The sequence below is a fragment of the Nothoprocta perdicaria genome, unplaced genomic scaffold, assembly GCF_003342845.1.
Source record: "Nothoprocta perdicaria isolate Ctin4 unplaced genomic scaffold, notPer1 scaffold_305, whole genome shotgun sequence".
Taxonomy (NCBI): Eukaryota; Metazoa; Chordata; class Aves; order Tinamiformes; family Tinamidae; genus Nothoprocta; species Nothoprocta perdicaria.
In genome coordinates, this window is record NW_020455539.1 from 408,697 (window position 1) to 480,785 (window position 72,089).

General features: G+C 39.6%; 2 protein-coding genes and 1 long non-coding RNA gene across 3 annotated transcripts in view; 1 reads left to right on the forward strand and 2 right to left on the reverse strand.

Moving 5' to 3' along the window:
- Positions 1-2,640: 2,640 nt before the first annotated feature.
- Positions 2,641-9,646, reverse strand: LOC112950037. Its single transcript, XR_003249932.1, has 3 exons — positions 9,577-9,646; positions 4,147-4,271; positions 2,641-2,984 (listed from the first exon to the last, which is right to left on the reverse strand). It is a non-coding gene; the product is annotated as an uncharacterized LOC112950037 (long non-coding RNA).
- Positions 9,647-30,908: 21,262 nt separating this feature from the next.
- Positions 30,909-54,417, forward strand: ASIP (agouti signaling protein). Its single transcript, XM_026042498.1, has 4 exons — positions 30,909-30,958; positions 48,748-48,902; positions 52,070-52,131; positions 53,795-54,417. Exons 2-4 carry the CDS (start codon positions 48,749-48,751, stop codon positions 53,969-53,971), a joined length of 393 nt encoding a protein of 130 aa, XP_025898283.1. The 5' UTR covers positions 30,909-30,958; position 48,748; the 3' UTR covers positions 53,972-54,417.
- An 11,322-nt stretch (positions 54,418-65,739) lies between these two features.
- Positions 65,740-72,089, reverse strand: part of AHCY (adenosylhomocysteinase) — a 24,541-nt gene continuing 18,191 nt past the window's right edge. The window contains exons 9-10 of the mRNA XM_026042488.1: positions 69,382-69,576; positions 65,740-66,397 (exon numbers count right to left, since the gene is read on the reverse strand). Of these exons, the coding sequence (XP_025898273.1) occupies positions 66,266-66,397; positions 69,382-69,576 (327 nt within the window). The 3' untranslated portion in view covers positions 65,740-66,265. The remainder of the gene's footprint in view (positions 66,398-69,381; positions 69,577-72,089) is intronic.

The window sequence follows — 72,089 nt, forward strand, 5'->3', positions numbered from 1 at the left end:
GAACTCAGGAGTCCAGAACTGCACACAGTGCTCCAGGTGCAGCCTCACCAGAGCTGAGGAGAGGGGCAGGATCCCCTCCCTCGCCCTGCTGGCAACACTGCTCCTGATGCAGCCAGGATCCCATTGGCCTTCTTGGCCACGAGGGCACTGCTGCCTCATGGTTAATTTGTTGTCAACCAGCACTCCCAAATCCCTCTCCATGCAGCTGCTTTCCAGCAGCTCCACCTCTAATCTACACTGGTGTCTCAAGGTTATTCCTCTCTAGGTGCAGGACTCTGCACTTGTCTTTGTTGAACTTCATGAGGTTTCTCTCTGTTCAACTCTCCAGCCTGTCCAGGTCCCTCTCATGGCAGCACAGCCTTCTGCTGTATCAGCTACTCCGCTCACCTCGGTCTCACCTGCAAACCTGCTCAGGGTGCACCCTGTCCACTCATCCCAGTCATTGATGAACAAATGGAACAGCACTGGGCCCAGTACTGGCCCCTGGGGAACATTGCTGGCCACAGGCCTCCAACTAGGCTGGGGCCCATTTATCACCACCCTCTGAGCTCTGCCATCCAGCCAGTTCTCAGTCCACCTCACTGTCCAGCCATCTAACCCACACTTCCTGAGCTTGCCCAAGAGGATGTTATGGGAGATGGTGTCAAAAGCCTTGCTGAAGTCAAGTCACGACTCTCCCAGAATCTCCAGAACATGCTTCCAATTAGTATAACAACATCTATTTGATAGGATAGTATATGAAAAAATGCTACCTTTAAACAAAAAAAAAGTCAAAAGCTAGTATAATTAACTTAATGATAGTACCACTAATGACTCTACTCAGCTCTGGTGAGGCTGCAGCTAGAGCACTGTGTGCAGTTCTGGGCTCCCCAGTATAAGAGGGACCAGCAGCTTCTAGAGAGGATCCAGCAGAGAGCGAGAAAGATGATTTAGGGACTGGATCTCTCATATGAGGAGAGACTGAGTGAGTTGGGCCTGTTCAGCTTGGAGAAGAGAAGGCTGAGAGGGGATCTGATTAACATGCATAAGTTCATGAAGGAGGAATGTAGGGAGGAAGGGGCCAAGCTCTTCTCAGTGGTGGCCAGTGACAGGACAAGGGATAATGGGTGCCAACTGCAACACAGGCAGTTCCACCTCCACGTGAGGAGGAACTTCTTCACTGTGAGGGTGACAGAGGCCTGGAACAGGCTGCCCAGGGAGGTTGTGGAGTCTCCTTCTCTGGAGGTCTTCAAAACCCGCCTGGATGCCACCCTGTGCCACATGCTCTGGGTGTCCCTGCTTAAGCAGGGAGGTTGGACTAGATGATCTCCGGAGGTCCCTGCCAACCTTAACCGTTCTGTGATTCTGTGATTCTGTGACAGTCTCCTACATTTCTGATAACATTTTCATATTTACTGGCTAGAGACTTTTTAAAAGCTGCAGTCTCCAGTCTACCAGTAAAAAGTGCCACTTCTGACATGAAAAAAAAGCAGTCAGGAATAAATTAAATCCACTGAGATTAAAATCTCTGGCTTATAAAAATTCTGATCCATAAACTATACGTTTTTTGCTCATATATGCCATATTAATGAACCCCAGTGACCATCTGGAGAGAAAATATTTTAAATAAGTTACTCAAATAGGTTTATGAATTTCAAATTTACATTCTGCCTGCATTATACATGTTGCATTGACTCAAAACATGTTAAAGCAATGAGATTGTTAATTTAAGTGAAATGGTTCCATCTTCAGTCTAACAATCCTTTGTAGCAACTTCTCTGGAACTTGGGATCTGGGGCACGGTGACCTTTTGTTCAGTTTGTCTCTTGGATAAATAGAACATAGCTAAACTGATGCTACAGGAATCAGGCACCTTTCTTTGTGTCTATTCTGATGGGCATAGAGACAACAGAAAAAGAGAAGCTCATGAGAAAGAGAGGTATTGATTCACATCTGACTACTGTTTAAAAGCATAGTATTTGGGCAGAATTGGTTATAGTAAATGTTTTAGAACAGGGATTCATAAGCTTTCTTTGACAAGACAAAAAGTGTCTCATTCCACAGCCTTATACTTGCTGGGTCTCAAAGAGGGTAAACATGGAAAGGATGGATATTCATTTTTATCATTTGTTCACATAGTTAGAAGGGGCTAGATCAAAGCTCCATCATGGTGGTGGTTTCAGGCTTGAAGTTTTGAATACGCAAGTTTGTTAAAATCAGACCAGGATCTTGAAGTCAACGGAAGTTCCCCAATTCCTACAGAAAACTTCACTGCAGAGAGCCCACAAAACGTTGCTTCCTCCACTTCCTTGGCAATCTTACACAGAAATTATTTAGATCTTATTTAGGGGAGAATTATATAATAAGACAGAACAATGCAACATTCTCCTTCTTTATTTTGAGGACAAGTCAAGAAGTTGCAATGTCACAAAAAGCTGCACAAGTTAAGCTGAACGATCGCCCACATGTTTAACTGCTGTGCGCACAGCAACCTGGCCTGTGCCATACTCTATGACAATTCTTCCATGCCCTCATGCTGAGCATCGTTGTGGCTTTAGCAGAAGACAAAAGAGACAGCAATTCCAAATGCCTTCTATTTCCTTCGTTCCCTTTAGATACACTGTACAACTTTCCTCACTGATCATGCCCAGTCACATCTGATGTTCTAATACTTCATTAACTCCATCTTTAGCATTTAGTTATTGATAAAGAGACTATCTCTTGCCTCCAAAGAGCCACTGTTTTCAGTTAGATCGAGACTTTTGACTATGTGTTAGAAAGAATCCCAATTTATAATTTTTTGGGTCTGAATCAGACAATTACTGAAGCCAAAGGATGACAGGAATAGCATTCACATCCCATTCAGAGGTGCCTTAATAAACTGGCTGTTATAGCTGTTCTTCAGAAGGAAGAAAAATAACATTCTTCTCTTGTTCTAAAGGTAGAAAAGGAGGTATTGTTGTTTCAGCTGTTTGGAGTCAAAGTGCTCAGGTACATATTCTAACCTGGAAAGGAGCCATAGTGATATTTAACATTTTAGGTACAATATCAAAATAATATAGTGTTTCTCACCTGTGGTCAATTTGCTGTTATGCTTCCCTGCTGCCTCTTGAGATCTCCTAGGCATGAGCATGCCAGAAGACCAGGTTTACATTTCTCTTACCCAGTTCACAGGCATCTACATCTAACAGAAGTTGTGTGCAGTGCCTGCATCACTGAAGAAAGTGGAGGAGGATACACCTCATCTCACATCTTCATTTTGAATTTCACTTTGCTGAGAGTGAATCTAACACAACACCTTCTATAATTTTATTAGACTTATCCAATGCTCTGACAGGTCTAAGCCAGAACACTGAAGTTTGGCTCAGGCAGCTGGACTATAATTCTTCTTGTGTCTCTGTATTTCAGGATACCATGCTATGGGACAAATAGGAAGGATAGATAACTGTTCTTCGATCAGTGAAGCAGAGGTCACTTCAATATGCTAGTACTTATTACCAAAAACAACCGTCAAACTGTTGAAAGGGCCTGGAAATCTTAATATCGAATTATATCGATTGTAAGTATTTCAGCATATGCTTTTCAGCATCGAAGGTGCACCTGGAACCTGGGCAATTTTGGTCTGGGCAAGCATACTCTCATGCAAATAAATTTTCCTGAAATAAGAATATTTATTTTATATTTCAACCTGTGACAAAAAAACCAATCCATAATTTAAGCACTTTATCTGGCTGCATGACACCTGAGCTGGTTGTGGCTGAATGACTGCAAAAATGGAGTTAAAGAAGATCAGTGAATACTGATAGTTGAGTCCTCTTTTTCTAAACAAAATCTGAATTACTTCAGAAAGGAAGTAAAATGGGCAGAAGTGAGAAGGTGAGAAAAGTCAGCATTCTACTCCGATTCCCGGATGGAAATTTACAGATCTGATGTTTTCTTAATATACCAGAAGTACTCATTCCTGACACTACTCAGAGCCTTCATTGTGTTGTATTTGGTCAACACTCTGTGCCCTGCTAGAGTCAAAGGGAAATAAAAACTAGTAATTTTCTTGTGAGTCACATTGAGAAATTTAAAGCTTTCAAGGGAATTCAAGTCTCTACTAGACCCTTAGCACCTTTGGAATATTTGCAAAGGGCAACAGCATTGACAGCAGAAGGTCCATACCTGCTATGTGCTAGGCTTGAGCAGGGAACGCTTGCTGCAGCTTGAGTGCTCGATGCTTGGGTGGAGACGCTGGGTCAAATCCCTCTCATTTCATCTTGATAGGAACTCAAGGGGCCTGTGAAAAGCTGAATAAGACATAATAAGTCGAATAACTTCCTAAAGGTACAAACACACTAAAATAAAACGAAAAAAAACACAAGTCCTTTTCTTTTTTTTTAAGACTTTGTAAATTGTAAATTTGTAAATTGTAAATTTGTAAATTTAAGGCTTTGTAAATTGTATTTGTCCTCAGCAACTGAGAATTTGCAATAGAGAAACTATTGGAAAACCTGATGTCAAAAGATTTCGAAGTTTGCTTATAAACAAATGCATGTGCCTGTGAACACAAGAAAAGCAACACTTGTTTCCTAGCAGTCATACCACTGAATATATTTTTCAAATGATATGGGCCTTGCACAGATACTGTCAAATATTTTCCACAGACGGAGTCTGCACTATGTCACTTCCAGATGTTGTTCTACTGTTGTACATGCTCAGCCCTCAGCTGCCATCCACAAGCAGATGTTTCCCTTCATGCTATACGCTCTAAACATTTTTGCCTCCAGCAAAAATCTATTAAAGTAGGATTTTTGAAGTTCAAAGAACAGCTTTATTTCTTTTATAGTTTTGCCTATTTCTAAGTTCGAAGAGAAGTTAAGAACTGCTATTTCTTTCTCCTTCAATTCATGCCTCACAGACAAGTGACTTCTCAGCTCAACATGCAATTTTAATACAAAACTGTCAGACAGGTTTTCTTCCCTGTAAATTGCAATTAATAATCAAGTTTGAAATGGACATTTAGAAAACCCTTAACTGCTCTTTTCATGAATACGCACACAAAGAGATTTGTCGTATGAAACAAAACCTAATTAAGTAATACAGGAGTTGAGTACTTCAGATATAAAGTTCATTTATTCTTCCCTTCTATTCCTGCTATTTCTGCTGAAAAGGGCACAAGCCAGCTATGCAAAATTGAGAATGCTTAAATTAATGATCAATCATTTTCATTTCAGCAAGAATTTTCTACACAAAAATCTATTTTCTTTCACCAAAAAGTCTAAAGAGTAAAAAATATTTTCATTCACATTTTTTGCCTTTCTACATATTATTATTATTTTTTAACAAGTCTACATGATAAATACTTTCATGAACAACTGTGATACAGTTAACTTGCTATTATTTGTACCTATAGACGTACATACATATTTGCTGTATGAAATGTTTACTGTTTAAAAATATCCAGATGATTGGTCTATATTAAGGAAAATATTGCAATCTGTCAAATTTGGTCATTATTGAAAAATCAAAATCTTGAAAATTTAGGCTAGAAAACAAATCATTATTTCACATAGTTAAAGTTTTGCTTATGCAAACAAATTTCTTACGTGAGCATTAGCTCACTTTGGGTTCCAGTCTCTGCAAATATGCAAAGCTGCAAATCTGTTGGACAAATAAATTGCTTCTTTTAAAGAAACTCCAAGTATCTACAAAGACCAATTTGATTTTTTCACTTCATTTCTTTTGGAACCCTAAAAAAGTTGTTTTTGTGCAGAGAAATGATAGGTCACAAGTATGTTTCCTCTCAAAATAATTAGTATTTCAAATATTTATCAGCTGAAATAGGGGTCCAGAGTTATCCACAGCAACTCAGCAATGAGTCAAATAACTGATTAACTAGGAACAACATCCTTTTTTACAGATCATTTAGGAAAATAAGCCTTACGAACAGCATGCACTCAGAAAAACAAATGCCAGCTGTGCTGTAGAGTATCTTGAATCTCCTTCTCTCCTAGGAATCTCAAAAAGTGTTACCAGAACCCAACTCTTAGGTATCTTTTTCTATCCTTAAAATCTCTCTCACACACAAACACACACAGACAGAAACTTGAGTCTTATGCCAGAGTCCAGATGCTCTCTGTCCCCTATTTCTCCCTAGAGGCTTTTATCTCTTTCCAAGAATCATTCTGAGATTTGTCTCTGTGAGCGTTGACCGAGCTCCTTCTTAGCTTTGTAACAGGATGACCTTCTGACTGCTTCCAACTGCATATTCTCTAGGGGTCTAAGCAAAGTTTGCTCAAGGAATCAGCACAAAGAATTAGCTTTTATGCGCTCTCCAACTGAAAAACTTCACTCAACGTCATGAGTTCAGTTCTTCTTTCTTTCTTCCTAACCAACCTCTTCATTATATTGTACCTGAATGTTTCAACTTGCCACATGCATGAGGCAGAAGAGAGTAGACCTATCAGATGTCTATCAGCTTCCATTGAAGTCAAGAGGGCTCTAAGAAATGCTGCTACATTTGGAACAACACCACAGTAGCGTTTTTCTTCTCAAGAGCAAAAGAGATGTCAAAGGACCCCTGCGACTGTATGAGGAGATAGTTAAGGAAAGGCAGGACTCCAGCTTGGTCTGTGCGCACACCTGAGGGCAGTGTTGTAACACCAAGAAAACGTTCTGCACGTGTTGCTATCAGCACAGAGGCTCCACACACTTTACTCTCTATGCAGGGTTGAGCGAGAGAGGGTTTTTTGCTCTCCTCTGGGGGTCTTCGGTAAAGGTTGGTATCCTGGATGCCACTGTCATAAACCTCAGTGACTTCAAAGACAAAAGGTCTGGCCTAATATGACTGCAAATTAAATTTCATATTTAGAATGGCTATAACCAGAACGTACCGAAAACATATTTTGATCAGTCCCTAAGACCACATTACTACAAGCTCCACTTTGAGTGCAGAAAATCTGAAACAGAGGACTCCTGTTGAACAAGCACATTGATAATGAAATTTATTAATAGTGATTCATGAGTTTTTCAAAATAGAAATAAAGTTGTTGACTTTTATGGATGACAGGAGCACTGTCTGCCATGATATTCTTGGATCCAAGTTAGGACATTACAATCTGGAGAGTTGTACTAGTAGATAAGTGAAAAAAATGGCTAATTGAATGTGCTCAGAGGGTGGTAGTTGATAGCTCCTACTCTACTTGGAGGTCAGTAACAAGCAAAGTACTGCTGGCGTGTATCCTGGAACCTATCCACTTCAACCTCTTTATCATGGAGCGGATCTATTGGAAAGGAGCTTGGCAGACACAAGCTGGATGAGAGCCCTGGTTGTCACGAGCAATAAGCTCTGGAGGACAGACAGGAATTGAGGGAAGCGATTATTCCACTTCCAACACTCCTATCTAGAACACTACATCCTTCTTGGGACCACCTCCACTCCACACTCCCCAAAAAAAAGGCTAGACATTGACAAATTGGAGCTTAGCAGAGGGTCACCAAGATGCTCAAGAGCACTTGCCCGACAGGGAGAGGCTGAGAGAGCTGCTCTTGTTCAGCCAGGAGAAGGCTTTGAGGGAATCTCATCATCTACTCAAGTTTAAATCTGAAATGCACAATCCAGGCTACAGGCCATTCCCTCTCAAAGCAATTCTGAATAATTTATATATAATCTACTACTACAGAAACATGAAATTCATAAAAATGAACTCCTTCCATCTGCTTGCAAATTAACTGGGGAAGGCAGGCAGTCCCTGATAATTACACTGCTGAGGGAGAAAATATGTCTTTGATAAAACCCAAGCTCTCTCTAGGAAAAATGTCAGTTCTTTCCTACTTTGCATTTTCCCTGTGAAGCTAGGGTTTTTTTCAGGGAATCTAAAGTGACAGATCTCTAGCTATCCACCCTGGATGATTTTTTTAAAAAAAATTAGTTTTTGGCTATGTATGCTGGAGTCCTGCTAGGGATTGATAAACTTTGGTTCTCTCTTTTTATAAACAACTGACTATTATGTATCAATTAATGATGATTTTTAGAGAGATAAAAAGAGCAATTTCTTTAAATATTTTCTATTCAATCAAAAGAACAGAATATTATCTCTGGGTTTCTAGAATCTCTTAAATTAAAAAAACACACACTTTCATAAAACTTGGAAAGCAGATGATAACTTTAGTGTCAATAACTATAAAAATGTGACTCTAACAGTGTCCTTATTTGAGCCATATCAAATAACCCTGAAAGCTAAAATGCTTCCTGACTTTACAAAGGCTATGATTACTGCTGTAATTTGTTTAGTAATGATGTCAAAGAGTACTTCTGATATAGATTAATTTTATATAAGCTAATACTTAAATGAAAGCAGACTGCAATAAATCACTTAAGTATATTAACTATGTTCTTCCCTAATCTTTTTCAAAAGGGTCAAAAAAGGGTTTATTGGAAGAGAAATACATTATAGAACACATGCAGAAAATTTGAACATCTTGAGAGAAACCAAACTCTCAAATAGGAGATTATCTGATGTTTTTCTGAGGCTGAAAGAGTCAGGTAAATGTACTCTACAGTGCTTTATTTTAACCTTTATATTGGAGACAGACTTTACACACACAAAAAAATGAGGTTTTCAAAATGGAAAGCTTCTGCTGTTCCATAAAAATAACTGAAGTTGTCAGTGCTTTGATGCCAGATGGTTAGAGAGCTTGACAGAAAACAGCAAATCTCATCCCATCAAACCTTCTGTGATCTCAGGAGGACCCACTTACCATCACCTGGGCCGTAGGCAATAGTCATACCCAGACCTTTGTTCTACCTGATGCAAACCAGAGATTTTACCCGGCAGGGACATTCTCAGCACTGCACAGCAGTATAAAGTGGGGTCCACTTTGCTGTAACCCAAATGCAGATTCAGGCTGCTCAAATAAACGAATAGTTATTGAGCCAGAACTTGAATCATGGCATCCCTTATCCCCAGCCAAAAGCCCTGAGCACCAATTGTAGAGTCCTATCTCTCCACACATAGAAATCAGTGTGTTAGAGCTAGTAGCTCCAGTAGAGCTCACTCCATAGCAAGGTATTTCAGTTATATTTGTGGCAAGTAGGACACGAAAATCAAGGTTTCTCATCTGAAAACCTTTTATGACGGGTTGCAGACTTGCCTGCTAAAATAAAGACTGTTTTAGGATACATAAGCATTTTTGTTTTATTAGTGCAGAGGTAATATATCACAACGAAAGTTTTCGTCTGAATACTCAAATTCATTAAAACAATGACCCTTTTTTGACAGAAAATTCAGTTAGCTTCCAAGAGGCATCATTAGTAGATGCTCACTCCCTTTCTCGAGAGCAGGACCAAGGACATTGGCTTTTCCCTTATCCTTCTCCTACCATCTCCAGAGATCCTATAATTCAGCTGCATGGGAAGGAACCTCAAATTACCCTCCTGCTCCAAAAACATCACTATGTGCAAATGACTCCCATCTTCTCATATCAGCAAATTGCTGAGCTTCACTGCACATATTATTTTTGGCCCCCAGTCATTTTAGCTGAGGTCTGAGTGCTTCCCCTGAATAATTCTATTTCCTAATCTCAATCTTGGCTGTAATGTGAATGATTTACCTTTCATAGAAGGGAACTCGTTCTGTCATTCCTTCTCTTTCTCCTCTCTCCTTCCCTCTCCTTTCTTTTGTTCATCCTTCCTGTATACATATGAAAGAGAAAAAATGAGTGGGGGTATAAGAACGTGAAGCTGAAATTTCACTGTCACTGGAAGCTCGTGCTCATTTCTGCAGGAAAAGGTTTTCCTACCCATGCTACTCACTTATCTCCAAGCTGCTCTCTCTTCCTTGCTCTGGCACATACTACTCTGCAGCCAGGCAAGGCTGTGACAACAAGGTGGCACAGGGTGGGATATACGCCACCGGGAATTAGAAGAAAGATGAAGCCCCTTTTTGCAGCAGCTATTGCAGCAGCAATAGAAGCTCAGGCAGATTTCATGTTCTTCAGACTATAGGCTTTGAGAAAAACTAGAGAGAAGAAGGGGAAGGAAAAAATGACTCATGTGAGATTTTGCCAGAAATGAAAGACCAAGCAAGGAAAGCAAGGGAAACACTGTTCCACATGTTTCAGAGGCACTTCCATTTCAGAGAGTCCTGTAGAAGTGGCATCAGTAATAAGAAAACATGTTATATTCCATCCTAAATGCACGTTTATAATCTGAGTACACAATTTTCATTCCCAAATTTACGAGTTGCTAAGCTTTTCAGGATTTCTCATTCTAGTTTTTTGGATCCATGTTCCACTCAAAACAACCCTGTTTCTCCATATGTTACATTCACCTCTAATCTTCACAGCATTATTTCATGGAAAATCTCTGATAGACAAAAAGCTTGAAAATATATACAGCTGAATCTTCTTAAAGACTTCAAAGAAGTATAATAAAGGATACTTTAATCAAAAAAGCAGCCAATTTCCAAAGGGTACAGTTAACGTATAATGCAAGGCTCTTGATTCAGCCAGCTAAAATGATTTGGCTGTAATTAGTCCATAGAGATACAGCCAACCAAAGCAAAATTTTTTCCTTGTAACTGCAGTGTTCATTAAGCCACTGTTAAAATGCTTTCCATCTTTCCATAAAGAATCATTCCCATGTTAAAGAGGCACCAAGATCCTGAAGAAATCAAATAATTCAGCTTATCTCAGGTAATCATATCAGCTTCTCATATTCTCAGCACAGAATTTAAGTTTAGCATTCTATCCTGAAATAACATGTAGATATATGCATACACACATAAAAATATATATAAACACACACATATACACATACATTATATATACATCTATAATATATATACACACACATATATGCACACATACACACACATATTTTTTGTCAATATGTTACAGCAGCATTCCATGCTATTACCTTCCAATTATTTCAGTATCAAATGTACTCAGCTCAATTATTTAAATATGTTGCTGTTTTTCTCCTTAATTTGGGGCAGAACAAGCAGCATCTGCTGTCCTCTCAGGCAGCTGAACCTAACCAGTGGAAATGTAAGAAACTCATCCAATCTTTGACACAGTTGAGGGAAACCAGTTCCTGTCTATACTTGGAATATATTTAATTGGTTCAAGCCTACAGATCTGTGCATGCAAGCATTCTCGCTGTAACCATGTTTTCTGGCTGTTTAGTGTTTCTGGCCAAGTGATTTTTGAAAAAAAAGAAAAAAACAAATACCTGGAAGCAGCTGAGAGCATCCCGCAAATCCTAAAGCTTATACTGCTTCCAGACCGAAGGTCTGAAATAATAGTCTGCATGAACTTCTGATATCAAAGATTAAATACTTGAAAGCCTGCTATTATGAAACAGCTGAAAAGAGGTAGTAAAGCATGACTGAACTTATACAGAGTAACTAAGAACTGCAGATCTTTTCTTTAAAAGGCTATTAGTTAACATCTACAGTAAGCACCAGACCCCAAGCTGGGAAACAAATAGTATATCCAGAGATTACTGTAGTTTCCTCTGGTTTCAAGTATTTGTCTTTATCATCACTTTCTTTAGATTATGTATTTGCATGGAAGCTGAGGCACCCTAGATTTGCCAGAGACAACTGAATTTATACTAACTCAACTTATTAAAGAAAACAGAAGATTACTCTAGCAAAAAGGAGAAAAAAATGTAACTGGAAACCAAATTGAGCAAAGAAAGAAGGAATAAGATACAGATTTAAATTATGAACACCCATTTCTTTCACACACTGTGCCATGGTCTACTGCTGGTATTACCCTCTCAAAGGAATTCATGAAGCTGGTGTCACAGTTGTCACCCCTGGCAGGACAGTCCAGACAGCACACTTGGCATTCAGTATTTTCTCTCTTCCTCAGCTGTCACGCTGAGCTGTCTTCCTATCTCAATCGTCCTTTTGAGACCCAAAAAGAAGCACAAATTTTGCATCGTCTGCAAACCAGATGGCTTTGTATCATCAGTGTCACAATCTATATAGAGCCATAGTCTGAAGCTCAACAAGAGAATTAGTTATCTCTGTGACTAACTTTTCCTAACATAAAATAAGAATAGGACTGATAACACTTTTGCAGCTGCTCCGCCTCCCACAATTAAATGTGATAAGCAAATTATCACTTTAGGTCTTACACAAAAATAGAAGCAGATAGAACTAAGATGTTCTCAAGACCAGTAGTATCCATAAAATTTGAGGATGAAGAACTCTGAAACACACTCATTCTGAAAGGCCAGGATGGTACACGTACTAGAAAACTGCAGACATCTACCAGAGTTTTTTAAGCTGAACTGCTAAACATGCAGTGGAAAGAAAGTCTGCAACCACAATACACGATCATCATGTAGATATTTGCTTGGCAAGACTGTGCTGTTTATGTGTTTTGGCTTCCAAGACTGTCACAGAAGCACTAATGGAGCATATGTCACATTTTTGGCCATGCATTTACCAGTAAGAAAAATGCCATGGCATTTAATGCAAACATTATAATTTAATTTTTGACACTGTATGCAGTGAGACTCAATGAAAGAGACAGTGGACTCTGTGTCAACAAAAAGCAGAAGTCAGAAAATTTTTAGACCTTGGAGCCCAAATGAAGCAGATTAAAACACTGCACATATCAGTGTGTTTTCACGGGAATCCAAATAAAGTCTGTCTATTACTCTCGCTCAAAAGGCTAGTCCCACACAATGCAAATGTAAAATAATTCACTGCATTTTCAACAAGCTGACCAAGGAAAATATATTTTTGCAAATTTTATTTGTTGTAGTTTGCAAAATTTAAAAGTAATTGCAATACCAGATGCTGTCACAGCTAGTCAGTCTAAATGGTAATTGTATTTTCCTTCTGTAGCACTTTTCATGCAAGCCTTCATGTTTTTATAAACCTTGATAAATTATGCCCTACAAAACTCAGCCAGTAAACGTGAATATTGCTCTCAGTTTAAGAATAACAACAACAAAAAAAAAAAAAAAAGGCAAACCTTGTGCAGGATCGTAAGGACACAGAGACAGCGAAGACCACAACAGAATCAAGAACTTAAGATTGAAGTTCAATTTTCTGGTTGCTAACTAAATGTACCTCAACCAATCTATTGCTTCTTTATCTTAAGACTCAAATTCTTCTAAGTTTTTATACACTTCACTCAGCATCTGTTACCTGACAGCCAAATTCTAGACTTTTTTGTAAGTCTGATAATTTTCTTAGAAAGACTTTAAGCACAAATATTCCATAGGCACACTGAATCATTTGCCAGATCTTCCTTTAAAAAAAAATTAGATATTACACTACCTTCCCCTTACCATTCAACATCTGTCTAACAGAAAATTCCTGTTAGATTCAGTTCTTTGCTGCTCTATTAATAAACATACATTTACTTAGGCTTTCAGAAATATTTTCCGTTCAAACAAAGCCTTTGCATTAGTTGAATTGATTAAGTTACTCATTGCAAAAGAGTAGTCTGTGCAATATTATTCTTTATTTGCAGATCTATCTAGACAACTGAAAATACATGTTTTTATTCAGTGGAGAAAAACAGGCATTTCCAGAGTGTGAGTCATCCAACCTATTTCAGATGTTCAGATGGATAAAATACTCTTTAAATACACATTTTCCAACTTTCAGCTCCAAAAAGATTGTGAGATGACTACCTTACGTGTTGACATCTACATTCAGTTACATGAATTCCACCTATGAGAGTCGCAGCCTTTCGGGAAATTCTAAGTATTTTAAACCACGGTTTTAAAATCTCCATGGCAAAGAAAGTGGTGCCTGCAACTCCATCACAGTTGGTATGTTCAAAGCATTGAAACTTCGGCAAGAAATTCTGAGATTGAAGAAGAATTCTGAGATTCTCTCATGTCTCCAGAATGATAAGGTTCTTGATGATGAGTTTAAAGAATAACTTTGCCACGAGCAAGCATGACACACAGCACCAAACCATGGTATTGAGGCTGGACATGAAACATTCAGTTCCTGTCTGGATCGTGTGGGATATCCAACAGTCAGTTCCATGTGAAATGTGCAGATAATAAAAAAGAACAAAGAAAGTCAGTTATTGAGCAAATACCCTATCTGTGCTGAATATTGACTGATCTAGGAGAAGCATTCCTTATTTATGACCTCCTTATTTAACCAGACATTAAGAAAGCTGCACTAAGTCCCATGAGGGCCCATAATTCTAAACTGACATGGAAATCAGAGAGGAAATGCATTGAAATTGTCAACATAGCTTTCCCCATTTAAAAAATGCATTTTCTCAGTATGCTTTACTTGCATATATCAGTATGTAACTGGGGATATTGATTGCACTTTTGAAGGAAAACTTGGTCTTTTGAACTTACACACGCTCCCTCAGAAACATAGAGGTCACTAGAAGAAAACGCATTCTGAACTCTTTTTAGCACTGTAATTCTATACTTGCTTTCTTAATTACTTACGGTTTTCATTAGAAACTGGAAATTTGTTATAAGATTAAAAAAAAAAGAGAGAGAACAATAATTCTGTCATATAAATTGTACTCCTAAAAGTGATAAACTTTATGAAGTTTTAGGGCAGTAGACAGAAAATTCAGAAATATTTGGATGTCAAAAAATAACACACAGATGTAATAAACACATAGGCATGAATAGGGATATGAAGCCTTTCATCTCTGGTTTACACAGGCCTAGCCATTCTACTACCTCTAATATGATACATATTACTAGTAGCAAGTGCTAATTAATGTTATAAGAAAACAGAGTTTTTTTAGACTCGTCTCTTCCCTGACAGGAGCTGGTAAAAGAATCACAAAAGCACAAAACTACCATCAAGAATTTTATATTAAATTAAAAATAATTGTGAACAGGTTGAATACAGCATAACACTAAACACTGATTCAAACAGTGTGTCACAATCAGAAGAGTAAATGAAATATGAGCATCCTCTGAGTAGGAAGATACCACCAAAATGAATTCAATCAAACCCATTGTAGATATGGAAAAGTGCACCGTAAGCCAGCATTTTAGAGGCATATAATAGACATAGCATTTCAAATAGATACAGAGCACTGTACTCTTTTTTTTTTTTTTTGCTATTAAATTCTTGTGCGTGTGTGTGTGTGTGTGTGTGTGTGTGTGAAAACACGAGTTTCAGTGAAATTTCTGCTGAGACACTTGTTTTTTTCATATCTATTCAGTTACATGTCCTATTTTTCCACTGCAATTTGAGTTCAGGGGGAAAAAAAAAGGATTGGCCTTTGGTGGAAATACAGCATTCTGAGAGATTTCCTGAAATTGTCCATCATTTCAAGACGGTAGCAGCATTTCCAACTGGACTACCTGCAGTCCAGACAAACATACTACTCCATGCATGTACCACTTGTGTGATAAAACCAATACGTTGTTCAATTCTAAGGAATCCTAAGGGACAAGGGGAAATGGGCATAAGCTGGAACACAGGAGGTTCCATCTCCATGTGAGGAGGAACTTCTTCACTGTGAGGGTGACAGAGCCCTGGCACAGGCTGCCCAGGGAGGTTGTGGAGTCTCCTTCTCTGGAGGTCTTCAAAACCCACCTGGATGCCACCCTGTGCCACATGCTCTGGGTGTCCCTGCTTGAGCAGGAAGGCTGGACTAGATGATCTCCAGAGGTCCCTTCCAACCTCGAATATTCTGTGATTCTGTGAATGGGTTTGTGGTGCGGTGCAGCAGATCAACACACTCAAGGCTTCAGGCAGCCCAGCTGAAGCAGCAGCTCTATTCAGACCAACCTATACTGGAGGCAGTGGGACCTGTGCAAATCCAACTCTTCCCATTTGAAGGTCATGACTTCTGTGCCTTACTCCAGGATTTCCATTCAGGACTTCCTGGATATGCATCAGGCATCTGGTCCTAACTATAAAGAGAACTTCAGCTTTGATCATCTATCAGAACTCAGAGCAAGCACACTTCAATGAAATCACTGAACTTTCTAGTATTTTTTCCTTTACAGAAAGGGAAACCATGGATTTCATAGCTCGGTGACTTGAGTGGGAATGTGCAAGGCTGGGGCAAGACCTATCTTCTCCCCACCTGAGTGGACCCTCAGGGTGGACTGGCCTGTGGCCATGCCACCATCCTAACAGTTTGGCAATGGCTAACATTCTTCCACATGTAGAGAAAAAAAATAAAGAAAGCATACATACATTGCTCATATGTCAAATATTTCATTAAAAACAAATTTGACTTCAGAGCTGACCGAGAAACCAATCCCGTTTGAAGAGCCCTTGCTGGAATGCATCCTGTTACTTCTCAAGGCAGGAGGAGCAAAAAGAGCACGCTTGGCTAAAAACAGACAACATACGTTATGGCAGACCTCTGCTTTTTGGAAAAGTTGGTAAATTTTAGAAGGTTAAGAGATTTTAGAAGACAGCAGACAGGCAGGTGCTTCATGGCGACTGTTGCCGCATCCAGGAACACTGGGGCCGGAAGGTCCAGGCCACAACAGGGCACCTCCATGGCTTGGCAATGCAGCTCCCTGGACAGCATCCCATCCCTTTTTGCTTCTTTCATGTCTTGGCCATTTTCAGACTTACAAGAGCACAAGCGTCCCTCGTGTCATCAGGACCCAGAGCAGCAGGCCTGCTTGGTAGGCACAGTGGGGACGGGGCTGTGGACACCAAATACATTGGGCATGTCAGGAGAGGCCTGGGAGCAGCACATGGCAGAGGCCCATGGGGGCAGCTGGGACTGGAGTGGTGCAGGGGCAATCCGCAGTCCAGGCTGGGGCAGCTCCTGGAGCTAACAGAGAATCATAGAATGCTTCAGGCTGGAAGGGACCTCAGAGGTCACCTAGTGCAACCCCCTGCACACGCAGGGTCACCCAGAGCACGGGGCACAGGGCTGCGGCCAAGCGGGTTTGAAACATCTCCACAGAAGGAGACTCCACAACCTCTCTGGGCAGCCTGTGCCAGGCCTCTGGCACCCTCACTGTCTAGAAATGTTTCCTTAAGCTCCTGTGGAACTTTTGGTGCCTCAGCTTGTGGCCATTTCCTCTAATCCTGTCGCTGGCCACCACTGAAAAGAGGCCGCCCCCTCCTCCTCACTGCCTCCCTTGAGGTATTTACAGACACTGATCAGGTCCCCCCTCAGCCTCCTCTTCTCCAGGCTGAACAGGCCCAGCTCCCTCAGCCTTTGCTCATAGGGCAGATGTTCCAGGCCCCGGATCATCCTGGTAGCCCTGCGCTGGACTCTCTCCAGCAGCTCCACATCCCTCTTGTCCTGGGCAGCCCAGAACTGGACACAGTCTCCAGATGTGGCCTTACCTGGGCTGAGTAGAGGGGGACGATCACCTCCCTCGGCCTGCTGGAGACACTCTTCTTAATGCACCTCAGGATCCCGTTGGCCTTCTTGGCCACCAGGGCACACTGCTGCCTCATGGTCATCGTGTCATCCACCAAGACGCCCAGGTCCCTCTCTGAGGGGCTGCTCTCCAGCAGGTCCACCCCTAATCTGTACTGGTGTCCAGGGTTATTCCTCCCCAAGTGCAGGACCCTGCACTTGCCCTTGTTGAAAAAAATATGGAACGTTTAGGTGAGGCAGAGAGCTCATGACTGTATAACTCCTTCTGCCTATAATAATTACAATTCACATTCTATGCCTTTTTGAGAGTCAGCCATTTCATGATCTCAGCATTGCTGCAGTCAAAATGAGCCACCACAGTCTCCTAATGGTGTAGGCAGGATTTATCTGCCAATAGCTTGATGGCACTTGCAGGAGAAGCTCTGACATGCAGGTCATCTGCTTTCATGTTGTCCTGCACATGTCCCCTTATGTCTTTTTCAGGCTAGTGAAAACAGGGAGAATTTCAGGTTCCTTTATATCAGTTTTTCCTGTAAAGCAGTTATTTAGTTTGCTTTCAGCCTTTTATGGAGCTACAGGAATATTTGCACCTCACTTTAAACAACTACATTGACTCTCCGGGTGGTAGAACACCACGAACCCGTAAGAGGCTCTGAAATGCCTCCACCAGGGTCAAGTACACTTCTAGGTCATGTTACATCTGCACAAAGAGCCGTACATCAGCCGTCATCCCTAGGAAGTACTCACTAGTGCTAGGAAACGGGCAACAGAGCTGCAGAAAGATGTTAGAAGTTACCCTAGCAATCTGCACAGAGCACTATCTTTGTATACAGTAGCCTGTAGTACACTATGCAGATGGTGGCCAAGTGTTCCAGAAAGTATTTATGTGTTTAGGAAACACACGTATACTAGGCAACTGTCTTAGTTTTAAGGACCACATTTGTATCTACCCAGCTGGTGTCCTTCTCCCTTGCAAGAAACATTTTGAACTAGACGTTATCCATGTCTAGCTTCAGGCAACTGAACCACCCAGATATCTTGTTTTCATAGGCTTGTGAAAGCAGAAATGAGAAATAAAAAAGATTTTCGTTTTACAGCCTGGAAAGAAATCTATGCATTCTCCACAGGAGCTAATCTGTTCCTAAAATGAATTGATGTAAACATTTGCTGACAAGGCACTGAAGTTTCCATGTAATATAATGCTTTGGGGAATGCATAGCTCTTGTCAAAATTTGTGATACATAATTTATTTTAGTGATTCTACTTTCCTTGAAAAGAAAACTAGGCAGAAATACAGAGAAGGTAACTCTCACCAGAAGCATCAGTATTTGAAAAAGATATGCAACGTTCTCTCTGTAAATATTTTGCTTTTTGGTTTTTAAGTGAGCACAAAGGCAAGAGTATTCTCGTGGATTTTGAAGGGGCTTTGGAATCCTTTGGAAGCCTTTTCCAACAGGTATTACCAGAAGCTTCTACACTAGCTACCAAAACCTGTATATCAACAGCTGGTTTAAAATGGCACAACTCCGCTTGCACCTAATAACGTTAATCACTGAAGATGAGATGCTTAATAAATATTTTGACTTTGTTTTTAATATATTTATTCCTAGGTTAACTGGAAAATAATACATGTTGTGAGAAAGGATACAGTAGAAAAATATACAGCCTGTGAAGAAGGTAAAAATACAGGGTTGTATATAGTCAGTATAGTTCCAGAAGGAAAAAAAAAAAGAGAGAAAAAAAATGGTTTTTGGGGAAAATAACCTCGATTACCATAAATCTATCTATGTCTTCTCTGCTTAATTTTATTCTAATACACAAGGTAAGAAGAATTGTTGGTAAATATGCAACCGAACTCTCTACAGCAGAGTCTCTGTGGAATCACTATCATGGGAAGCTGAAACAATCAGAGGTTTGGGGTAACTTTGAGGAGCTTCCAGCTGGTTCTGGCAGGCCTATATGCAAGCCATATGTTAGGGCAAGTCCAGCTTGATGCAAAGCAGATAAACCAAGAGTGAAAAAGACCTAGGAAAATACAGAAAAGAAATAGATTATATGGCTTCCCTTAAAAATAAAGTATATATGTTTCATATGCTTTCATGTCTAAATTAAAATTCAGTTAAAGTAGAATTCAGTAGTAACTGAATTTTTTAGTTCTCTACCTTGACATCTTACAGCAAAGGCTGTCCCAAAACACTTCTATAGCTGCTTAATAAAGAATAATGCTGTCTGCAGAAAGCCTCACTTCCAGTAATTTAAGATTGTATGTGCAAGAGTCCATACAATCCCAAAACGTAACAGAAAGAAAACAAGAGATTTTTTTCTCATTGAATTAACGGCCAAGACTATGTTCTGGACTATATCACTCTTGTCTACAACTGTTCAGCACACTTATTTTTTTTTAAGATCCTAATTTTCAAGCATTTATCTGCTTTGAGGACTTGCTTTTCTCTTTTCTTATTTCTTTGGAAAACCTTGAGGGCATAGGTTGCTTACATGCATAGTCCTAGGCACCAATGGCATGCTCTCATACGCTAAGTGCAGGACATTTTGAACTGGGAAAAACCACAGCTCTCCATGTGCTTTCAGCCCACTGCTGCCCTCATGCCTTGAGCAGAAAATAAATAAATGATTAAATAAATCAAATTTTGCATGCAGTAAAACAGAGGAGAAGGGTTTTAAGACAGGACAATGTTTCTTCATGCTTAACAATTTTGTAATGAAAATTTCCATTCAAGTAAATGCCCCCACACATGAGAGAAGCAGAAAGGGAAGTAGAAGGGAAGAATCTGCTCTGAGTCCCATTTTGCACAGAGGCAGAAAGTGCATCTGTCCAACAGGCCTTACTGCACCAGAATTCATCATCCTTAGGCAGCAGGACTGAGGGAACTGGCTGGGATGCCATAGCTCCAAACCACCTCCCCTTTTCCTAGAATCATTCTCTCATTTCTCATCAATACTAGATAGATCTACTAGCCAGGAACAACAGCCTCTTTCACAATTTTTGATTCTTTCACTGAAGGGTGATGAGTGAGAAGGGCAAGATGAAAACAGAAGAAAAAAAGGAGCACAACAGCTATGGTGCAGGCCTACACCGTGGAGGCTTAACACCATGTTGTGTATGAGCATGGGTTGTACAAGCCAAATGCTTTGCCAATCAACTCTAAAAAAGCTGTGGTGTCTTCCTCATACTCCCCAGCACACAAAAGACTTCTCTCCTTGAACCTCTTGGTCAGTTCGGCCTAAGCACATCTACTGCTCCGCACATAGCACACAGTGCTTTGAATATAGGGGTGGTGATATACCGATATTACATTGAAACATCTTTCTAACCCCATGTTGTATTGACATAACGCCAGGTGCTGACATGACTACAGCATTCATGGCCCTTGTCCTTCATGGCCCAGTCAGACCCTTTTCAATATTTAACCCTGTTGTCGCATCCCATCTCTTTGTCTAGGCTATGGCAATGCTATCAGTGTGGTCCTTCCCTACTTCTTGAGTATAGAAGGAGCCCAAATTAGGCTGCATTCCCTCTGCTTTTCCACTAGTCATTGGCATTTCTTAGCTTCCTGAGTGAATTGCTGGAGTAGAGCTGCTGCACATATGGGATCAGTGAGAACCCTGGGTGTAGGAGAGAAGGAAATGCCATTTTGAAGGAGAAAGATGAGAACTGGAGAAGACATTCAGTTTAGACAACTCTCTCTAAACTGGAGAAGATATCAAAAGTCCCCCTTAGCTGTACAGCGTGACACAAACTACCTTTATCCTTGGGTGGGCATTCCAGGGCTAAAACCTGCAAGCAAGGGACCAAGCAAAGAAGTCAGTAAGAGGTGTTGCCCTGTCTGCAGTCCCCCAGTTTGATAGTATCTCAGAACTCAAAAGCCTAATTCTAGGGTCCGGATGCTCAAAAGTTCGAGTGGTGGTGTTCACCATTTCTGAACGGAAAAGACTTCTTTTAAAATCTATTTTGCCTTCAATTTGTCTACTGCGCGGTGTCTGAAGGGGTGTCAAGCAGCTAGAGCTACAGTGTGCATTTTTGCTAGTTATAGTCAAGTTGTGCTGCCTTAGACAAATGTTTTGCTCACTCATGCCTCCAAAATGAAGTCACCAAGCCAATCAACTTCCCTTTACAGTGAGTCTATAGAAGTATTGTGTTGTCAAAGGGACAAAAAGTCTTTAGGCCTTTCCTTTCAACTTTTAATAGCTGCTGACACCAAAGGCACAAGACAAGTAACCAACAGGTCACAGCTGTAGAAACATAACCATACACAGTGCACCTAAATGAGAATTATTCTGTATCAGTAGATTTCTCTTCTAGAATTACATAGCGGGCCTCCTACATCTTGACTACCTGAAGCAGATGTATAAACAAAATGTGTCAGTACAAAGGGCCATGGCAATTGACAGCAGTAGTCCCATTTACCACTCATATATGAGGGAGGAAAGTAAAATAATAGCCCTTTTCGAAGTACCGCCCCTGCCAACGAGCCTTGGATATTCAATATAAGCAAGATCTCTCACATCTTTAATTCCCTGATTGAAAGTTAACTTCTGATTTATATGCAAAGAAAGCAGAAACAGAACGTTAAGCATACAGAAAACCGAAGACCTGAAGGAAAGGTATGTGGCAAATATGTTTGGAGGTTCATTTTTAATGTAGCTGAACAAAATGTAAGTATATTCTGCTGTCCTTGCTGCCCTTAGGCAGCTACTGCTGTGCCAAGATGCCTTAATGCTACAGCAGTTACCTCCTTTTTGTCAGTTTATTTTTTTAAAAGTATCTATCAATAGAAAGGCTATAAAACATTAACTACCTATGAAGCTCCAGATAAATCAAAGGATTTAGTAGGATTAGTTTCACTTGACTTGCAGGGAAATTTCTTGCGATGAAAAAAGCCAGAGCTGCCAGTCAATGTACAGCCCTTCAGCTATGACTTTCAAATCTGGCTGAAGAGCAACATTCTCCTCAGCTACATGCCTGGGGTGAGTAAATATTTTGTAATGTGAGTTGATGTTTTACTTTTAGAAATACAATATAAAAATAAAGTTCAAATTTATGAATAACCTCTAAATAAATTACAGCTAAATATTTAACGAAAGATGTGGTTCCAGCCAGAACTTAAGGTATGATACAGAGCTGTTTAGCAAGCAAAAAGAATGCGTATGTGGACTGGAGAAATGCATGGTTAAAATACTTTATTGTGTAAATATATGTATGTATATGTATATGTGTAAATATATATAGCATGTCCCTTAAAAATCAGAAAATTAGTCTGTTGGAACATGAAGGATAACTACTATTCATCAGTTTTGTGAAATAAAAAAAAGAATATGTGAAAATGGAGAGAGCGCATTTTAATTAAATTTAAATATTCATTTCAGACTCTTCCTTAGGATTAGGTCAGTTTTTTAATCTCTGCTTTTCAAATTACCTTACCTTCAGAAACTGGGCAGTTAAGATTTCTAAAAATCTTTTGCTCTGTACTGTACTTTTAATGCCTTTAGAGTCTTGCCTTGCACTGGCCTCTGAAACTCTTCATATTATGGAACAAAAATCAATTTTCTTCATAATGAGGAATTAAAACCTTGTTTTCTGCTTTGGGACTTGTTTCATCAAATGTAAATTTTTTTTAGCTGTTTTCAAAATATTTTGTTGCCTTCTTTCCACATCAGTAACTTTTATTTATAAATGTTATATAGTGCATATATTCCGATTTATACAAGATGTTTTTATGATGCGCATAAAATTCTGAAACCTGTAATCACATTGATGGCAATAACAAGGAACAGATGTCCATTGCCTTTCTTGTATAGAAAATAAGAAGGTCAGAGTTCTGAATATTTGAAGAATTTAATGAATAGGTGCAACGTTTGATTTCGTATGCAGGCAGTTTTGTGGAGCAGTGTCAAAAACTAAAATAGTTCTAGGCTTTAAGATTAATTCTAGCAAGTTCACAATAATGTTCATTCCATTTGTTAAAAGAGGACAAGTAGGGCAATTAGATTGGCAAACATCATTTAAAGTAACTTGAAGCTTTAGTAGAAAAAAATTGAAAGAAATAGAAAAATTGGAAGAAGAGATAGCGAGTATTTCTTTTTCTTCAGGAAGAGTTGAAAATCTACTGGATTTATTCTGAAGACATACAGTAGCAATACTGAGAATTGTCCAGTAAGAAACAACAAATGCAATGGACAGCAATGAAGAAAAATAACTGAATATTATGGGGTACTTAAATGCCTATTCTGTGTTTAGTTATAATGTAGTCGTAATAAGCAAATAAAATCATTTTAGGAGGTCCCAAGATGCCAGCGGTACCGTGTGTTCTAATGCTTAAAAATATAACTCAAAATTGCATCAGATTTGTAAGATGTAATGTGTTACGACTGTCACTATGAATGAAAAATATGAATGTACAATGCAAAAATTAGATATTTAATCCAACTGCTAGTTTTCCCTTAATGAAGTTGGGTGTGATGATCATTACAGCTTGTATTTTAAAATGCAAAATTGTTATCTAGGAGTTCAATGCTATATGTTTAAGCACTTCTCAAATTTCAGTTTTTATATATAATGCATGTAGTGCATATACTTGAAATCAGAGAGGCATAAAGATTCACCATGTATTAATTATGCAGTGTTCAGAAATATGGCAGGCAAAATATGAGGAAAATTGCTGTCCCTAAACGTTTACAAACTAACAATTCCGTCCTGGAAAAACCTCTACGAGACTTTATATACGTGTAGACATACTGAAGTCGAAAGGATTTCCAGGAAACTTTCACACACAGCACACTCAGACCTGAAATAGATGCAACAACAAACATACCCAGAAAATAGTATGAGCAATAAGCAGTGCATATTGGTCAGTTGTGAGCTTTGATTTAAAGCTATTGCCTTTCGTCTCTGCAATATCTAAAACGTCCCTGATCTAGCCGTTCTTCTGTTGTTGCTCTTATATGAATACTATACATACTCTCTATTCTTTATACAAGTGAAAAATAAAAACTAAGGACATACATACGTAAGGATTACCACAAATTTCACTGAAGGCAGAAGCAAGCAATATCATTTTATAACACATACTTAAACATTTAACCTTTAGTTAAATTGCCTTCCAAATAGAAATGAAACAAAAATGGATAGTGACTATGATTAAACACAGCAAAATATGTTCTTTTCAAATTCTTAATGCTTTGCCTAGTAGTGTTCCAATGCAAATATCCTGCCATTTCAGTATTTATGTGATCAACACACTCTACATATTTCTGTGTGCTGAGGAAGAAGAGGTGTGAATTGTGAAGCAAAAAGGGACCTGGTATCAGTCACCAAGGCAGGGAAGGAGCTCTTAAAAGTTAAGGCGACAGGTAAATATACAAGGTTGGAGCTGTCTGAAGGGCTTCCAGTTATTGGGAGGGTAAAAGCCAACCCACTTTATAAATGTGATAGTAATGCAAAGAAATGATAGAAGCTGAGCTAATACCAGCCATGTCATCGTGGCACTGCTGGACAACGTAGCTTTTTCTCATTGTACAAGCACTGCAGTAAACTTAGTGCTGTACCTGTGCATGGTTTTTATTCCTTTTGACTGTTTCCAGTTAAATAGTATTCCTTTGATTTCCTGGATTTGAGGGTAAACTATTAAATACCAGACCTCCTAAGTCTAAGACATTCCTCTGAACTGATGTAGTAGTATTTTACCAAAATGTGCTGCAACTATTTACAATATTTTACTCAAAATCATAAATCAGATGGATTCCGTTTGCAGACATCATTTCATTTGGGTCCCTGCTCCGAAAGCTAAGGTTTCTTTGAGACTCTCCAAATGTACCTGTCCATGCTTCATTACTAGACTAATTTTATGTCTATGTAACTCCACAGAACTAGCGGTGAGAAATGTATTGTTGCACCCCTGGAATAATAGACTGGTGAAGTGGGTCCAATGATTTGCTGCAAAACTGTGTGTATAATAAATGGTTCTTCTGTGATTTCTGGTTCATCTATTCATATATGAAAAGAAGAACTGGATTAGACGTAAGATCTCTTTAACTGAGTGATCTGGTTTTAGCAGAGATCAGAACCACGTACTCAGCAGAATGAGGAATGCGACTTAAAAAGACTTGATACTGCCTAACAGGAATTAACTCTTTTGCAGAATGCCTGCTGCTTGAACCTAGGCCTATCATGATGTTTCAGGTGCTTCATTATTCTAGTTTTAATTATTTTCAACCATTTTGTCAATGTGAAGAAAGGCTTGCTTTTCTGTAACAACCTGTTGCCGTTGCAATATACTAGGTACAAGTGCCACAGATTTCCACTGTCAAGTGTATATGCTTTTGTTACCTGCCAGCTACTTCATATTTACATCTGCAGATCTCTCTGTATCTGAAAAATATAAGGACACCCATCAGAAAGTGCCTGATTAGACATATCTTTGACTTAAATGGTTTCATAAAGTTTATAAAAGGCTCAAGGTAAGGAAATATGATTTTTCCCCAGACAAGTATTTCCATATCTGCACTTTATTTCTCTTCATTTGGTGGCAATGACAAATGTTATTTATCTTCTTCGAAGTGAAGGAGCATTTTAGGAAGCCCTGCTCATGTCAGTTTTGAAGGAAAATAAAACTTTGGCCAAGTTGCAAAGATAGGGCCATTGTTTCCCCCCACCTTGCAGAAGAACAATTGTTTCCTGACCAAAGCTCATGCAACTGGAAGCGGGGAGGGCTGCATTCTTGCATCACATAAATGTGACAACACATGGAGAGGCCAACCTTCCTTCTCTCTTCCAAGCAGAACTTCGTAAGTCAAAGAGATGTTGCCAAGAGGAGTTTGGTCTCACATCCATGAGAGACCTCAATTCCCGTTTTGAGGTGTGATATGGTGGTTAAAAATATGATGTGCAACTAGTCGCAGACAGTGCAACGAATATTGCAGATGATGGATGCGCAGATTCCTCTTTGAAATAGCAAACAGACGGAGTGTGTTTCCACATCCTTGCGGGGGAACGGGAGGAAAAACTCCTTCTCTTGTCTCACCCAGTCCTAATGCAAGTAATAACATCTGCAGAAAGATGTTTGTGTGAAGAGGGTACCAGGTGCAGGGCAGAGCAGGATCTAGGCAGGAAGGGACTGATGTCTTGTGACTATATGTGTCAGGGGATAAGAAACAGTGATGGAGGGTAGAGGGAAGGAGCCAGAAGGAATTATGAAGATATTACGAGGATGCAAAGGTGGAGGGAACTGATAGGGAATAAAAAGTACGGATAATGAAAAAAAATAAAGGTGGACAAAGCAAAACTGTACAGAGGAGAGAGACTTAAAACATGTCATCAAAGAGAGGAAAGGGAAACAATGGAATAGGGGAAAAAAGTGTGGAAGAATAAACATCAGAGAAAAACACATTTAAGTCATAGTACAGAAGGAGGTGAAGAAAAGCCAGCGCGTGCCAACCGTGGGAAGAAGGGAGAAATAAAGGAAAGGAAAGGAAATGCAAGAAATAAATCTATTTGTTTTTTTGGAAACTTACAACAATAGAAAATATAACAGTCCAGAGTGAGAAAATGAAACAATGACTGAGATTAAATAGAGAAGAGAGAGCCAGAGATGCACGAGCACACCAAGCTTTTCACAGGGCACCAATGGCTCCTACTGCGAGTGCAGCCCAGCTTTCCTGCATCATCTCTGACAAGTTAAACTACTCTGCAGAGTGACAGCTGCATTTTGTTTCAAAGCTCTGCAGAACAAATCCCCAGGAATTTTTTTTTTAAGAGAAAATTAATTGCATCCCATAATTGTCTACAATATAACAAAATGCAAACCCAGTGCCTCGAGGCTGGAATATATAAGCTGAGAGCAGAATTTGGCCCTTGTTCGGGTACCAGCTGTGTCTGAAAAATAGGTTTTCTTTTAATGGAATTTTAAAAGTTATTTTTCATTCAAAACAGGAAAAAAAAATCAGAAGCTTTTGAACTGGGAGTTTTGAAACAGAAAAACAAGAGCTGCATTTTCAATAGAAAGGAACATATGGATGCTGTAAACTCTTCTGCAGATATCAGCCCCTTTTTTTCATTGAAATCCTCTCAATTAAAAAATAAAAAATCGGATGCAGGTTTTTTTTTTTCCAGCCAGAAACATGAATTTTAACAACTGAAACCCACCCAACCCTAAAATTCAACCAGTTCTACTGCTAAGTACCTCATTTTGTCTTCATCGTCCTGCAGGAGTGAAGCAAAAGTCTCAGAAATACATGATGTTCATGTCAGCCCATCTCCCTCTCACTGTCCTAGGTTTCTTCTACAAGCTCCTCCATACCACACTGTTTTTGTACCTTGCATTCATCTTGATCTGGTCCTTCCTCTAGTTTCTGAAACCTGTTGAGGTAACCCACAGACAACAAAGTTATTCTTTTATCTCAGTTCTGAGCACTGGGTACATTTCCCCCTACCCCGAGAGCAGAATCCCAAGCTGTCCCAGAGGATAATGCCGTCTCCCCAGATGCCATCTCCCCAAATTTTCTTTGGAAAAGCTCAGAGGATCAAACACTGGATTGCCTTGGGTCAAGCCTCAACATCTATTTGACATAGAGATGTTATTTCTCATATAGATGACATATTTCTCAAAATGTTTCTCAAACGTTTCCAAAAACCCTTCAGTACTTAATGTTTCTGCCTCTAAAAATGGAATTGTGCAACATTTCATTAGGCCTGAGTTTCCTAAATTGACATCACAAAATGCATATACTATTATCTATATACATTCCCCATGAAATTAGCAGGTATCACTTAAGTATTCAAAGGACTACAAGCAAAGCATTGTGAGCAGCTGCTTTCCCAATAGCAATTCTCCTGATCATATTTTTCCACAATTATTCCTTACTAACAACAGGACATAATTGTCTCAGTAAAGGACATTAAAGAAGCATTCCCAATGCAGAGCACAGTTGGATCTTTGTTTCTGTTTATGCTATAAATGCTCAAGCCTTGGTTATTTCGTCTTTAAAGGCACTTAAGAGATTTTACTGTGAAAGTATCAGGGCAAAGGGTAGAAAAACACATTTCACCAGTTTTTTTTCCACAAGAGACATCTTGGGTGCAGAAGGGTTTCTTTGATTTATAAAGTTACTCAGTCTGAAACAAAAAGACGTTAACAACCCTTTTCTCCCCAGTGGAATTTAATTTAAATGCTGGGAGTCTTCACTAGGGCTATCATTTTACTGCAAGAAGAAAGACTGCTCAACAGGGCAAGAATTTTGCATATCGATTTTATGTTTATAAAGCTCCCGTGGAAAGGAGACATTTGGTCAAGTCTTCTTCCCCATCCATAATCATCCCCACGTGAAGCTGGAATAGTTTCACTATGACTTAAGTGGAGCTGCTTTAGATTTCTGCCTCTCCTCAAAGAGAAGACCTGAAATCTGGGAGATACACACATTGTCACCTTGAAGTCACAATAATCTCACCAGTCACTGCCTACATGCTTAAAACTATACATTTATGTACTTTTTCCCCATCCCCTCAGAATTTTACCTTTTGTATTTGTGCCAGACTCCTGATAAATTGCGGCACTATGATTGATTAATTAAGTGTTCATTTTTTTTTGAAAGAAGGCAGCTGATGTATAATCCTCATTACAAAATGGAGAAATTCAGTCTAAATGGAGCAAAAATAAGCGTGCCATTTTCTCCTTTACAGTTATGAAATATAGCTCCAATACTGCTAATAACAGAAATTTCATAGGAAATCAGCCCTGACAGGTAATTAGGCACATCTAAGAGCACAGCATTTTAAAGCAAAGTATTTTAAAGTATTTAAGCAAATAAATACCTGCAGTCAACAAAAAAAATAGGTAACATGCTAGAAAGGTGTGGACCAGAAATTCTTAGTTCCTTTTTCAAAAATAGCCACAATGAAATATAAAAAGCAAAAAAAAACTTTCCAAATTTGATGCAAGTATGCAACATTCCAGGCAACATTCAATTAAAACAATAAAAAAATATAAAAAGCTGCACAAGCTCTAGTGTCTTAAATCAAAGTAGTAAAAAATAGCAAAACATTGCTTTTTATATTTTGATTTTTAGACATTTTTCAATATATGAATTGGATAGCTAGTGTTTCTAACTAGGAATTCTCATCTTCTCATATTTTTGCGTTTGTTTTTTGTAATTTTGTAAACATGCATCCTCAGCTCCTGTTATCTTGTTAGCTTCTCTCTCTCTCCAGCTCTTCTCTATTTTGCCAAGCATATAAAAGAAAAAAATATATATATTTTTTCTAATCCAGAAGGAATGCTATATTACGTGATTTTGAAGGATGACTGAAGCAGTGTCTGTATAAATGGCTTGTTACTCACACTGAGAGAGGCTGAGAGCTACAAATTTATTTCATATCATGTAGCAGCCTTTATATTTCTTTCCAATCATCTTTTTATACACACTGGGGCACTGAATGAAGTCTGAGTCTTCAGCTTCCCAAATCCATTGATTTTGGCCAATGCCTTGGCCAATCCAGCTTTGCCATTTATCATCTAAAACTTCTGCTTCATCAGTCTGCAAATCTGGGCAGTCTTGTCAGAGACTAAAAAATTTAATGAGTAATTATTCCTATAGATTCCATTTTACAGAACTGTCAGGTATTATAAAAAGAAACCTTGTGGCACACGTGACACACACATGGCTGCAAAAATATCCAGCAAAACCTTGTGTACTGTTGTGGAACTGCACATTTCGATAGTGTATTGCGAACCATGTGAAATTACAGAGGGATATTTAAAGTGTCGGCTGTAATTGTGTCCATATTTAGGTAAACCCATCTGGTTTTGTACAGGTAGTTATCTAGCAAAAAAAAAAAAAAGGAAAAGAAAAAGCAGCTCTTCTCTGTATTTCTCCTCTGTACTGTTACACTCTATTGTTCTCATAGGAGTGGAATGAATCAATGGGAAAACTCCTACCGTCATCACCCTCCAGAAACTGCGGAGCATCCGATAGCGCACATTTATCATAATAATGATATATATCATATGTAGCACATCACTCCAGAGATATATCACAATATCGGAACACTCCTTCTAGGGAATGAGACTGTCAAGTAGGAAAACATGCAGGAACGGGCCCAAAAACGGACGATGGGCTTTGCCAGCAGCTCCCTAGGTGCTGGCCTGATCCCTGCTGCTTCCTACCTGTGGAAGAGCCAGCTGCCCTTCCACTGCTGACGGCAGCCAGAACTTTCCTAGCCTAAAGAACGCAGAATCCGGACTTTCACTTTGGTTTTCCAAGAGGGGAGAAGGAGGGGCTGAGGGTCAACCTTCCACCAAATAAAAAAAAAAAAAAAAAAAAAAAAAAAGAAAGAAAAAGAGGAAAAAAAAAGAAAAAAAAAGAGGAAAACGAGAAGAAAAAGAAAAGCATAGAGAAAGAGAAGAAATTCAGCAAGAAAAAGCATAGGCTGCCCATCCTGCTTATCGGTTTGTCAGCTAAAGTGGAGCAAATACTTCTGCATGGCTTTTGGGAGGAGGTGATATTTAAGAGCAGCCTGCTCTGCGCTCCAAGGGGACTACAAACAGCTCCAAAAGCTTTGCCTGTACTCGCTGCAGATCAGCAGAGCAAGGGAGAGCAGCTGCTTTGATTTTTCCTTAGAGCCTGATGACTAGAACAACAGCTTGCTATTTCGGTAGGACCAAAATATTTAACTGTCTTCTCCAGGGCGTTTGATTTGCATTGTATGACTTGGGCTTAAAGATCGCGTTTTAGCGTTATGGGGCACCAAGGGTCTTTGTAGTCTTATCGCCTCTAATCCCTGCGGCAAATTTATCTTAAAGGTCTGGGAAGCAATAAAGTTTGAAAAGTCTCTTTACTTTGATATTCTACCTTTGCGTTCAATCGCTCCAGTTTTATGTGTCTGATTTTAAGCGCTTGCTTTCTTTTTGTAGCCCGTGATTTAGGAGGGTTTCGGTTCCCTCTGACACGTACCCAGCTCTTAGTTTCTCGTTGCAAATTTCTCTCGTTCTACTTCAACCGACTTTTATCTAAGGTTTTCCTCAAATCATGGTTTTTTTTCATCATCATCTCTGTAAACTATTTTATTATGCATTTTTAAATCTACCAAAATACATACTCTAGACTATTTTTCCATTGCTTGAATTCGTTAGCAGGGACTTAATTCTTTTTAGTTTTTTATTGTTACTCTAAATGAGATAAATAGGCTTACTATACAGTTTTAAAATAACATTTTTCTCCTCTTGTATCTTTCGTTACTGCTCACTGTTTTTAAAGCTTTATATTCTTCCCAGTGCTTCTCTCTCAACTTTGGATACTATTTTTTTTCCCAATTTGTCCTGTAAATTCTCTTGCAAGTATGTAACAAAAAAGTACTGATACTAATTTCTTCATTAATATTTATAATATCATAATTTTAGATAAATAAAGCAAACGATGTTAACTATTTAACACCATACGGAATTTTGAGAAAAAATATAATTTTCATTTGTGATAACAGTATTTATAACCCATGAAAATTTTTAACAGCACTTCAGTTCACTTTATATCGACTCCAGTTTATGCTCTCATTTTATTAAGATTGTTATAGCTTTAGCTGGATGGATTTCTTGAAGTTTTCTCTATTTTTGCTGTTTTCTTTCTCTTTGTATATTATACATCTCTTACCACCAGTCTATTTTGATAGTCAGCCACATCATGCAAGCAAGCAATGTTCAAAACTTTATTTCTTTCTTGGGCATTTTTATAGTTTGGGACCTCTCTTCTTAAACCCAGGAACACTTTGTCTGAGAAAGGCAGGGGTCTCCGAAGTCTATCCTGAACTATAGAGACTCCAATTTAGTTTTTAATGTGCAAGATATTTGGACAGTTGTACTAAAGTCTCTCCAGTCTCCGTTTTTGGATGTTTTAAGACTCCTGGATGTTTGGAAACCAAGCTTGAGTCATGCTTTGAAAGAACTAAAAGGCACTTCTCTACATCTCTCCCACTTTATTTTGTCTGCATTGAAGCAGTCTAAAAGGCTGTTGTGAATGTCCCAGTCCAAGTGCCAAAAAAAAAAGAACAAAACCAAAAACCATAAATGATCATAGAGAGGAAAGACAACTTGGAAAGAAGGGGAGGTGAATAACACTTTATTTTACTTGACCATGGGGGGAAAAAAAGAAGGAAAAAAACCCTTTTTCACTCTGAAAACTAAATATAATTTTGCCAGACTTCAGCATGAGATTTTTCGTATTTTATCTTAATCCTTGAAGCACGAGTAGACTCAGAAGTAGTGGCACATGCACAAGTCAGTACCCAGGATTTTACAGAAAAAAAACCTAATAAGAATCTTGACTGGAGAGTTAAACCAACTTTATCAAATATATATGTGTCGTGCATGTATTTTCATAGGGGAAACCACTGTATAACACTTCTTGGTACTTAAAGATCTCTTAAAACAACAACTTTAAGGGGGAAAAAATGATTTCTTGAATAGGATATGATTTTTAGTTTTGAAACCGCTACTGTTTTTGATAGGTTTTGACCCTGGTGATTTTGAAATAGAATTTAATTTAAGGTGAACTATATCTATTCAACTGCAAGTATCAGGAAGTCAAACATAGCACTGAAGAGTGCTCTGCACTTTCAGGGCTCGCTAGATCTCTTTCATCCGCTTCTCCCCATCCTTTTAAATACTCTTGTCATGAAAAAAAATCCTTGTTTCTTCCCTAGGGGTCTTTATGATGCCATCATACCACCACCATTAAATCGAGTGAGTCAAATTTATTTAATGATCAGGTTAGCTGCTTAGCCAAGTATTTAGTCACAAAATGAAATGAAAACCTAGGTTTAAGTGTAATCCATATATTTTTCACTATTTTTATTCTGCCTTGCAGAGAGCAAGGCAGAGATTTTTAGTATTTTTTCTTCTCTTCTTTCCTTCCCTCTATTTCAAAAGGTGCCTATATGGAATGTACCTCCTATACCTGTGATTTTAAATCAGGAGCATTGACCTGACAGTGAGCAGCTATCGCCGGGGCAGCTCCAGCTTTCCAGGGCAGACCTGGCTGCAGTTGCTAATGAGACACTTTTGCTGTTGGCAAGAATACATCTATTTAAAAAAATAATAATAAACCCCCCCCACACACACACACACCCCATAAAGGTGACAAACCCCATGTCAAGATAGTCTGCCCAATAACCCACAATGAAGCATGGGTCACAACACAGGAGAAATAAAAGGGCAGAGCTCCTGCTGACCACGCTGACCAGATCCAGCTTGCTCCCGTGATCAATTAAACCCATCACTCTGCAAGAATCCCTGCAGACACCTTTTACAAAGGCTCATTTCTTGTCCCTTCTCTGCACAAGGGCACAGGAGAGCCTTTAAGCATTATGGCTTTGAAAGCACAAAGAGGACACATAAAACACATATAAGACACATAAAAGCAGATTTTTATTTTTATACAGAACCCATGTATTTTATACAAATGCGACGAAGATATATATCGGAAAGATGACAGTGCAAATCTGTGAAGCAGAGGGAACAAAAGTATATTTGATGAGAAAAAGAAAGAAAATAGAATAGCAACAGAGTGTTGAGGCTATTCCTACAGCCCTTCCTTCAAGCCTTGCAAAAATCATTTCCATGCTGAATCAAGCTTATTTTCCAAGTGCTTTGGTATGTTTTATAAGGATTTGAAATATTTTGATTCACTGTGTCCAATTGTGAAAGGCTGACACCATTGAGGTAAATATGATTTTCCTGGAAATATGGAGTTTCAGAGATCTCAGCATTTAAAATTTAATTATAACTGTACTGAAACAATATTCTATTATATAGATAACTGGAGACCTTAAATAAAGTTGTTTGGACACTTGAGGTACAAAATAAACATAAAAGCAACAGCTTTGTCCTCTAGGTGCATACTCAGACATAAGCCCCTCACAAATTCAGAGAGATAAGGATTAGACTTTTGGGTTTCTTTATGATCCCTCAAATAATAGGTAATGCAAGCCAAGATGTAGTCGCTATTTCAATTAGAACTTCTTTTTCTTAATTAAAACATAACCATTAGTTTAATTTGTTGTATTAGGAAACTCATTTTAGCCTTTGGGTAATTGTTCTAAAGAGTAGTTAATAATCAAACAATATTCAAGATCTCAGAATTTATTAGCACCAGCTTCCACTTCTGGCACCTTTGTCATATAGACGGAAAAAGTCCTGGCCACCTCCAGCATGTTCCTTGATTGAGACACTCCACAGTTTTCTCTTTAATATTGAATGGATTGAGCTTAAATAATGCTTGTAAGACATATTTCTCCATTCCTTTGATCGTGCTTATGTTTTATCCAAACCCTCTCCACCCAGTGTTCTTCTTGGAGCATTTTCCAGTTAAAACCATGCCAATGTCAAATAAATATTCTATTTCCTTTTGAAGCCAATCCTGTTTACTTTGTCAAGAACTACACTAGCTCTTTCGGCAACAGCATTGTCAAACTACTCTTACAGGAGCTCCCAAACCTTTTCTAGTCACTGCTTTCCATAAAAGGATTTTTTCATCCTAACCTTCATGATATTGCTACTATGATCTTAATTTTTTCTTAGATGCCTGAGCACACATACTGTTTTCCTATGAATAGCTTATCAATTAATAGAAATCTTTCAGCCATTCATCCCATCCTTTTTTTTTTTTTTTTTACCATTTCTGGGCCACATGTGCATTTCCCTTCCTCCATGAAGAAAGCTCTGCCTTACGGCACTTCATATAGACAACCCAGATCCTTCATTGAACTTCCGTATATACCAAAGACCACTCCAACGCCTTTCTTCCATATGGTAGATTATTAGAGCTGCTGAGGTCGGGTTTCTCCAACCCCACAAGCATGATACTGTAAGTATATTTTATTCCCTCATAGCTGAAAGGACATTAAAAAATAATGAATGGATTTGCATTAAGTAACTATCAACTTTAATGGCTCCAACTGTCGTTATTTATCCGTGCCACAAGCATGATCACACAGATTTGCTTGGACACAGAGACACCATGCGTGCTTGCAGAAGGCACGTCTAGAGACATCCCTTTCTCCTCTCCCTGTAGTGATCACTGACTCTACCAGAACGCGCTTCTGTCCCCTCCGTCCAGCACCAGCCACTTAACTACAGCAGGCCAATATGTGCCATCAATGGCAAGTGGCACCTTCAAGCAGAAATCGTGCTTATTAACAGGCAAAAATTAACATGAGTCAAAACACTCTAGTTTATGAGGTTAAGGATCCGTGTATGGAGCAAACTACTGTATTTAGGATTCATTACAAATGGAAAACAAGCTGTCTGAAATTTACTCCTCTAGTCACGGCCTCTTCTAGCTTTCCCTTTCCGCATTCTTCTCCCAGCAGCTAAGGAATATGTTTAGCCCTCTGGCAGTCCCCCTCGGCCTGAGGGCCGCGACTGGGCTGCTCCACTGGGCCAGACCACTCCATGTCCTCCCCAACACGACACAGTCCCACCAAGAGGAGCAGAGCGGGTCCACCGACAGCCACAGCTGAGTGACCATCCGCACGTCTGCGGTGACGAGGCAGGGCCGAGCTGAAGCCTCTTGGTGGATCAGGTTCACCAGGCCCGGCAGCGGCGCAGCTCCTGCTGGGGTGAAGGGCTGAGGTCCCACGTAGCTCTCGAGCAAGGCCTCAGGCTCTCATGGAGCATCCTCCCCTCCTTCGCAGTAGCCTGATCCCAAGGTACAGCTGGGCCCTGTCAGAGCTGTCCAAACCACGAGCAGCAGGGAAGAGACTACAGAGCTCGCTGGTACCCTGGGGCTCCTGGCACTCATGGATGCAACATCCTGGATTGATCACTATGCCTGATCAACGCAGCTGTGCCCCATCCTCCCCGCATGTACGACACAACGGGAACCTCTACGGGCAGCACATCTCCTGTTACTCACTTTGCTTTCCACCCAACGCAAATAGGTATCATATGGTCCTCTGAGCACTTCCTCCTGTCTCATTAGCTTCACTATGAAAACTCCGTCCTTTGAGTTTAAAATGAGTTTCTTAAAGTCAATCAGCAGGAAATCTAGAGAGCTATTTTTTTTCTTTTAAGCCGTCAGATGTAATTTGACTAATACTCTGATTTATCAGTTTGCCATCATCATGATTATTTTTGCCCAAGGGGTTTCTGAGGATAGTCTTCCATCAGCTTCAGCCAGTCACAGATCAAACACTTCATAACTAATATCCTAAAAGTCAGGTCTTAGATGACAAATAAGAGCTCTCAAACAGCCATACTAGAGGCCTATTACTTAGTCATACATAGGAAAGAGTCAAGGAACTTATCAAGAAAGAAATGTCTGCTAATCAAAGCCATTTATAACCCTGAAAATGTAATAAGGAAATGATCATAACTATTTCTCCAGGAAGTGCACTTTCTAGAGATAAACACACAAAAAAAGAGACAGCTCAGGAAGCTTGAAGAGCAATTGAAGTGCCCTAAACCCCAAATCATACCTACTGAGCCTACTAAAAATATATACATAATCCAAGCTTCAAACAACCTTACAATCAGGACAGTCTTCTTCTAAAAAAAAAAAAAAAGATGTAAAAGCACAAGAAAAATTGACGTTAATCATATAAATAAACCAGACTATAACTCTTAAAAATAATGAAGCAAGATCAATGGTAGGCAGATTAAATGCATGGAGACTAAAAGACACACAGTCTCATAGTAACACTATGCAATTATTGTATGATAGAGCATGACTTGAATTTAGAACAGACAGAAAAGGCAAGTTTCCAAACATGATTCCACTTAAAATGAAAATGAAAACACTGAAACAAACAAAGAAAACATTTCACCAGTCATTCCTGAAGCTTACGCTTAGCTAATGCTAAGCTTACCTGAACTCACTTAATCTAAATAATTTAATACACTGGCCAACAAGTCATCAGTCCTTCATAAGCGAAATAATGGTTCAACATTTGGGAGATATGTCCTTCATCTTTATGTGGCCTCAGAGTAGGAAGCAATCAATGGATGCTTCCTGCTCACCCACTCACACATTCAATCTACCCTAATGTTGGCAGAATAAGCTCCATCCAGGAAGACCTCTCTGCCTGGTGCTAGAAGCGAAGGCTAGGCCACCACCTCCACCTAGTATCAAATACAAGTAATCGCATTGCTTATCAAACCAACAGAGGTTTGCCTAAGCCATTCCTGCCTATTCTGACCTTGGAGACAACATAACATCATCTTGAGGGAAGCTATCACCTTGCTTCATGAACCCCAGCACTGGAAAGGCTTTCCTTACATCTTGCCTCAGTCCTTCCTCCTGCAAGCTGATCCTGCCTCTGTTGTCATCGTCATATCCGTCCTGAACACGGTATCCGCACCGACCCAGGCAATGCACAACGGCTTCTGAAGGGCAGGGAGGAATGTGACCAGCATAATCTATCATGAATTTTGGTAACTAAGAAAACAAGTTTCTCTTCTAACAGGACTCTTGTCATCTTAGTTATCATAATTGAGAGAGAAAGAGAAAATGAAGTTTCTCTTCTAACATGACTCTTCATTTTTATTCCTAATGTAAATTATCTCTGGAGCCCAGTGGGTTCTGACTCCTACCTGCTATAAGGAGTTTGCTAAGCAGATTGAGAATGTAAGAAACATTGACATACAACTTCTGCAACTGTATCTGTGTATGTAATTATCAGACATACAAAGGAAAGAATCTACTTTCTTCCATTGATTAAATTATGACTACTCTTAACAAGAACACACTGTAGAAGAACTTGATGCCATCCCTAGCCTTGAGCCAACGTGTGTTGGTCTTGAGGGTAATGAGTGTATGATTCTTCCTCTGCACTTAACTAAATTCAAGGGGTAGTAAAAGTATCTTTAAATAAGATATTTCTACTGGAAAAAAAGGAACAATACCAATAAGAATTTGCGAAGTGAATTTGTTTTATTAATAATTTCCAGCAAAATACAATATGCAGTAGCAAATGAAAATCTATCCTAGAAATTCTCCAAAATGAAGAACAGCTTTGACTGACAACATCCTATGTTTGGCCTCAAAGAAAGTTAAAAAAATATATGATACAAATACTGTTAAAGATACTGTAACATAATCTCAAAACAGAGTCAAATTCTAAATACAACTGATATTTTTTAAGCAAATGGTATTAAGAGTATTCTGTAATATACTTCTAGAGTGGAAAAAGTTACAGAGATGATTACATGGATCCTTGGAAAATATGTGTACATGAGTAATACTCCAAAATAAAGTTCAAATAACACAAATTTATTATCAAGTATAGTAAATGAAAGCGTTTCCACAATCATGGTCATTTCCTCTTTTCCACAAAAAAAAAAATATTAATTACAGAGGATATTTTTTGCCATATGATATAATTTTTCTTGATAATATATCAAGATATATTATCTTTTTCTTAGATAATATCTAAGATATAATATCTTAGATATAATTTTTCTTTCTTTTCATCATCTACCAAAAGCATCTTCCAGAAATATGAAATGCTAGTATAAAAGCTATGATAATCAAATGCCATAAAATTATAAGAGATCCTTTTTTTAGTGAGGGAGCAGGTAATATTAAATGCAATACAACAGGAAGAATAATCAAAATTAATAAAGCCAAGTTTGATAAAGAGATGTAACATATCTATTTAAATTGTTTCGAAGAAATTATCAGGGAAGTTTCAAAAATTTATTCTTTGTAGAAAAATGTATTTTTACTTAAAATACTATAAAATGGGTCAATGCAGGCAACCTTAAAAATAGAATAATATTTGACCCGTAGGGCACTGTTTCTAGGCTTGAAGAGGATCCTTCTGCCTGAATAATTTTCAGGCTTAGCACAAGTGTAAATGAAATGTTCTCACATTTGTCATCAGCATGTATGAGAGAATGGAGGCCAGTATGACTTTCTGTTTAAATGGTATCAGATGGAATATAAAGAAGTTGAGTATATACTTGAGTATATCATCAAAGACATCTGCTAAGATTACATGCTATCGAAAGCAGTAACTTTTAGTAATTATTTTAATATTCTTTGCCGGCACCTATTCTAACTGAAATGCATTTTAATTCCACATGGGTGACTAGCGTTGGACACAAAGCTCCAAATGAAGACCCTCTGCACAGTGATATTAAACACATTTATATTTCCCTTATGAAAACTTCTCTTGATATATTCTAGAGCTGCATTTGCTTTTTCACAGCTGCATTGAATTGTCACCCTTGGTCATGCTGTGATCAATACACCCAGTTTCTATTATTTGAAATCCAGAAGCTATTAACTTAGTAAAATTTTTGCTCTCAAGTTTAAGTGTTTGAACTTGGCTTCTGCACTGTTGCATCTCATCTCATTTTACTGCTCCTTTCCTCACGACCAGCCAGCTGGAGATGAGGAGAACAAGGTAGGGAGACAACAAAAGAATATAAAAGGAGAAAGGATGAAAGCATGAAAAGTGAGGGAGATTTGTCTAAAGGAAATGTCTTATCGAAAAGAATATCGAAAAGAACAGAACATGGTGGATCACTGAAAATGAAAGGAAAAAAAAGTAGAATAGAAAATAACAGAAAATAAAAATAAAAACATTAGGGGAGCAAAGGAGGTAGAGTGATTTCAATTTCATCGATGTAATTTTAAAGCTCAAATTGCACACAAACTTAAAATACAGTAGCAAACACTGCAGAAGGCTCCCCAGAGTATTCACTCGTCTCTGTATGACAAATATAGTTCATTTGAGTAAAGTTATTGGGGTTATGATAATAGAAAAGATACAGAACATCAGCTGCTCCTTGCTCTGAGGTTACATATGGGGCATGAAAAAAAATACACCAAGAAAGGAGATAAGAGTCTGGAAGGAGGAATAAAAAAAAAAAAAAAAAAAGAATGCTCAAGATAAGGGGAAAAAAAGCCATTACAGAGGTGATCAAACAAGATGTTGTGGGGTCTCCTTCTTGGAGACATTCAGATCTCTCTGGGATTCCCATAAACCCAAACTAACTTGGCACTGTTTTGAACAAGAGATTAGACTGTAAATCTCCCTAGGTCTCCTCCTACCTAAATCACTTTCAGTGAGAAACAATTTGTGAGATGCATGCATGGTTGCATGGCGAATGGCTGTTTTCGCTAGTTGAATAAGGAGTAAAGAGAAAATCTGTACTAACCCCAGGCACCAGTACAGGTTAGGGGTGGACCTGCTGGAGAGCAGCTCCACAGAGAGGGACCTGGGAGTCCTGGTTGACACCAAGTTAACCATGAGTCAGCAGTGCCCTCGTGGCCAAGAAGGCCAATGGGATCCTGGCTGCATCAGGAGGAGTGTTGCCAGCAGGTCAAGGGAGGTGATTCTGCCCCTCTACTCAGCTCTGGTGAGGCCGCACCTGGAGTATTGGGTGCAGTCCTGGGCTCCCCAGTGTAAGAGGGATGTGGAGCTTCTCGAGAGGGTCCAGCAGAGGGCAACTAAGATGATTAAGGGAATGGAACATCTCTCGTACCAGGAGAGACTGAGTGAGTTGGGCCTGTTTAGCTTGGAGAAGAGAAGGCTGAGAGGGGATATGATTAACATGCATAAGTTCATGAAGGAGGAATGTAGGAAGGAAGGGGCCAAGCTCTTCTCGGTGGTGACCAGTGACAGGACCAGGGATAATGGGTGCCACCTGCAGCACAGGCAGTTCCATCTCCAGGTGAGGAGGAACTTCTTTACTGTGAGGGTGACAGAGCCCTGGCTGCCCTCAGGGAGGTTGTGGAGTCTCCTACTCTGGAGGTCTTCAAAACCCACCTGGATGCCACCCTGTGCCACATGCTCTGGGTGTGCCTGCTGGAGCGGGGAGGTTGGACTAGATGATCTCTGGAGGTCCCTTCCAACCTCGAATATTCTGTGATTCTGTGAAAAGAATTCAATAGTGCAGGATAACAATACCATTTGTATGGATTTGATCCATAAACATATTCTGGCTGTGAATAAATGTAGGCTGATGATTAAAAGATTGAAGATCTATATGGAAAATTAAAAGATTGATATGGAACTGCTTTATTATAGGGATGGCAGAGGTGTTTACCTAGTTCCTCTATGAAGATGAAGACGTGCTGTGATTCTGGGGCATAACAATGCACCAAACTCAGCACTTCAACAAGTTTCACTCAGTTTTTCTTGATATGGTTAAAAAGATAGGGGTTTAAAATCCACCAAATGGCCAAAATATCAGCAATGACAACTTGCAAAAAGAAAATCAAAATGAAAAATTTTCCTATCCATGTTCAGGTAATCTGCCTACTAGCCACCTTGTCTCGAAAGCAAGCCAAAGATTCAGCACGAGGAATGGTTCTCTTGTCCAGTACAGCCAACACAGGCTTAGTTGTGGCTAATCAGCTGGATGTGAACATGGGTACTCGTCAGCATGTACAGAAAAAAACAGAAGATCTAGCTTCTTAGCTACCAGTGGAGCTAGGCAGCTCAATTCAATTCGACTTTTGAGTATTCTGCATGAAGATGTGTAGCTCTGTTCATATTTATAAGCTCCAGGATTATCTTAGCCACGAGATTTCTTTTAATTCCGCAAACTTTAAATAGATATTCAAGCAGATACAGAAGATATATGCACATTTAAACTGACATACACTTACAAGCTTATTACTTAAAAATAGTTTATTTTTTTCTTCTGTGGTTTTGCAACTTTTTGCTTTGATCTGATTTAACTTACTATACCCTGTAAAAGAGCTTTTCCAAGCAAAAACTCTAACTGAAATTTCACATCTGTAAAAATATTTCCTTTTCTCATTTAAAATTTGTGCATGCTTTATAGTTCACATCTTTCTTTCGCAGTTAGCAAGGAGGCAAATTTTCTGACAACTTTTCCAGCATTTTTTCCTGACTTTGAGTTTTGAGTTTGACTCAAACCTCCTGACTGAGATTGAGTTTCATTCGCCTTTTCTAAGCACAAATTTGGTTTCCTGAACTTGTTTTGTTGTTGTTGTTGTTATTTTTACTTTGAATTTGTATCTTGTGAAATTTTACTTACCATTTCTGAACGTATGGAAATCTGCTTTCTTTTGGCCCATTCCTATACCTTGCTCTGGCTCTCCTTTGTTTCTGAAAATTAATCTCTATGAAACATCTGTACTTGCTTTTGACAGTGTTTCCACACTACGACGGTTTCTGGCAGGGTAACGTCTCATGTGTTAACCTTTTGCTGCTATTATTGCTGCGTTTGAAGATTTGGGGGTTCTTCTCCATAATTGTGAGTTTTATGACATGTGTAGTTACTTCCCACATTCTCTCCCTCATGCTGATTGCTGTCCAGCAGTTTCACCTTAATTTCCTGAGTACACACAGATGCTTGCTGCAGTCCTTGGAGAGACCATTGGGAAACTCTACATTGCTTATTAATACTTTTATGAGTAAAAGGCCTGCTTCTAGTGATAAGCTTTTAACACCAACCACATTTCATACCTTCCTCCAAAGCATTTTCTGCCTTACAACTGTATTTTCCAGTCAGCAATAGCCACCTTATGGCTAAAAGAAGGTCAGGGAAAGGATTATCATTAATCACGAGATAGCTGTAAACTCCAGCTGATCTCTAACTTCATGATCACAACTTGTCTGTTGTTATTTAGTCTTGTAATATGGGAAAGTGTCAGCGATGTGTGTGAAAGCTGGCTGGAGCAAAGAGCAACCTAGAAGCGATTTCCTTCTTTGGAAATTATAAGTAATAGCAGTCTTTAAGAATGGCAGACAACAACATGTCTTCCTAGATAAATCATTGTATTTTCACTTTCTTTTAGGCCATTTGCTCTTTTTTTTCCCCCCACCTGAGGAATTTCAACTTAAGAAATTCCTTGAATCATGAATGAAGATTCCTCTTTTGAATGGGTAGACTAATATTAATAAGGGAGTCAAAGTCTAAGTTTCTTGCCAGTGTGCCCAAAGCGGTTTTTTTAGTTCAAGATGGCATGCTCAAATAAGGTACGGTGGGGTTTTTTTTGCTACAAGCCATTTCTTCTGAAGTTTCTCTGTAATGTCATGGCTCTCACGTGGCAGGCACCTGAACAGCTTTTAACTTTTATAGATAGCTCAGGGAACACTGCCAGAAACTAAAATCTGTTCAATGCAGCTCTTAGAGTCAATGCACGCGTAAACTCTCTCCTTGCATCAGGTACAGCCACGCCAAAGACCTGTTCTTTATGAGAATGAGAGATGAACTAGACAGTCACTTCCCCTCCTACCTGGCTTTGGTGAGGCAAGTCACGGCTGTGACATTTTCTTCCTTTTTGGGTTCTAATCTTACCCGAACGCTAAAATTAGTGGTCAGTCATCACCCAGTAAAGCCAATGAGAGTGATGAAGATTAAAAAGCATTTGAAAACTGAACTTCTTGGACAATCCTAGAGAATTCTCTCACCTCAGTCTGAAGCAAAGGTAGTATAAAAAAATGTAGTTCCTCCTTTAACAGCTTGCACAATATGCTGCAAACATCAGACTGTACTTAAAATGCTAGTAGATCAGAATGGCAGAAGCAAATATATTCTTTCAGTTCCTTCATCCTGGAGAAAGATTATTAAAAATTTATGGAGTGTTGTGATTTTGGGTCTGTTTTAAGCACTTTATCTTTGCTGTTGCAATTGAAAAGCAGGAAAACATGATCCCAACGTGGCCTAAAAACTCAAAACCAAACACATAACAGAAGAACAGAAAATTACAGTTATTTTCTTTCTGATGATTCCAAGATCTCACCTCATAATACGCAAAGGCTAGAAACTGTATTACAGTAAAGAGATATATGTTAAGTGTGCATATACATAGCACAGGTTAGACTACACTTTTATAAAGCAGCTGCTATTAAGCTAGGTAAAATTTCCTTGGGCAGCAATGGCATGTGAAACAAGGGCAGATGTTTTCTGACAGCTTTCAGCTGACAGCTAGAGCTTGCCAGGGGAGCATGAAAGCAGAGTGAGAGAGAACCTGGTAAGAGGGTTGAGATTTAGGTCTCTGGGTAAAAAGAGCCCTTCAAAATTTGACCCTGTGACATTTCTTCCAGAACCTCAGAGATGTAAGAAATAAAAAATGTTGTCAGGTTGCTTTCTAAAGGGAATCTAAGACGCTCCCCTCAAATGAAATAGCTCCAATGCATTAAATTTCAGATTAGACTGCAAATCCCAAAGGGCAAAGGAGGGCCTCCTATTTTATTCAGTGAGGAAAGCTTTAGTTACGTTGATTTCATTTAAATTATTCTGTAGTTTGAGAGTAAGAGCTATTGCTTTATATTTATTCATGTGATTTTGACAATGCCCTCTAAAGCCTGGAAAGAATATGCACCTCTGATTTGCATTGTGTGCAGTCAGTTGCCAATAAACCTACCTCAAGAGGCATAATTCTTCACAAAATAAACCCTACCACAGCTCTTGCTGCTGATTTCTTTAACTTTGGATTTTTCAAACCAGTAAAATGTCTCTCTTGGCTCTTACTGGTTCCACTGGAACAAGTGCAAGTGTCTGCTTCTGTTCTCATCTGTTTCAGGTGGAAGCACTACTACAGGCTAAGCACATGCTCAAACAATTTGTTGAATTGTGGCTAAACTTAGCTCTGTGGTTATATTTCAGTGCTTTGCAAGATTGAGTCTCTGTAAACAAAAAAAAACCCAAAATCTCCCAAATTGCAGCAAAAGTATTTGATTTCTTCTAGTTTAGTTTGGCCTCAGTAAAAATAATAAATGGTAACCCTCTAGAGATACTACTCTCTATTACAGCAAAATATTTCCCTTTTGCTAAGGGCACCATGGGAAACAAAGTGTTTTAAAGCTATGTGTTCACAGAAAAAGATTTTTCTAAGCCTTGGCTAAAAAAAAATAGTTTGATTCAACATCCCCTGATGAGGCCTAGAAGGAAAATTGCAAAATAAGGTACAAAACCAGAAAGTAAGTCTCTTTTAGTGCTGAAAAACAAAAATAAACTAAAAAAAGACCCTGAGCAAGGATTTTGAAAGACTATCGAAAAGATGAATCCTCAGATTACAACCATCCTTCTCATCTTCACATGTAACTGCACTTTCTACCAATCACCTTTCACCTCCTCAGGAATCATAGAATCCTTAAGGTTGGAAGGGACCTTTAGAGATCATTTAATGTAGTCCAACCTCCCCACGCTCACAGGGTCACCCAGAGCACGGGGCACAGGGCTGCAGCCAAGCGGGTTTTAAACATCTCCAGAGCAGGAGACTCCACAACCTCTCTGGGCAGCCTGTGCCAGGCCTCTGGCACCCTCACTGTCTAGAAATGTTTCCTTAAGTTCCTGTGGAACTTTTGGTGCCTCAGCTTGTGGCCGTTTCCTCTAGTCCTGTCGCTGGCCACCACTGAAAAGAGGCCGCCCCCTCCTCCTCACTGCCTCCCTTGAGGTATCTATAGACAGTGATCAGGTCCCCACTCAGCCTTCTCTTCTCCAGGCTGAACAGGCCCAGCTCCCTCAGCCTTTGCTCCTAGGGCAGATGTCCCAGGCCCCTGATCATCCTGGTAGCCCTGCGCTGGACTCTCTCCAGCAGCTCCACATCCCTCTTGTCCTGGGCAGCCCAGAACGGGACACAGTCTCCAGATGTGACCTCACCAGGGCTGTGTAGGGGTGGGGGTGAACCAGAACGCATAGACCCAACAACCTCTGCAGCTCTGAGGACTGTTACTTTTACAGTTAATTGGTACAGGTTTCAACTCAAATATGCATTTTTTTTTTTTTTAGGTTGAAAAAATCACTTGAAGGTTGTAAAATTCCTACCACCAACTGCTTATGACAATCAAACACACACTTGAGAATTTGAATCAACATGTGCAGCGAGGTTTGCATTTGAACACAAGATCGTGTTCAGATGTCCTTCTGTTTGAAGTGAACAGATGCAGGTGGTAAAATTTTACTAATTTACTCATATTTGTGCAGACACAATTGTTTTCTGCTGAAATAAAGGCAAGGAAGTACATTGGAGACAACATTTTAGCATAGAGGAAGCTTATTTAAACAGTGTTTTGGAGGCTCATCTACAGAGTCTCTAACAGATGACTATGTGCCAGCTATACCTGTGCTCCAAGGAAGGCAGCACACTGATATGAAAATCATAGATATGTTAGTGACTGTCTCACACTTGGACTAAAAAGTTGCTTAAAAAAATGCAAATATTACAGAGTGAACACCACCGAGTGCAAACTTTGTGAACTTTCAGCTTGCTTCCTCCACTGCAGCTTGAAGTATGGGATTAGGCCCCAGCTGCCTACATCTACTTGTGATACACATGCCCTGCACACTAAGAGATGCTATGAAAATAAGCAAATGTAAGTGCTAAACAAGTTAAGGCTTTTACGCAGTATCTTTTATTAGACTTACTGCATATTTTGAAAAAGTAGACAACTCCAATTACAAAATTTTCCTCAAATCGTTCAAAGGTTATGTCTATCCATAGCCTATGATGCACCTTGGATCTCAGTTTACTCATATCTTTGAGAAATACCAAAGAGTTGGAATACACTCATAGAGCTCATTGGAGGAGCTTTGGACTTGGAGGAGTATCTCTGGACACCTCACAAGAGAGAATGGGCTAGTGGGAACCATATAAGAAAGTGCAATATAGCCTTAGTTTAGCTGCAGTGTTTAAATTCAGGTTCTTCTAACACAGAACCTCTTCCTCTTTCAACTCCCTGGACACCAGCTTATTACAACCAGATTATCTGCACAAAAGAAAAGTTATTTCACTTCCCTTTTTTACTACTACTGGTAGCTTTTCACTGACAAAAAGCTACTGATAGATCTAAGGGCTGGCAGTGCCTCTGAGGGAGAGTTCCCGTAACTTTGACACAGCGTGAGACTAATGAGCATAAACTCATGAGCATAAATATAATACAAATAAAATCAACTTTGATCTTCAACAAGCTAGGAATCTACAAGAAAGAGGTCCCAAGTGGTTCTGTGCTCTGTGCACACTACACTGCTGCTCTCCAAGACACATGGAGATTGTCCAGGGCCAGTGGCTTTCTTCCAGGGTATGCTGCCAGATTCAGCAGAGCTCAGGTTTCTCTATAAATATGTTCAAATCCCATTGACTTTGCTAGATCTTAAAACATAAGTACATACTAAACCCTAAAGCACATAAAGTGCTTTATAGCACTGGGCCTTTCATGACTTGCATGAGTTATGGCGATGATTCACCATCATATCAGAGCATCACATTCAGGATTTAATAAAATAGGGCATTTCTCCATGGCTTATTTGTAAATTTTCAATTTGTAAATGAAGAAAAGCTTTTTTCCCCCCCTAGATTATACAGATCAAACCTGAAAACAAGACTTTCTGTGGTTCCTAGGGAAAAACAAAGTTGATGTGCTTAAGCTAGTCAAAAGCGTGTCACGGAGCGATTGGTGGCGGGGTGCGAGTGACACAATGCACTTCACTCATATGAAAGAATTTATTAATATGGACAAGGATTTCATGAGATTCTATGGCAAGGTCGCTAATTATTCACTGCCTGGAGGTTCAAGATAATACACAATTATCATGGGCACCCTCCCGTTGGGTCACGAGGTTCAGATTGAGAGGAGTCTGGGTGAGGCTGGATCCAATCCTAGTCCCAGACCTGGTCAACGGTTTACGACTAAGGGATTTTGTGCACAGTTACAAAGTCAAGTTTACAAATTCAGAGAGAGAGCGCGCTATATTCACTTACCACAAATCTGTTGTGGAAAGGGATCTCTCAACCTCGAGGAGTAACCTTGAGAGGCGACCCTGCTCAAGGGGAGATCCTGATGTGCAGCCTTCTGCAGCCTGCAAGGAGAGATCAAGGGGCTCTCGAGCTGTCCCCGGATTTACAGGATAAGACTTGTACTCTTTCCCTCATTTCAGAGGGCTTTTGCCTGGTGTCTGCACCATCAGCCTTATCTCCCCATCAGCATGCAGCCATCAGCACCTATTGCTGGCAAATGTCTGAGTCTGGGAAGAAAACAAGGAGCCAACTACCAGGATCACATAATATCCCTGGTGGTTCACACCTGAATAGGGCTCCATGTGAAAAGTCTGGTTGAGCTGAGAAAGGAGCATATCCGTCACAAAGTGACAGGAGAAATTCCTTTCCCCTTGGTGTGCAATAAACAACGTTGTAAAACTCAGGAAGGAGAGCTCATATTTACTGTTCTGTTGAGAATAAACTTTTTGCTAATAATAATAACTGTCCAAAATAGTTATATCTGAGGTAGTGCTTTTCCACTCAGATCATTCTGACCAGCCCACCATCAGACAGCAGTACTCAGATATCCTGCTATTAGAAACAAAGTTGTGGAAACCTAGGAATTTTGTCAAGGCACATCTGTGAAACTGCACAACATGACAGTGACGTTCCTGCGATCCATCTTGTGGATGTAGAAGTAGTATCTCTTCTCCAAACACGTTTGGACTGATTCTGGTTTTCATGACAAATGAATTTTTCTCTCCTCAGGATGGAAAGTAAGAACCTCTTCCTGAGCTTATTACTCTGCTACAGTTTGCTCAGAGCTGCCCATTCCCACCTGGTCATTGAAGAGAAGGCAGAATGCAACCTGTCAAAGAACAACAAAATGAATCTCCCAGATCTCTCGTCCATCTCCATAGTAGGTTAGTAAAATCTACCACTTGGCACCAAATTAACCAGATTTGCATAAAATACTGTTATAAATTAATATGGGGTGTTTGGGTAGCCTACTACAAATTTCAGTTTCATACAAATTTTTGGCTACTACACAGAGGTGCAGTGGCAATTCAGCCCTGACATCCAAGAACAACATTATGGCAAACCATAGTTCAGAGTAAAAACAAAAAAAAATCCTTTAGCTTTATAGTTCTTCCCTGAAGCTCCTATCGTGCTGCAAGTCTTTTTATATTCCATAGAAATGTTTCTCCATTAATATTTCAAAACTAATGCTCAAAGTAGGTTGGTCTCTTACTTGGTTTCCTTTATTTTCTCTGCACTTTTGCTCAGCCCAATATTGCTTTAAGAACCAACAGTAATTTCTTAGCTCCTTTCCAGACACATGCCTTTCCAATGAAATCTGGACCACTGAATCCCTAACTTGGCTGAAGGTGGTTCTCTTAACTTCAAGTTTTTTAAACTCGTACTGCTCTTCCTATAACATCAAAGAAAACACAAGAAAGCTTGAACTAGAACCACTGTCTTAACTCACTCTTCTAAAAAGGACCAAAATAGATGGAAAGCCCCTTGTGACACTTCCGACCAGGGCTGCACTTGCTTCTTCAGGCCCAGAGGCATCTGCAAAGCTATTCCAAGGTTTTATTCATAACAAGACACCAATATGGTCCTTTCTTGTCCTGTATCTAAAGGAAGCTTGAACCAATGCCAAGCAAGCAAGAAAACTGGTACAAATCATTTCCATTTTTTTCCAGTCCATGGAATCTGGACTGTGTTTTGAAGGAGCTTATTCCAGCTGGAGAGCCAGGTCCTCCGATCCTTGGGTGAGCTGCCCCGCTCGCACTGCCTGCAGCCCCAGCAACACCCATGCAGTGCTCAGGGTTCAGTGTGAAGCCACAGCTGCTGATTTTTATTATGGTAATGCTACCGTAGCAATGGGTTGATGAGCTGCTTTCTCCCATTTCCATGGAAATAATTAATTTGAAACAAAGACGGGGAAGGTTTAAGCCACTGCAGCTTCCTCTTCCCTCCTAATACATCCAAGATGCTCATTTCCTTATGATTTAACAGTTTTTATATATGGCTTATTTTTATATCAGCTAACAGAAAAAAAATATTGTCATTTATCAAAACCCTGGTTTAAACATTTCTCAATCACGTTTTCTTACATTTATCTACAGCAAGTCCTGCTCCTTCTGGCTGGCTACACAGAATAGAGCTGAGGCACTAATGCCTTCATTCTTAAATGTCACTGCAGCCTAACTAAATTAATAAAGCCCATTTGCAGCTGGCTGATTAAACACTTGTCAATCAACCACAGTGCTCGTGGTCTCACAGGGTGCTGTGATTGGCCCTAATTCAATAAACCCTACAGCTGCAATTGAATTCTGTCTTAAAAGATAAGCAGAGGATTTGCTGGTGTCAGCTAGAAAAAACATGCAATCCCCTAATTAACACGCGCTTTTGGTAACACTTCAGATCACAGTCGTATCAGTAAGTTTTATAGGTGTGCATTGTCAACACGTTTGCGAGCCTGTATTATGTTTTCCAGGTATTTGGACATATGAGATTTGTAAAGACCTGGTTAATTGGTCAGGTGTTGAAAGCAAGATAGAGGGAACATGAGGATTATGAGATTAGTGGTCCGTCGGGGGAAACCTGATGTTTTGCCTAAACCAGATGAACTACGGAAAAGATAATTACAGCACTCATATGCCAAAAATAAGCAGTTCTACATTTCCCTCTCCTCTGCTTGTTGGGCTTCATTCTCTTCTTTCCTACATTCTATGGAATAATTCAAATACTTTTAGGTCCAAGCAAAGTTTATATCTCGGTTTAACAAAATCCTGTCCCCTCTATCTGCACATTAGCAGCGCAATTTGTAAGCAAAGTAATGCAGACAGCCTCAACAAGTGTGTGCTGTAGCAAATGTACTATAGAAAAGGCACATGCTGCCCTTGCAGTAGAATGAAAATTTCTTATGAGCATCTTGGTTAGTACCAGAAGGTTTCTAAGGACAACATAATCACACCTACATAAAACAACAGGTGGAACCAGACCTAAACCACTCATCCTAGTTAGAGCAATAATCCCCCTTTAAACCATGTTTTCATTAACTGACAGTGTTACACTCCTGAAATACAGTTTATCCTTCCACTGTCCCCTAGAAACACATCCATAACTAGTAAGTGAAAATCCTTGAAACAGCCCCAAACAGTTTATTCTAAAGAGTTTATTCTAAAATTTTGCATATTTTAGCAATTATCAATTACTCAAAAAGGGTAGGAAGTTCTGGTATACTGAATATGGAGCTGGGAAGTTCCCCACATCTTACTAAAGCAATTTGTTGTGTTAGATGCCAATATTGATTTTAGTTGTGGAGCGAACAGTAATCAGTAATAATAGAGTTATTAAAATAATAAAACTGGTATCTCTTAAGTGATAATAAAGAATATTCACTCTAGGAATGCTTTAGTCTTAACCAAAAAAAAAAAAATCACATCAAGCATAGTATGAGGTTTACCCACAAAAATTTACCAAATCCAAGAATCTGTTCACGTACATTAACATATTCATATAGTCACTCTTCAAAACTACAGGTGCGTTAACAAAACACCTCTGCAAGTAACATTTTGTAAAACAAGATGGTAAGTAGAAAATGAAAAAAATGAAGAATGAAAGGTGTCATTGCAAATGGAAGTTAGGCAAGTGATTTTTGTGCTTGTGAGAACCACAGTATATGTGTTAATTTGTTCCCAAATTATGCAGGTGCCACTACCTTTGCAGAATATAAAAATAAATTTTTGAAGGTTTTTCTATTTTTGTGATGTGACTGGAGTGCATAGACATTCTCATCCTTGTACATACTGACCCTGATTTTTATTCCTCTGCATCATATTTCATCATTCATACCTGACTACGGAACACGTAAAAGAAATATATCCTAAAATAAAAGTATCAGTGGTCTGCACAAGCAACAGTGACAACACAGGTTCAGTCATACTACTCTTAGGAGAGACTGGCCCCTAGGGACCACCAGCTTAATTACAGTGTACTCTGCAGTGGAAATATGCAACGGTGAGGTGACATTGCTGTAAAAGTGATTTTATATTCTGTTGTGTTATTCTCTTTGAAGATCTAACTAAAAGATCTCAGAAAGTCAGCAGAAAAGAGGCAGAAAACAAGAAATCATCCAAGGTAAGTGGCTGTTCCAAAAACATTTTCCAGTTAGAGTGGCTATTATTTCTAATACCACTCCTCAGTGCATTTATTGGACAGGTTTACACAGCCCTCTCCTGATCTAAATAAGTTGCACAAATGTCAAAATCTCAATACTGTAAAAGCAGAATCACACAAGGGTTGAGGCTGGAAGGGACCTGGAGATGACCTAGTCTAACATCTCTGATCAAGCAGGGAAAAGATGCAGAGCACTAGTGGAAAAAAAAACCTTAGCTTAATTACAGCTTATAGCTGTTCTGTATCTCTTTCAACACAAAACAATTTAACCTAAATCTTTTTATAGTATTGGCAAAACTTTTTAGTGTCTGCAAAAGAATACATTCCCAGAAACAGCATGTAGGTTAACTGTGCAGGTCTGCAGTGCAGAGGCATAAGCAGAGGCTTAATCTACTGTTTTTAAACTGTCGATGCAAAATAGCTGAAATGGAAGCATCCTAAGAAGTTGGCATGTGGCTGAAAACATTAACCAGCAGTTTTATTGGGTCACTAGAAAAAGATTGATGGGTTTGTTATTTGACGTAGTGTTACTCATAGCTGTCAAACACGAACTGTTTCGTGGGCCAGACTCCTAAAGACTATCAGGGAGGGTAGAAAACAGCGTTTTCCTTTTACAATTAATTAGTCATGACAGCCATTTATAGCCAACTTGGGCATTACTGCAACAACAAATATTTGGATTTCCTTCTTTTCCTTTCTAATATGCGTCTTATGGGGTCAATCTTCCTTCCTTGTTAAATTCACAGGAATATTAAGGCTAGAAAGACCTCAAGAGATTGTCTAGTTCCACCTTCTGCTTGAGGCAGGAAATTCTTAGAAGTGTTATCCAGGTATTTTATCCTAGAGCACCTAGGAGACTTCAAAATAATTTGTAACTTACAGCTGAAATTTGTGAAAACTGAAAAGTTAAAAAGAAAATAAAAACCCATTCAGAGCTCCAGAGGTCTGGCTCAAGCCCCAGGACGTGCTGATCAAGCTAAAGTTTCCCCTCTTCCCAACCATACAGAGGTAACATTTTTTTTTTCAGTCCACCTCTCAATGACTGTGATTAAAGATCCCCGTGCACAAATCTGATGCAGAAAGGGTTACCTCGTTCCAAAAGCAGCCTGAAAAGCCAACTGTGTGAGGAGGGTATTGACACATGACAGCCCCTCTTTGTCTCATCCTCACAGTCTATAAAACAAAGCAGATAGGAACTCCATGGATTGTCAGGGAGGTTTCCTTCTTTTATTTGAAAAGTTCCCGAATCCAAGAGTAATTAATCATTTCATTTTGCCTATAACACTATTCTCGTCTCTGAAGACTGAATCCCTTTCATTGCTAGGGCAGCCTCATGCCGTGCAATATCTTCTAAAACTTTATCCACTCATGTTTCTAATTACTCCAAAAATGGGGTTCATGCCATGCCAAACATTTCCCTTGAGAGGTTGCTCTCAGACCAGCATTTCCCATGTTCTGATCTCATCACGTCAACTCTATATTGCTACTAATATAGATTTTACTACAAGCAACTGCCTATTGATATCAAGCCAGAAGTTCCCATGGTTCGATTTCTATGCATCTATTTTTAATTCTAACTAATAGTGGTTTTATGGTAGTATGAATTTTCATGCCTCTCTCCTAGAAAAATGCTGAACCGAAGACATCTCCAAAACCAAGGCCCACACCTGCAGCTGACTGCGTGCCAAATTTCAAAACCTGCAAGCCACACTTGAATTCATGTTGTAACTACTGTGCTCTGTGCAAATGCCGAATTTTTCAGACCATCTGCCAGTGTCTGCTGTTAAACCCCAAGTGCTAAGGCAAACCAGGAACACATTCAGGCTCTGTCTTTCATTAGCTTCTCAAGTGTATATTTCAAACTGTCTCATGTGTTGCAATCAATTAGAGCTTTGAAGCTGGTAGATTGGATTTACCTCTCCTAAAACTAAATGGATAATAGTTTGGTTCTTTCTTTTCACGGGGTGACGTTATCATAAACAGGATATTTTTTTAAGGGAGTGCTCAGCCAGAGAGATGGACACTGAACAAGTATTTTCAGCAGAGCTGACCCGCATTTAAAGAAGAAAGTCTTTTTTTTTTGTTTCTTTTCCTGAAGGGTAACACCATCAGACTGTAATATCGTCCAATCAGAACTTGCAAGACCTACACTAATAACAGACAAATGACCACAATCAAATGGTCTTGGTTAATCCAGTGATGAACCAAGGCTTAGAGTTGCCCACAGGACGTCACTGCTCAAGCTCCTAACAGAACCAAACTACCCAGTTAAAAATGCAGGTTTGGAGATTCACTCCCACCTCACACATTCAACAAAATTTAGGAGTTTAAGTTACTCTATTTAGGAAAAAAAAAAAAAAACAGATCCAAAACAGACAGGAAATGCTGTAATTACCCCCCACATGAGCTTCAGTATCTGTACACTCATACCCAGGGTTTCCAGGAGCTCCAGGATGTATAATCTGCATGTATAGTCTCACCTAAATGTATCTGTGCCTTATGAGTTAGATTTTTTTCCCCAGACATGAGAAAGCAATCCCTAACACTTTGCCTCCTGCTGCCCTAGACATGGTACGTGTCATTTCATCTAGAGACCAAAACCAGGAACACATACCCAGGACATAAAGGAAGAAAGGAAAGATGAGAAAAAAGGAAATGTGTAGCCCACGTGTACAATCTGAAGAAAACTGCTACAAGCAATCCATCTTCTTTCTTCAAGTCCATATGTACGTTCTCACTGTGGGCTATTCCTAGCACCTACCTAGCCATGAATTTGGCTGGCAAGCTTCATGCAAACAGTAACTGCAAAAAAAAAAAACGTGCAAGAGTTGCATCAACCCTCGAAGAGTCAGAAATAGTTCTGTGGTTAGGGAAGGTATGCATCAAGACCTGGGCAGCAGGATATAAACGCCCCAAAACATTTTTCTCTTTTGAGAGAATTGGGTCTTCTCTTCTTGAAGATCCAATCTTGAGTTGTCCAAGGTGGCATAGCTGGGAATCCCTCGTTTGCCAAAATACAGAGAGATGGGATAGGTCATGAGAGAGGGAGGAGCAGACCTGAAAACTGTCTCCAGAATTCAAGATTTCACCTACCAAAACCCAGATCTGTCATTTTTTTTACCTTCTCTCTTGTGTGTCCACAATGTTCTCCTCTCTCCCCACTCCTTTACAGTCTTTTCTTCTGTGGTTTGTTCTCGAGTCTTTCCCTTGCTCCCACTGTTACTGCCAGTCATTAGAAGCATCATCTGCACTATTGCTATTTATCTTTCTGCATTCACTCTGCCTGCCTGTGAAACGACTGTAACAACATTCCTGCCAATGCCTTTGGCTTCTCTAATTATGAATTTCTCATCAATCATGAATTTTCTATTGCTATGAGCAAGGCAAGCATTGGGCAAGCATTTCTTTACCAATTTATTGGCCAGCACAGCTAAGGGCTACAAGATGTTTCAGTCAGGTAAGAACAATATAGGTGATATGAACACTCTGCAAAGTAGCTCATTTAAAAAAAAAAAAAAAAAAAAAAGACCAGAGCTCAAAACTTAGGCCAGATGTTAACAAAAAATATCTGTCCATAAAGATATATAAAGCTGATAGCAAAATTTCATCCGAGAAAGCCTAAACAGTACACAGTATCATTGCACCCAGCTGATAAGATGCATCAGATGTCAAACGTGGCAACCATGGATTCTTGTAAAGCAACATAGCTGTTTCTTTTAATGAGTCATTTTGGCTAAGGAATCTGTAAAACTATTCAGTTATTATAAAAAAGAGGAAGAAGAACAATACATGTTATGACAGTCCCTTAGAAAAGAATTCAGCATCTCCTTTTAGGAAGGATAGCTGCAAGCTCCTGTCAGGGAGTTCCAAATAATGTGTCCAAAAAGTGTCAAAAAGTGTATTGGTTGATATTAAACTTATATTAATAATCGCACCAACTTCTAAAGTGGAAACTAAATCATTTTCTTATAGAAACGGTGTGGTAGCCAGAAAAAAAAAGATGCATTTTAGTGGGGGCAAATGGGTGAAGCAGATGAGGAAAAGGGAAAGAAGCAGAGCTAGAAATCCAACAGAGCAGCTCACGTGTCATCTTCCTCGCAGTAGCTGCCACCCCAGCGCGTGTCGTCGGCCCAGGGAACGGGAAGTGCCGACGGCCACGACGAGGGCCTCGAGATGCAGAGGCTGAGCTAGAGAAAGATGGGACCATTTACACAGTGAAAGAAAAGAAAATGCTCTTTCCTTTGAGAAGGAGGGGATTTGTTACTAAGCATATACTTCATATAGCATTTATGCATAGTGCATTTTGACAAATTTGAAAAGCCTTTTTTTTTTTGTAGCTGGAATTGATTAGAAAGATCTTATGCTTTCTTTGCTGCTCATCTATCATACTGAAGAATATATAAAATGAAATACTTTGAAATTGTTGTTAACCTGAATGACTTTGCTTTTCCAGCTATAGATCACGTTGTATGAGGTATTGATAGGATACAGAAATCAGTAAAACATGTACACATACTATTTGTTTCCTGTATTTTGTTCGAACAGTTATTTATGTTGGATTGTTGTGAGAGTTTCCCATCTGAAATGTCATCAGCACATCAGTGATAAAATATACACACAGCAAAGACGGAGCGTTTAATTTTCAGTTGCCACATGCCAAAGTGTCCCTAATGAAACCTTCGTCACAGTGCAGACCCAACAGTGCTCCAAGACACTGTCTCGTTCTGCTCATGCGATTAAAGAAAGTTTTGCCCTGACACAGCCAAGCAGAATTCAGTACAAATCAATTACTATTAGCTTTTCCAAATATTATTTAGCAGAGACTCTATTTTCCATCCAAAGTCCTGATCTGATTGCTTATTGTCCAACTCAGACTGTAAAAATCCACATTTACCCCAATAAACACAAGTTAGTAGAATCAACATTTCCACAACAGCAGCTTCCAACATCTTGCAGTCTCCTAGGCTAATGCTTGAAACCATCCAGAAGACCCATGAAGGAAAACAAACAACTTTGCCATGTCAATCTTTAGGATCTTCTCCCAAAAGGAATAATTTGATGGAAGACAGCACCACTTTTTCCAAGCTCCATAGATGAGTCAATAGTATTTGTGATGCAGCAGCTTTGTCTCCAGCTGCCAAATAAAGTTTAAAGTCCTTCTGAGACATAGATATAGGGTCAGCTGCACAACAAAATGAATAATTTTAAACTTTAATGAGGTAATTTCCTTCTAGTAAATTATTCCTCTTACAGAGGATAAAAATTAGAGGCATGGTCCAGATTTCAGTCTTGAATTTGCTGAAGTTCCCACTGCTTAATCTTACCTGAAGAATTTTTGCAAGAAGAACTTCAAACAAAAGAGGGGCCAGGACGTGCTCAGCCTTCTTTGGCAAAAGGCCACACTTGCTTTCATTGAACTTCATGGGGTTCCTGTCAGCTCCTCTATCTGGCCTTTTAAAGTCACTCTGAATAGCAGCCATGTTCTCAAATGTATGAGCCACAAAGGCTCATGGTTTTTAAGGAAAACAAATGTTTTCCTTAAAAAAATGTTTTTCCTTAAAAAAAATTTTCCTTAACATGTTTATAATAATCTGGAAGAGAAGGTAGAGACAGGGACTGCAACTTAAAACACAGAGCAGCTTGATCAGGACTCCAGGAAGATGTTGCCCCTACCCTGGATTTAGGATTATCTTCACGCGTGATGCATTAGTACCACCCAACCTTTTAAGGATGACATCAGGAATCATCTCAGAAAGGAATCCAGGGCTAAAGGAGAAGCTGTGAGCTCTGTTTCAGATGCAAACAGTGTAACTGCCCCAACCGTGTGCTTCTCCAGTCATAGGGATGAGAGCGGCTCCCACACCGCGTTTGGTGGGCACCCCACCACGTTCAGTGAGTTTGTGAAGTCACTCATACAGCTAAAGTCTATGGTCAGAAATCACAATTTACCCATAGCAATGTAACGAGGACCATTATAGAAAGGTCCACATAAGCAGCCATCACCAGATCTCAGCCACCTGTGCGTAACTTTTCTCAGTTTCATCTCTGGTCTATGTTGTCTTAATTTTCATTTCATCCATATCCAAACTCTACTAGGTATTTTCCAATGGCATTAGCAGCTCCTGCCACATGGATAAAGCACAGAGTTTTGGGGACATAAACACATATATTGCATATATTGTACACAATATGTATTTCCTTCCTAAACTTTTTATCAGCTCCTTAAGTCTGTCAAACCGAAGAGACAAAAAAAAAAAAAAAACATGGAGTTCTTTATAAAAACTAAACTTAGCTACCTACTGGAGCCTTTGTAAAACCCTCAGACTTCAGTAATGACATTATTCACAAGAAAAGTCCTCTAATTAACAAACCAGAAAAAGGCACTTTCCCTCCATTATGTTTTTTTCCATTATTACTCTCAGAAATTTAGCAGTACTTCGGTCATGCTAATGCCATATGTGAGCACAAGAAGACAGCATCTTCTCCCAAGAGCCCCAGATTAAAGGCTCCGAGATGTCCTGCAGCTAATTCCTATAAAATACTGACTATTCCCAATTTCCATAGATTCAACAATATGTTGAGGATTGTGCATCCAGCAGAACCTCAGAACTTGCTTCTTCATTAGTTACTTCAAGCATATCAAACAATGACAACAGTGATAAAAGTTTTATATCTCATGAGAATTTGGAGTTTTCTTCCCCTTCCTCAGCAAATGACACTGATCTGAGGGACAAGACACTCAAATACCAGTCCTGCATGCAGAGCTACTTCAGCTTTTTCTATCGCTCAGTTTCCAAGATCTCTAAGTGGACTTTCTACTTCTTCTACACTTACAGTCCTAATGACCTAAAACAAGGGGGTAGGAAAATCCACCTCAGTGTTTTTACCTTTCTAATGAATATTCACAAAGGGAATGGCTCTGCAACATAAACATGAGTGCCCTATCATTTTAGGCATTTGAGGGTATCAGAGATGCCCATATAAGACTGGGAGATGTGACCTAGGACTTGAGGAGACTGTGTCCAGCTGGAGCAGCAGAAGCCTGGAGAGATGCACAGACCATCTAAAACTATAATTAATCGCTCTCAAAATGCCTTTCTTGAATTTGCAGGGCCATCAGATGACTTTTCAAGGTAATACTGAGATTTTATTGGCAAAATTCTCAGATAATTTGCATGCGGTCAACATACGGCTAAGTCCCTCTCCCAGCTCTCTCAAAAGAAATGGGAGGCTTTGGTCATCACTGCAAGATTTCCCATTGAAATGAAAACTATTACATTTGCTGCATGACACAGGCAAAAGTAATTCTATCCACAACATCTTCTGAGATGAGAAAATCCTGGTCTGAAATATGGGAAACCTTAAACGTCTGTAATAGTGTGACAGAACAATTCACATGTGGCGTTCATTTAAAGGCAGGAAAAGACAAAAATATACATTTCCTAGTGATCTCATTCAGGTCCCTTTGCATCAGAGGAAATCTTCTATTGACTTAAACTTTGGGTCATACCTTCTCTATTCACTCTCTGCCGTTAGGCAGAGTTAGCCTGCAGTGATGCTCTCCTGACACCCTTGCTGTGATGGCATCTTCCTCAGGCAAAACGCCAGTCGTGATCACATATGACCTTCCTTTCACTTGACACGGGTGCCTCAAGCAGGTAAACACTATTATACAAACGGTAACAGTAATAACTTGAATATACGGCCTCATTTCCTTGTGCTCCATTAGAAAAGAGAGTGCCATTTAATACATATATATACACATACATACACATATATACATATATGTACAGACTTCTTAAAGGCTAATAGCAAAGGTATTTGAAGCCAGTAGCTGAAAAGACAGCAATTCTGTGAGTCTCCAAGAATGGAAATGAAAGCAAATTCACTTAAAATATTTCATCAGCCATGGGTCCTGAACTCCAAGTAGCCTCAGAAATATCTGGCAGAGCCAGACAGATTTAAGCTCAAAAGATGTAATATTTAAAAGACCTTCTTGCTATAAAATCATCATTCAATTCCTAATAATAAATTCTCCATTTGGGAAGCAAGTGTTTGCAGGACCAAGGGAGCAAGCCAGATGGTTTACTCCCCTTTATGTTCTTCAGCTTACTCACAGCATCTCTCCTGCTCTCTTCTACAGGAAAGGATTTGGTCAGAGATGTCATTCTTCATCTGCAAAATGACATCGCAGGCACACATTCGGTAGCATCTTAGGCAACTGCTTTCACAGCCAAAAAGTCTGCAGCCACTCATTAAAAAGATGCAGAAAGGAAGCAATTTTGGAGTGGAGAAAAAACAAGTCCAGCACATACTTGATTCCTACTCAAAAACAGTTAACAACACAAGGCAGATAACATCAATAATCCCAGGCGCAAAACAGATTCTGGGTGTCAGCCCAAATACTAAGTATTTAAAGGCGATTAAACAGCTGCAATAGTGCAATTCCCATACTGCCCCATTTACTTCTAAAAATATTGCTCTCCTTTCAGGGAAAGAGACCATATGCCAGTGAATGTATGGCCATTTAATGCCCCCTCATGGATATAAGTTCCCAGATGATGAAACCAAAACTAAAGTGCTACAGAAAAAAAAAAGGAGGGGGGATTGATTAAGAATCATCTCTGAACTCAACTGGATGTCACAAAGCAAAAGCTTTGCTACAGACTGAATATCCTGAAGATTTTAATTGCTCCGTCACAGAACTTCTGGGTATTTGATAGACAAACTGGATGTCATCCCCATTCAGTTTAGAAGGCTGCTGCACAACTTTAACAGAAAGGTTTTTGTTCCATCCTATTAACTTTATTTTTCCATAAACTGTTTTTTTTATATAGTTAGTTTGTGGGCTTTTTTTTTTCAGTTGCCCTGCAAACCATGAGCACTCATGCCGAGTTAGTCATTAAAAAAAAAATGGCAAAAAATGCTTAATTGTATTTGAAGCTCATTACAGCTGTGCAAAATTATCCACCAGCAAACGCTACTGGTGCTAAAACTAAAGAGCCATTACAACATACGTTTACTATGTCTGATCATCTTGAGAGAAAAAAAAAAAAAAGAAATAAAAAAGCAAAGCCCCCCGAGAGGCTAAAAATCCACAGCTTGCTTTTGAGAAACATCAGATCCCCTTCGAGGAGAATGACTGTGAAGAAAACAGGGCAGTCATTAATCACAGCCAACGGGGGAGCCTTCATTTCTTCGTCCCTAGCCAGTGCTGAGCTGTGTTTCCTAAGGCTTTCCGACCTCCTCCATCAATCTCCATTCCACAAAACATACAGCCACTAAAAAAGTAAAGAGCAGAACTTTGCAAAACTATTACAAATTAGGACTTAAAAAAATAATAATGAATTTATTTGAGAATGACAAAAAATGATGGCCTGGGTTCTCTCACTGCTTTGCAATCAGTGATGGAAAGGAGCAGGAGGGGAAAGCTGCAATAATTAAGAGAGGCAACAGTGTTCCAGTAGTAACGAGCTAAACATTAGCATTGAAGATGAATCAGAAAGACATTTGAAAAAGTAAAGAGTGTGATCGTTAGTCTTCTAAGCAAAATCAAAGAACTGGCTGGAGCCCAGAGGCAAAATCCTTCATTATTAATGTATCTTCAGCCTTGGGTTTGACAGCACAGGAGGGGACAGACTCTGGGCTCAGCACCTTGCAGGTGCTGTCCAGGCAGCTGCTGCCCAGGAAGGTGTCTCAGCACCAGCAACGGGCTCCCTGCTACAGGGCAGCAGAGGCAGTGGAAACCCCCAAAGGCATTTCTGTTAAAAAAAATAATAAAAATAATAAAAATAATAAAAATAATAAAAAAATAAAAAATAAAAATAAAAATAAAAATAAAAATAAAAATAAAAATAAAAATAAAAATAAAAATAAAAATAAAAATAAAAATAAAAATAAAAATAAAAATAAAAATAAAAATAAAAATAAAAATAAAAATAGTTTATAAACTGCTGCCCTGCAGTAACTAGGCTTATTTCAGCACTACCTAATAACTTGTTTTTTCCCCCCTCCTAGATTTGGAGACCAACTGATAACTGCATTGGACATTGGCATTTCTCAGCCAGCGTTTAATTGGCTTGTTGTATTTTTTGGCCATTTGTTAACCTAAGTCGATAACTATTTCATTAAAAAAACACAAACATACACACTATCTTTAATATTTGAATTAGGCTTTAGATGCTATTTCTTGTGGTTTCCACATCCCTCTTACTTATCATGCACGCTTACCCAAACTAGCCTACAGTTATATATATATATATATATACACACACACACACACACACACACACACAGTTATATATATATATGCTTAGGAAATCTCACCTCTCCTTTACCTTTGCCTTGCAAAAGGAGCCTGCAAGCAGCTCAGGGCAGAGAAGCACCCTTGGCAAAAGGAGCGTGCACAGGCACACAGTTAAACGAGCCTTCCAGCTTGCACATAGCCCAGACCTGCGGCGTTTCACAAACTGAGCCTGAAACTTGCCTTTACTCCCACCTCATGCTCCCAGCCTGCCCACGTCAAGGTCTCTGTACCATAAGTATGCATCACAGCAGTGCATCTACCCAACACACACTTCTCTTTTGCTCCCTCGATAGTCTGCGGCTTGCGTTTCACAATGTCTGCAACATCCGTGGTGCAGAGGCAAAACTAAAGAGGAGCTGCAGCCTGGCCCTGTCCCAGGACTCGGCGTGCCAGATGTGGGCTGCTACAAGAACTGATGCACTGGGGCTCAGCCCTAGGGAGGCAGGCTCAGGAGCCTCAGCACACACAGATGCTGGGTTCTCTTCACTGTTATTTTTATTTTGAAACAATTTTTGCCCCCTCGCCCCCCTCTTTTTTTTTAATAAATCTCCAGCTAAAATCATTTTAAGCAAACCACAGTTGTATTTACATACCCTCTATTTGGTATTAATATGATCTCTATTCAGAGAATCACGGTACTTAAGGTCAGACTGAAGAGTGAATTCATAACATCTAGATAAATACAGGGCAACCTTGAAAGCTGCCAGAAAAAAAAAGTTGCAAATCATTTAATGAAGCTCTTAGTGACCACAGAGGTGCTCTGGCCAATGAAAAGCAAGTAAGCTATAAGATTATGTGACTTCTTATGCTATGGATCCAGCCCCTGTTGAGAAATCAGACTTGCCTTATAGATGAGGCTGAGATTTAAGGTCCTTGAATGCCTGTGCAGCAAAGAAGCCCGACCACAGCTGGGCTTTATCAACAAAAAGTGCAGCTGCAGGTCAGGAGAAGGGAATCTTCCCTATCTGGCACCTTAAGAACAGCTGCATCCAGTTTGGGTTCCTCAGTAAAAAGGAACCATTAACTCAGATGGTTGTGGGGCTGGAGTAAGATGCATAATGAGAGAACTGAGTCTGTTCAGCCCGGGAAAGGTGAATGGTGATTTATTGCTGCCTGTAACTTCCTAAAGGCAGCAGGCAGAGAAGATGGAGCTAGACTCTGCTCAGGCACAGAGATAATAAAACACGCAGGCCCAGGGAGAAGCCACAACATAGAAAAATCAAATTAGAGGTAAAGAAAAGCTTCTTCCCCTTGAGGGGAGTCAAATATAAAGGCCCAAGGTGGTTGTGTGATCTTTTATCTCTGGAGATACTCAAAATGAAGCTGGACAAGATGACTGGCATCTCCATCTGAATGGTCATCACTCAGAGGAGTGGCCATGATCCAGAGAAGTGATAAAGTCAAACAGAATTATAGCTTTGGACTTCAGTTACAGTTGAGCTAATGAGGAATGCAAGGGGAACAAAAAGGTGTCTGCAAGCACATCAGCAGCACAAGGAAGCCCATAGAAAGAGAGCCCACTGCTCAAAGGGGCAAGTGACCTACTGCTAAAAGACACAGAAAGGGATAAAGTAGTCAGAGCCTTACCTTGGTTTTCACTGGACAGATGTATCCTCTAGCTCCCAGGCCCTTGAGCCTGGAGGCAACAGCTTGTGGAAATGCAGTAGTACCCACTGCAGAAGATACAGTCAGGACATATTTAAGCTACTGAACATGCACAGCTGGTGTATATTTAAACCTCCTGAACATGCACAAGCCCTTGGAGGTGGGCAGTACACAGGTCTGGGTGCCAATGTTGCTGGTTGAGATCACTGCAAGACTATCACCTTCCCTTATGAAAGGTCCTGGCAACTGGACCTCACATGCTCTAGGTGTGCCTGCTTGAGCAGGAAGGTTGGACTAGATGATCTGTAGAGGTCCCTTCCAACCTTAAATATTCTGAAATATTCTGAAATATTCTGAAGCGATTCCTGCTGTCTGGAAAGAGGCAAACATCTGGATACTGTTCTGTGACAAGAAGCTAGGGACACAAGCTGCAATAAGGAAAGTTTCAATTAGATACTGGGGCAAGGAGAATCATTCACCACTGGGGAACCTGAACATTGGAACTGGGGCCTAGAAAAATAGTGGGGAAATCTAACGTTGAATATGATCAAAACCCAGCACAAAGAGCTCCGAGAGCCTCGCTTTGAGCAGGGGAGACTGCACCACACAAACTCAAGATGTCCCTTTTGATCGAAGTTCTTCTGTGACTCTGTAAAACATAACACTCAAAATGCACACATAATAAGCAAATAACACTGGTGAGCACCCAGTCATGGTATTTCCATTGCATCTAATCTACCATGATGTTTTTGGATATCTTTGTTCTCTTCTACGTGCAGCTTTCAGGCATAAGGTGAACATTACACAAAGATATGTACTTCCCTCTCCCCTCTAGAAAGAGATGAATTACACTAAAAGACAAGTCAGTTAAACTCCCTTTTTCCCCCCTCTCTGAAGAGGCCTAAACAGCCAACTCTGATGTATAGTTTGTGCGTGACTATCTGGCTAAACACATGATAAGAGAGGGAATACCATAAACAAAAGTGATTGATAGGGCTTCATTTCCGGGTCTAAGGCTCTGCAAGGATGTGAAATGGTTTTGTTCCTGTTGATCAAGTAAAATTCTGGCACACTACTGCAAAGAGCTCAACATAAATATAGAAATTTAAATGATAACATATTACTGACAATAGAATAATTTAGAGTAGCTGTGTCTGTGCAATCTGAACTCAGTTAAAATTCATGCTCTTTAGTGATCAGCAAAAGATTTTTCTGCCATATAAAACAAAGAATAAAGTTGCCAACTCAGCCACATGCCCCTTTTCTCCACCCCAACAGTTCATACTCTGCACCATCTGTTTTAATCCCTCACTAAGACTGCATCTGTTGCAGAAGCATGAATCTCAGAGCACTTCAACCATTGTTTTAGTTTCATGTCATACCAAATCCTTCATTTTTTCCACATCCAGAGGCAGAGGTGGAGAGGTAAGTGCGTTTCAGGGGTGCAGAGATGTTTTCTACAACATTCAGCCCTTCAAATAAGTTTCCGTAATCTGAGCAGCAGCTTTTCTCAGCTCAAATGTATGCGGACAACTAACTGCAGCACTGAATTTTGCCTGGAGAAACCACCCAAAACACTTTCAACAACTTCAGGAACACAAAATCCGATAACCCATGGCAAATCGATCCAACCATCTCACTCCACAAAACAAGTCAGGCCACAGTCAGATCTTTAATAAAAGCACTTTTGAGACACTGACAGAGAAGATAACCCAGATGTGACAACTTCGAAAATCAAGTTGGGGTAGAAGCGTGTCACTGGTGTTTTCAGAGAATCAAGCATGATTCCAACACGTAATCATCCCCTCAGCAGTGGTTTCCTCAGTCATTCACAACACATTAAAAGGCTGTTAAAAATTAAACACCCCTTCTAGAATTGCTGTGAAAGCAACACAGAAGGTTCTTGGTTTTGATCAAAACTGTAATGGAAGAGTGTGTGTGTGTTTGTATGCATGTATGTATGCATGTAGAGGATGCACCCACCATGACTTTAGTTAGGTAACCAGAGTAGTGATCTGTTCTCACTAGGGAAACAAACTGACACTTTCTTGGTAAAGGGATCAGTTCTGCAATACTGAGAGGATGATAGAGAAGGGGCTTGTTCTCCAAATGATCTCCAGCATACACAAAAGAGCTTTGGAAGGTTGAATCCCTGTATGTTTTTCTTTGGGTAGCGCCACCTGCTCAGTATCTGTAGTGGTCTGGCTTGAATGGCCCATCTCTTGATAAGCCTAGGTATTTGGCCTGCTTCTCACTCAGCTTTGTCAGCTTCACACACAGTTTATCCAGGTGTGCAGCAGCCACAGCTTCATCCAGCTGAAAAACAAAGCATTGAGATAACAATATTAGCAGAATGAAGTCCTATTAGTCACAAAAACTCATAGTCAACTGTGGGAACAGAGTATTAGAAAATCAGCAGCAGCCCCAGGAAGGATTTAACAGGCTGACACAGGGAGAGCAGTGAACAAAGTCTTCTGCTAGCATCACCTCTGACTGCAGAGACCCTGAGCATCAAAATGCACTGAGACTGAAAAGCCTCAAGCTTTTCAAGGAGTCAAATCCTGCTCAGGATTAGTAATACAATCAAGTTCATTTCAATCTCATTTACACATTCGCATCCATTGACAAGAAGAGAAATCAAACTTTTTGGAGATAAGAATATCCAGTTTGGTAAAATACAGCAGAGTCCCAACCATACTGCCACTACAAAAACATTTCAACATATTAGTCTGCCATCATAAGATTGTAGAGATGTTCTGCTATTGACACAAAAGAATACATCAGGTTTCCAGATATCTTATCTTCGAGGTATACATGTTAAGAAAATTCAATCAAGAAAGAATTGGTTCTTACCAATTCAGTAAGAATCCTAGAATCTATAATCCTATATATCCTATGGAGGCTATAATAAAGCCTCCATAAAGAGTAAAACCAAAGTGTGCAGTGGAAAATATGTTAACAGTATATATAACTCACTTATTCTTTGGGCTTTTCTTTTTCCCAGAGGTATCAGACAATACCCACCTACTATCTTAAGCAACTGAAAAACATGAAGTTATAAGGTAGTTAAGAACCACAAGAGATGGGTACAAGAGTCAAAACTAGACAGTAATGGGAAACTTCAGTTGTTACATCAGAAGGGAAGGGAGGGCCACAAGAGCCTCAAAGGTGGAAAGGATAGCATTAAGTAATATAAATATAAATTAACTTGCTGAGTTACATAAAAACTAGTTTTAAAAATCACTTCTAACTCCTGCAATATACAAGTATTCATTGCTAACGAAACAGACTTAAGTCTGAATTTCCAGCAGCAGAGGAAAAAATTATGATATCCCCTCCATATAATCAAACACATGTGAGAAGCTGTAAAGCATTCAAAGAGAAATAAATCAACAATGAAGGACCAGATCTTCATCTTGTGTGAACCAGCATCTCCTGAATGATTCAGTGTCTAGCCCTAAATTTCCCACTCAAAGGCTGTGTAGTAACTAGTAATTGCTCTAAAATAATTTTACTTCAATGAACCAACTAATAGGATGAAAAGTTACATTTATACACAGTGCAGCTCCCTAGGGCTCTACCAGCTGATTGCAAGTAAAATGGAACTACTAAAACCTATTGAGAAGCAGCATGCTCCAAGATGTGCAAGAGAAATGACTGAAAAACAAAGATCAAGCAAAGAACGTAGCAGTGAACCATGAAAGCTACTGAATACACGGAGGGGTCAGAGAATCAAATACACAAACAAAAAAAACCCCACAACCAAGAACAAGCCCTGAGTGAAAGAAAACCTTACTAGCAAGATGGGATTTAAAAGGGAAGCAAGTATTTAAGTTTGGCAGATCCTGCCAAAAGATTAAAAATTGAATACACATCTGGCCAACTGGTGTGTTTCCAGCAAGACTGGTTAACCCCACAATTTCAAGAGAAGCTGTTGGTGAGTCGGGTAAACTCATTCTTACCCTGTGCACACAAAACCAGACAGCTGAGCATAAAAAAGGGATAGGTTTGTTACCAAGGACCTAGATACAATAGTTTGGTTAGATTTCTGGGGGAAATAGACATCATTTTCTTTGATTGCTAAAATATAATTTTGATGAATACCTATGACAAATAGGAACATATTCTATAATGCAAGGTACTTTGTACCTAAACAGGAAACATTAGCCAGAAAATTATCAAAGAATAGGCAATATTCGCCCAAAAATTATCAAAGAAAGCTCTTCTACCCATCTTCCCTTGGTCCTGACATGAAGACAGCTTCATTCTTTGAAATCCTCTATGAAGAACTGTGGGTAAAGAATAGCATTTTGCCACAATGTGTGTTCCTAAACAGATCGCTGCCATATGCTAAACAAACAAATGCAATTCAGTTTAAGACATTGATTTGGGCATTAATACTCATTTCCAGTTTCAAGTATGCTTACTACAAATTTTTATTTAGGAGTTTTATTAGCAACACTGGACTATCCCTTTCTCAAGGGGACTGACAATAAAATATTTCTTCTGAAGAGGATGATCAACAAGCTCTCTGACACATAATCAATTCCCACATTAGATCTCTGGTATACTTCATTTGACTATTAATGGATGGTTTTGGAAGCTTAGAAGTTCTTCAGCAAACACTTCATAAACAAGCCCAAACATACATACTCTATTTCCCAAATGAAAAGCATTTTCACATTTAATGCCACATCTGGTTGCATTTCAAAGGCAGTGGGATTTAACTCCAGCATCTTTTTCAATGTCTATCTCAAATTCTCAGGCTTGTTTTGAAAAATTAAAACCAGATTAGTTTTATAAAAGGAATTTGAGAGTTATGACATGATCCAGATTTCTCCAAGAACAAAGAATCCACAGATAAGTTTAAAAGGAAACCCAAGGGAATCTGTGTCATGAATATTTCGTGAAAATATTAAGACCAGATTGCGATAAGCTCTGCTCAGGTGCAAATGAACCCCAGACTCTTTCAACCACGGTAAGGAGACAAAAAGTCAAATGATGTTTCCTAATCATCCTGAGGCACTGCAGGGCTTCCCAGCATCTCCAGGTGGAACTCCCAGTCAAGCCGAAAATGGAAACGCGAACATTCCTACTGCATGTGACAGATGAATCCCAGTTCACAGGACTCAACATGTCACAGTTCAACATGTCACAAAACCCAGCCCACTTCAGATTCAAGAGGCTCGGCATGACTGAAGTCAAGAATTCATTCAGGGACAGAAGATCCCTGAGAACGATGAGTTCATGCACAGACAGAACTAGGTTACCTTGCTCCATTTGACCTTGGCTTAACTCACCTTCTTTGGAAGGAAATGGACTCCAACAGAGTATTTGTCACTATTGGTCCACAGCTCGATCTGTGCCAACACTTGGTTGGTGAAGGAATTACTCATAACGAAGCTCGGGTGACCCATGGCACAGCCCAGGTTGACTAGTCTGCCTTCTGCTAAGAGTATAATGTGGCGGCCATTCCTCAGTGTATACCGATCCACCTGAGTGGAAAACAAACCAAAACCAGTCAGAAGTGAGAGTACGGACAACATTTACTCATGCAAAACTTAGTAAACAACCTTCTCACTCCAGCAATCCAGCAGCAGGCTTGCAAAATGGACTTAAATTACAACCGAGATACATACCACTCAGTTCCCAGTCAGTATCCATCAAGTCTGTAACTGTTCTGATTTCATACAACATGTATCTTAGTATATGCTTCTCATCTAACCACTTATCCAACTCTTCTAGCTTTTCTTTCTGCATGCCTGTCATCTCAGATGGTTGTTGTGGGAGCATGCTGCCAACAGTGACATTTAATTCATATATGTGTGTAGTTATAAGAACTGGTGTGGAGAAACAGGAAAACACATTTACATGCAACAGCGTTTGCATCTAATATAGGGGTCACAGTCAGATTCCTACAACATTAGCTCTTCGCCCTTCACACCTGTAGGAGATTTTAGAATATTAAAGCTTAGAATTCAACGCCAATATTGCCCATAAGTCACATGAATATTCAGTATTCACTGGTATTCATTGTTCATCTCTAGTACCCAACAGTTGAGAGTAGATTAAATCTCTGAAAAGACTGAAAAGATCAAAGATCAACTTTGACAAGGTTAGTCATAACTTACACAAATTCATTTATCTTGTGTTTTCATACCATGGGTATTGTGAAAGACTTAAGATGCTCCCTCCCCACACTGGATTTATACTTTTAGTCTCAGAAGTTTATTCAATTGGAGCAAGAGCAAGCATATCACTTGGTTCTTAAAGCTCTAGCCTGTAACATAGGTGAAAAGCCACATGGCATCTGCATGAACTATCTGCTGCAAAACATTCCTACCCAGGCTCTTAGAAAGGAGTTCAAGGAGTATTAAACCTTCAGAGAAGGTGTGCAGTTGCATGCCTTTCCTGCATGCCTTTCCCAGCAATTCCACAGAGATTTCTGGGATTTGGATGCTGGAGATGGCTTTCCCTGCCATGCTCAGCAAGACCTGTATGTAAAGAGAAAAACTACCTCAAACAGAAGCCTGGGATAAATTCTTTAATTTCTCCTTCCTAAGAGGACAGCTAGACAGGATTAGAGAGATTTTTTTTTTCCCATGGCATAGTTTTTGCATTTCTTACAGACAGTGTCTCTTCAGTATGGATCACTGTGCTGAATCCATTAAAAAAAAATCACAACATGCAGCATCAGAGGACTACGGGAGGAAGTAATGAAACCAGGGAGGAAGGAGCCATAAGCAATGGACTCAGAATCCTGAGGAACTGTGCTGTAGCAGCAGAGGGGAGAAGCCTGAATGTGCATACTCATGTTATACCCCTTGCATCTTCAGGCAGTTTTATTCAGAATTAGCAAAACAGTTACAATGGCATTCCATTATGAATGACAGAATGGGTGCCAGTATCAGTAACAGCACATCTCAAGTTCTTTTATTTGGTGCATGATACTCAAGGAAAAAGCCAGGAAATTCCACGTGATCAAAACAGTTAAGAATCTGTCACATTAAAGTAAGAAGCACCCATATACTGACACAGCTCCCGGGCAGCTGCTGGCTTGTTTACATGGAATCACAATCACAAGCCTCATCCATAGGTGCATAAGGCTGATTTATAAACTCAGAAAATTACTAGAGAAGTAAAATTCAAGTCATCCAATTGCTAAGCTTATTTGGAGACTCTGCAAATGTCTTCTCCCTTTCCTAATTTGCATTTAAATTGCTCCAGACTCTGCCTGGATTGCACTATCCTTAACACCTGAGAAGAAATCACACAGAGCCGGAGCTCACAGATCCCACCCTGACCTTTCCCTCCCCTCCCTCTACAGCTGTGCTTGTAACACAAGTCATTTTCTAATATCAGAGTGCAGCTGGCTGGGATATTATCCAGAGCAGACCCATATTAGAAACTGCCAGGTTTTCAGGCACTCAGTTGTACTTTGAAAGCAACGGATGAATCTGCTTGGCACAAAGAGGCACCTAGAAGCGGCACACCCACCCCAGTGCTCCTAGAGATACTTAATGCAGTTTTTAGCTGTTGATCTTTGATCTTTCACATGTACAATACGCTCAACACTCTGGGCAGTGGGCTTCACAGCTTTTATTGTTTGAATAGGACCCTCCTTTGGGGAGGTTCAAACCAGAAGAACTCCAGGATAGGAAGCAGGCCTTACATTAAGCCATAGAGACTACCTTGTCTCTAATTCTAACCTTTTAAAAACACCACATGTTGTCTTTAGGCAGATACTTGTCATGATTTTCAGGACTTGAATTAAATTGCATCTTGCTGCGGGGCTGGCTCCTTTAAAACATCATAGTTAAGGGACAGAGACTCCTACCTCCTCCAAGAGGAATACTTAGAATTTTTCAGGCAAGACTAAGAGTCACACTGCACATCCACATACAGGTGAGTTTGTGCGCTAGCCTAAAAACAACCCATTTAGTCTGACACTTGCTTTTTCAACAATTCCAATTTCAGTTTTGAAAGCTGAGCAATTCAAGAGCAAGCT

Bases quoted from the DNA above. Each gene is read 5' to 3' on its own strand.
- ASIP (XM_026042498.1), top strand. From the start codon at position 48,749: ATGGAAAGTAAGAACCTCTTCCTGAGCTTATTACTCTGCTACAGTTTG. The intron at 48,903-52,069 runs GTTAGTAAAATC...TTCTCTTTGAAG, and splicing joins CTCGTCCATCTCCATAGTAG to ATCTAACTAAAAGATCTCAG. The intron at 52,132-53,794 runs GTAAGTGGCTGT...CCTCTCTCCTAG, and splicing joins AAAACAAGAAATCATCCAAG to AAAAATGCTGAACCGAAGAC.